General features: G+C 36.0%; 4 protein-coding genes and 1 long non-coding RNA gene across 8 annotated transcripts; 3 read left to right on the forward strand and 2 right to left on the reverse strand.

Moving 5' to 3' along the window:
- The first annotated feature begins 12273 nt into the window (after positions 1–12273).
- Positions 12274–22656, forward strand: LOC147538607 (5'-3' exoribonuclease 3-like). Of its 2 annotated transcripts, XM_086643525.1 has the most exons (24): positions 12274–13206; positions 14101–14203; positions 14308–14384; positions 14475–14666; positions 14872–14991; positions 15140–15202; positions 15535–15681; positions 15828–15992; positions 16373–16450; positions 16589–16675; positions 16767–16927; positions 17057–17138; positions 17315–17410; positions 17642–17737; positions 18275–18345; positions 18938–19066; positions 19170–19246; positions 19325–19365; positions 19472–19546; positions 19655–19812; positions 20376–20480; positions 20569–20644; positions 21233–21339; positions 21549–22656. In XM_086643525.1, exons 1-24 carry the CDS (start codon positions 13003–13005, stop codon positions 22474–22476), a joined length of 3438 nt encoding a protein of 1145 aa, XP_086499651.1. In that variant the 5' UTR covers positions 12274–13002; the 3' UTR covers positions 22477–22656. The 2 variants fall into 2 exon arrangements, with proteins under 2 accessions (XP_086499651.1, XP_086499650.1); XM_086643524.1 differs by having other exon boundaries at positions 16767–17138.
- A 731-nt stretch (positions 22657–23387) lies between these two features.
- Positions 23388–27174, reverse strand: LOC147538608 (endoglucanase 24-like). Its single transcript, XM_086643526.1, has 6 exons — positions 26594–27174; positions 25795–26078; positions 24970–25407; positions 24463–24601; positions 24164–24330; positions 23388–23825 (listed from the first exon to the last, which is right to left on the reverse strand). The coding sequence occupies exons 1-6, from the start codon at positions 26784–26786 to the stop codon at positions 23490–23492; spliced, it is 1557 nt and encodes a 518-aa protein (XP_086499652.1). The 5' UTR covers positions 26787–27174; the 3' UTR covers positions 23388–23489.
- Positions 27175–29409: 2235 nt separating this feature from the next.
- LOC147538609 (phosphoribosylaminoimidazole-succinocarboxamide synthase, chloroplastic-like) lies at positions 29410–35500 on the forward strand. 2 transcript variants are annotated; one of them, XM_086640257.1, is made up of 14 exons: positions 29410–29555; positions 31897–31989; positions 32076–32421; positions 32506–32607; positions 32699–32828; positions 32992–33084; positions 33168–33256; positions 33476–33556; positions 34013–34102; positions 34319–34408; positions 34574–34624; positions 34755–34801; positions 35056–35113; positions 35204–35500. In XM_086640257.1, the coding sequence occupies exons 3-14, from the start codon at positions 32140–32142 to the stop codon at positions 35261–35263; spliced, it is 1173 nt and encodes a 390-aa protein (XP_086496383.1). In that variant the 5' UTR covers positions 29410–29555; positions 31897–31989; positions 32076–32139; the 3' UTR covers positions 35264–35500. The 2 variants fall into 2 exon arrangements, with proteins under 2 accessions (XP_086496383.1, XP_086496382.1); XM_086640256.1 differs by lacking the exon at positions 29410–29555 and having other exon boundaries at positions 31794–31989.
- Positions 35501–35792: 292 nt separating this feature from the next.
- LOC147538610 (cytosolic Fe-S cluster assembly factor NBP35-like) lies at positions 35793–40138 on the forward strand. Of its 2 annotated transcripts, none has more exons than XM_086640258.1 (4): positions 35793–36690; positions 37868–37969; positions 38087–38188; positions 38980–40138. In XM_086640258.1, exons 2-4 carry the CDS (start codon positions 37918–37920, stop codon positions 39906–39908), a joined length of 1083 nt encoding a protein of 360 aa, XP_086496384.1. In that variant the 5' UTR covers positions 35793–36690; positions 37868–37917; the 3' UTR covers positions 39909–40138. The 2 variants fall into 2 exon arrangements, with proteins under 2 accessions (XP_086496384.1, XP_086496385.1); XM_086640259.1 differs by having other exon boundaries at positions 36529–36732.
- Positions 40139–44777: 4639 nt separating this feature from the next.
- Positions 44778–46271, reverse strand: LOC147538611 (uncharacterized). Its single transcript, XR_015226034.1, has 4 exons — positions 45762–46271; positions 45380–45468; positions 45196–45260; positions 44778–45054 (listed from the first exon to the last, which is right to left on the reverse strand). It is a non-coding gene; the product is annotated as an uncharacterized LOC147538611 (long non-coding RNA).
- Positions 46272–71661: the final 25390 nt, after the last annotated feature.

Here is a 71661-nt window from a genome sequence, read left to right on the forward strand (position 1 = left end):
TGAAGTATTGATAGTATCAAGTAAAATTATTGAATATATCAATAAAGGGAGCTACTATCGGTTTGATTTTAATCATGTTCCTTTACATTTTCAAACCTAAATTATTTCTTTTCTTTTGATTTCTCAGATATGGTTGATAGAGAAAGTCCGGGTGATTGGAATTGTTGGGGTCATTGACGTAGTATTCCCCATCTAATTCTACAACCCATTCAACAATGCACCCCCTTAAGTACAAGGGCAACGAGTGCCATTCGTTTATCACGAAGTTATCAAAATTATTACGAGTTCTCCTCAACAATTTAAAATAGAAAATTAATATATATTGTTATACTAATATATTATAATTGCTTATATTTAAGATATATGCATTTTTAATAAAACTTAATAAGATACTTATATATGATTAAGTATTAATAGTATCAAGTATACTGATAAGTTTCGCCATTAAACTTGTGTTCCCCTCCATAAATTAAACCTTAAAATTAATAAAAAAATATATATTGTTATATTAATATATTTTAATTATTCATATTTAGGATATAATTATTTTTATTAAGAAAACTTAGATAATTGCTTAATTATATTTAAGATATCTATTTTTGTTAATAAAACTTAATAAGGTATTTATATATGATTACGTATTAATAGTATCAAGTATACCAATAAATTTCGCCATTAAACTTGTGTACTTCTCTATAAGTTAAACCTTAAAATTAACAAAACACAAAAGATATATATATATATATATATATATATATATATATATATATATATATATATATATATATGTTGTTATATTAATATATTGTAGTTATTTATATTTAGGATATAAATATTTCAATTAAGAAAACTTAATAAAATATTTATATCTATCTATTATATTAAAACAGCTCGGTCGGTTATTCAAGGTATAAGTCTGGCCGTCCACACATTGTGTGAATTTTGCATCTGACGGACCAAAATATTCTAAAATTTTTCTATTTTAAACGTTTCAGTAATTAGAGACCATATTTGAGGCTAAATTAGTCATATACAAAGAGGAACCTCTCCTTCACATTTGAAATATCCAAACTCCCCACGCTCCTGATTCTCGAAGCCGTCTTCCCCTTGATTTCTCAACTGATTTCACACGAAGTATATCGAAAATCTTCATCGAAGTCTATCGAAAATCTCATTAGGACTGCTTCAAAAGCCTCTTGAAAATCTCTCAACCTCCAGAAGTCTATCGAAATCTATCTTCTCCTTACAAATAGGTACTGTAAGAACTTGGAGCAGGTAAAATAGCATTTGGACTAGTTCAGGTAAAATAGCATTGGCTTCCTTTGATTGTCTGTTATTTTTTGCTTCTTGAATTGCAGGGAGATATTTTGTCGTAAGCTTTGATCTTTTGTTTTTGATGTTTCTTGAATTTTAGGGGGATATTTTTTGTCGTATGCTTCTTCTTCCATGTTCCTTTAATTTTCAGAGTAAGCAATTATTTTTCTTCTTCTTCTTCTTCACCTCTTAACTTTGCTCAAGAACTGTTTGGTAAAATGCTTCAGTAAAGGTATCCACTGAAACTGCATTAATAGAAGTATGGGTACGATTTATTATTTGTTTTGAGTGATGGGTACGATTTATTATTTGTTCAATGTTTTTCATGTCCAATGTTTTGTTTTGAGTAATGGGTACGATTTATTATTTGTTTTGTTCCTCTTTTTCGAAATTTCGACTAAATTCTTAGTCGAATCAGGAAATGTTTTTCACATTGCAAGGAGGTGTTCATAGTCTTGATGTGCAGCCTTTGATTCTGATTTTGATGGTTTTTTAATTGCAGGGAGGTTATTTCATAGTCTTTTGAACTTCCGTTCTTCTTCACATTTGTTCGATTTTTTTTCCTCATAGATAGTTGGCTGATTTCTATTTCTAATCCAGGTTAGGTTATTCACATTAGTTTTCTGATTTTTGTTTATTAGTTCGACTATTCTCCAAAAGTAATGAGCTAGAATTCATATAGAACTTTACAATTTAGTTTTCAATTTGAACATCTCCACCGAATTCCATAGTTTTCTGATTCAAATGTTGGCTGATTCATAGTTTCTCAACTTTTGTGTGGGTTTCGAGTAATTTATGCTCAATAGTTCTGTGATTGCTTCATCCTTTGCTCTCTTTTTGTTTCAGTGAAGCATTACACATCAACTCTACTCTGACCTAAAAGGTAAATAAAGGTTTGGATTTCATTAAACTCGACTATGTGATTACTTTTGTGTGGATTTCAAGTTTTGGTTAAATTTTAACCAACATCTAAATTTTGCTCTCTTGTCGTTTTAAGTTCTAAATTCATTTTGATTTGGCTTCAACTCTACTCTGACCTAAAAGGTGATTGAAGTTTTGGATTTGATTAATCTCAACTGTTTTTTATCCAGATGTTATATTTCTCTCTTGCTTCGGAGTTTGATTTTTTCCCTTGCTTAGGGCGTGCTCTTTCCATATTGCTCATTTTTTGTCTGACTTGCAATCAGGGGCGGAACTAGGGGTGGCCGGGGAGGGCAGTGGCCCTCCCTGGAATTTGACTTCTAATAGTAATTTTGACTCCCACAAAATTTTTATGTATGATCTCTTCTTTTATATTTCATCTTTGCCCTCCCTCACAATATTTTCTGGTTCCGCCCCTGCTTGCAATCCTTTCTCATTAGCAACAAAACAGGAGCGTTGATTAAAAATCGCAGGGTGTTCAACAGGTACATCTTTGTCCTTTCCTCCTTTAATTAAATTAGTTTTTACAAGTATTATGATATTATCATTGTTTATTGTTATAGATCAAATCAGTAGTAGTACAGTATAACGAAATTTGTAGGAAAGCTAACTTTCTACGTGTTTTCTAAATGCTGTATTTTACACACATGACACATCTACTTATGCTTAGCTCTGGTTTCTGTTTTCTTTTATAGGGGCGAGTGTTCATTTAAGATTATGTAGGAATAGAGAACCCATTTACTCAAAAACAAATGGGTGAACATAAATAGTCTATATTTGAGTTGCCTTTTGAGTCGTCGTACATATAGTTTGATTTAAATATGAGGGGGAGGAGCAAATGATTTTATCTGCACATTATGAAACTAAAAATATTGACGATTAATGAAGTTATTATAAGTTAATAATTGATTCAAATGTTGGTTGATTAATGGTACCCCCCACCATATGATTGAATTTTGCCTGCACATTTTAACTTTACAATTGATTCAAATGTTGGTTGATTCATAATTCCCCCCACTTTCGCTCCCAAGTTCATTGCCTCGACGCCTTTCTCTCACAGGAAAAAAAAATTGACTTGGCTCTTTCTTTTGATCAAGCTTAGGTTACTTACATTAGTATTTCTTCGACTGTTTTTTATCCAGATGTTATATTTCTCTCTTGCTTACGAGTATACGAAGAAGCAGATGCATTAAATTTGTTGAAAATCTCACATATTAGCCTTATTAAGATTCTCACTTTCATTCTCTAATGGATTCCAAAGTTTCAACCCAGAAGTTGAATCGGGCTCATTAAATTTCATACGTAGTTGAAGTGAAGTAGGTTTCAAGGTTTTATATATGTACATACACTAGGTTCCAAGCTAACAATAGAGGTTATTGCTTCAGTAAAATTCACAATTTTTTGTAAATTTACTCATTTTGTAAATTTACTCGTATTTTTTTTGTGAATCTTTCCGTTTTCCAATACGAATTAGATTTCAGAGAGCGAAGTAAAGTTGGACTTACAATTCAACTATCGGCAAAGAATTTCCAGCTAACAATGGAGGTTATTGCTTCAATTTTACTCACATTTTGTAAATTTACTAATTACGTCTCAATTTTACTCACATTTTGTAAATTTACTCATTATGTCTCAATTTTAGATTTCCAATACGAATTAGATTTTTTTTTTTTGTAAATTTACTCATTACGTCTCAATTTTACGAGTAAACTAGGTTCCCACCGCGCCCTACGGGCGCGTAGATCCCTCTTGGCTAACGCCGTTATGGTTTATTACGTCTTGATTTTACGAGTAAAGTGCTTTCGAGCATTCTCCGAACCACGTATACTGTGGGATCTATGATCACACCGTTGACATCACGTTGGGTCGAGCTTACCCAAGGAGTGCATGTACAATGATGCCAATTTCCAGACAATGTGAGGTTACGCGAGTACCTGTCATCCGAAATCATGTACTAATTTCGAATGAAATCACGTACTGATTTCTGATGACAAGTAAACACATGACACCACATTGTCTGAAAATGGGCATCATTGTACATGCACTTCTTGGATAAGCTCGACCCAACGTGATGTCAACGGTGTGATCATAGATCCCACAGTATACGTGGGCTCGGAGAATGCTCGAAAACATTTTACTCGTAAAATCGGGACGTAATAAACCATAACGGCGTTAGCCAAGAGGGATCTACTGCCCCCGTAGGGCGCGGTGGGAACCTAACCTAGTACTATTTAAGTTTTAACATTATTAAGTATATTGAAAATACTTGATGTATCTTACCATTGAACTTGTGTTCTCCTCTATAATTTAAACTTTAAACTTAATAGGATTAAAAATTTATATATATTGTTATATTAATGTATTGTAATCATTTATGTTTAAGATGCATATTTCTTACACTGATTATTTTGATCAAATAACAGTTTTACACTTCACAATTATACACAAACTTAGACCTACTATTTTCAAGAACAAAAATTTAATAACAAGTTTACAAATAAGATATTCCGTCAACAAGTATAGTTAGCTGATTTTCTTTAGATTAACAATTGAGTGTTTGTTTTTCGATCTTACACCTGATTATATGTTGGGTGGTAGTATTAAATCCATGTATGTTGAAGTTTCCACCACTATTGCATCATCCGATCCAATTGTCTAACTTTTATTGTCCATCTTCTTCTTCGCCTTCTTCCATTTCAACGGGGTATAGTTCTTTCTCAGTTGGTGCTAGGTGACTCAATCTTATCGATTGAATGTTTCTCAATTTTCGCATTTTCTTTTGTGGACCTCATTATGAGCTCATACAATGAAACTTTGTCCATATCTGGCAGGTTGGTTTCGTCAACTGATTCTACAACTTGTAAATATTCTGATTGATTTATTTCTTGTTTAACTTCTGAAATTTCTCTGCGATTCTGATCTTCTAATTATATTTTTCCAGTGTTATTTCACTCAGTTCCTCTACCAGTATTGAAGTGTCTATGCTCTTTGTTGAAATCTTTGTCTCTACTTGCTTGTCGAAATCCACTTCTTTTAGGTCATGATTTTCAAATATTGTATCAGTGACTTCTTTAGTATCAAAACTTTGAGGGATTTCATTGCCTTCTGCCAGTTTCCTTCACTAACATCTTTTCGGCTGAAGGTGGTATATCCGACAGATCTTCCAACTTGTGATTTAGGTTGTTAATCCTAAGACTTGCCTCATCTTTGATTTGCTCTTCTCCACTTGCTCATGTTGGTAGATCTCCTTCAACTATTGTTTTTCATCATTGCATTCTACTTTAAGACCCTTTTATATTTTATTGAATCGCTTTAAAACTGGAATCGTTGGATATGATTCCTACTAAACTCATAATAAAATTTTACAAACACATATATCTCTCTTGTAACCAACTAATTTTTATTTTTGGTATATAGGAGTTTTTAGAAGAAAGTTGTTTTAGACTGTCAGATTTATCTCTCATGATCCGTACTAAGCTCCTAACGAAATTATCGGATATACTTAACTCAAGTGACTTAACAATCAATAGATGGAAAACAAGGAGCCCATCTAAGTATAAAGTATTTCATGGAAGATTGGAGCCAGGCAGAATATTAATTATAACCTAGTGGGCGTTATGTAGAAACTAACCTTAAAGGCTAGTAGAACTCAATACTTTTAGTAGTACTTGGACTAGCCGAGTAGAACAACTCAATACTTATAATGATACCTAGAGTAGGCCCTGGGGCCAAAGCGAGCAAAGCCTCGCTCCAACCCCAGGGCCAAGGGCCTCCCGGGAGCGATCCGATTTAGGTAAAATACAAGTAATTGCCAAATCATATCATGAATCCGTAGTTAGCTCGGTGGTTGAGTCACTGGCCGTTCCCACAGTACATCATGGGTTTGAAACCCAGTGTTTTATTATTTTTAGGTTTTTTGGGTGTTTTATTGTGAGACCTTTTAAAGATGCCTTGTTTTGTGTTAAAGGCGCCTCTCTCAAGTTTGTGTTGAGGGAAGCGCCATTAATACTTATAAGAGGCTTTCTAAAATTTTCAATTTATTTTTGTCTATTTAATTGGTACCTCAAATTTTCTTTTAAACTCCTACTTTTTTTTTATCAAATTTCTTTGTAAATTCATCCAACTTCAGATAGAGTTACTTGCATCCCCATATTACCCTTAGGTCGTTTTAATTTTTCATTCTTATATATATATATATATATATATATATATATATATATCCAAATATTATTTAATTTAATTGTAAATGTTATTTATTTATGTTTAGATTTTAGAAAACAAGTTACAGTTAGTTGTAGCCTAATTAGTTGATAGTATTGCTATGACATATAGAATTCATTGGTTTGAAAAACATATGTTTTTTTTTTGCAATTTAGACTTATAACTAATTTCGATAGAGATTAGTAATGAAGCTCTGCAATTCGTCATTAATAACGGTATTTTTTTTTTACTGTTTAACAGTGCCTCCACAAGGAAAAGTTTCTGGCCTCGCCACTATCTAGACCACCATCAAATCTCCCTTACCACCATCCCTAACCGTCCCCCCCCCCCACCCCCCACACACACACACACTATAACTAAACAACCACTACTACCCCACCGCCCCGATTACTAAACATACACCACTACCTCGCTGTCACGATTACTAAACATACACCAGCACACTGTAACTATCACAACCATAAACACTATCACTACACATCTACCTCCACAACCACCACCACCACCGCCATACTACAATCAACATTATCACCATTAGACCATTAAACCACCAAAGAGAAATAAAGAAGGTTGAGAACTTTTGCTCTCTCACTACATCTTCTTTAAGAATCATTATTTTTTAGTTCTTTTATTTTTGTTATAAATCTTTGATTTATGGTGGATGACCACCACACTTTGGTAACTCCCACCACCATAAGTTCTCCACCATTATTTGTATTGAAGCACCACTGATTATATGTAACTCTTGTATTAGTTTTGTAACTCATCAAGATGCCTATATAAAGAGCTTTCTTGTTAGTGAATAAGATGTACCAAACTAGTGTACCAATGTACCTAATATACCAATATATCAAAGTAGAGAAATCATCTCAAACATATGAATACAAATCAAGTTCTTCTTGTCTCTATCTCTTGGTCTATATTTCCATTCTCTTTCTTCTTCCCTCCTTTATTTTTCACAACAATTTTTTAATTTTTGTTTCTTTTTTGTTTAAAAGAAAAAAGAAACCAATCAAGCTATTAACTTCGGCATTAAACCACAAAAGAGAAATAAAGAAGAAGGTTAAGAACTTTTGCTCTCTCACTACATCTTCTTGGATTGGTCAACGAACTCTTTGTATAACTCAGATTCTAGTCCATGAACGGTCTAAAAATCCGGAAGATTTTATCATTAAAAGCAATAAAACTCTTGTCACATCAAAACATGTATCACGAGTATCCAACTACAAAAGCTAGCTAGACACGGCGATACAAATAATAAAAGTAAGAAGATAAAGTAAGACAAAATTAAGATTGAAATCCCCCTTTTTCGATGATGGCGCGAGGCTAGGATAGTTGGAAAATGTGAATACGTATGTGCTGCCAATCTCCCCTAGCAATATCCTGATTTCCCCTTAACAGAGCAGATTAGGTGTCCCCTCAGTGAAAACTAGGGTTCCCCTTAGTAACAGTACCTTCTTCTTCCTCCAAACTAAAAATCCACCATGAAAGCTTGGTGAAGCTTTCTCTCTCTAAACTTTCAACCCAAAACACAACCAAAGATCAAGAGCATCAAGGCAAACAAATTCCCAAGTAAAACCCTAGGTTTTCCGACCAAAGGAATGGCCGGAATAACCCTTGAAGATCTCGGCCAAGAGATCAAAAGTCCGGCCAAGAAAAGTGAAAGCCCGGCCAAATAGTTACTGTTCCGTCCCGAGTTGCCTGTTGCTGCAGCTTCTTCAAGTCCCGAGCCTCTGTAGTCGCGTGATCTCTCTTCTCTGTCCCGTGTCTCCTTGAGGAACAACCGAGCTGCTGCTGTCTTTCTTGAAAAACCCGAGCTGGTTTGAACCCTAGAAGCTGCTGTCCAAGATCCCGAGTTGTAGGTCTACCCGAGCTGATTCAATGAAGCCCGAGCTGCTTCTTCCGGCGAGGTTTCCTTGTTGTCCCCTTGTTGTTCCCGTCCGGACTCTCCTCTGTTTCAGCCGTGCCGGCCAAAACTTTGGCCGGAGTTTTGGCCGGCAACCCCTTCTTTTTCTCTCTCTATCTCCCAACTCAAACCCTAGCTTCTTGATTATCCCAGATTAGATCCCCTCTCTTTCTTTTCAAAGACCAAAATTTTAAGTCATTTGACTTGGTCATGTTTGACCAAGTCTAACCTCTCTTAAGAGTGGTGCTTATAGAATTTCTTTGTTAGACTCTTAGCCTTTGGGCTTTGGGCCTTGTATCTCATTAGCAACCAAGGGGTGCCTTCAGCATATATTTCTACATTTCTAATTTTCAAAGTAGACAAAAATGTCTCTCGACTTCTTTCTTCCGTAACTTCTCCGTCCGAACTCCGATTCAACTTCCGTTTTCGCCGTCGGACTCACCATCGACTCCACTTGCCATTTAACCTCTGATCTCTACCAAAATTACCAAAATACCCCTGGTCTCTCTTTCCTTCCGGTCTCTTCACATGAGATAAAAATGTGACAAATGCTCCTGTTTTATTGCGAATTAAGCGTCGAACTCGAAATAAGGTACCTACCAAGAAAAACTTATAAATAATTAGAAATAAAACACGAAAAGAACTAACTCATCGAAGTTAAGCGATCCAAATGTGGCATTTTAACGCCACATCAATCCGCCCGACTTCCTTCTCAGACATGAGGCTTAGGTGTCCGAACCGTCCGGTCCGAAAGAGAAAATGTCCGTGGGCAGTCCGTCCGGACCGATTCCCACCCCTAATTATGATTGGTAAGTCAAAAGGTATTTGGATATTTATTTGTTGTACATTCAAATTTTCTTACTATTTCTCTTTGCCTTTAACCATTGATTTTATGTTTTTTTGAGACATAATAAACTATACCAAATTAATATAAGAACTAAAAAGATGATAATGATGAAAGGGTTACAAACTTGAGTATCAACGCAATCTATTCAATGGTAAGGTCAAGGTAAGTTTTTCCTCCAAACTAAATTGGTATAACTCTCATAACTAATGAAAGGGTTACAAACATGAATATCATCTTAAGGATGATGTTTACTTTTGTATGAATACCTGATGGATATAACTTGCCTAAAACATCTAAGTTAGGATCGTCAAACATGTATTCGATCAAGTTACAAAGATCGTTATATGGATTGAAACAATCAGGACGTAATTGACGAAGGAAAAAGGTATTAGTCTCATAACTAATGTTTACTTTTGTATGAATACATCATAAGTGCATATTTTGATTTGTTAAAGAAGATTTCTCCAAAGAGGAAACTTAACCACCAGAATTTGATTAAGATCAAATTGAAGCATATATTGTATATGAGATAATCAAACCTAAAGTTTGGTGTGTCTGAAACAAGTCTTCAAATCTCAAAATTTTTACAAGAGTTTGAAGTATAAAATTTCTACGAGATGATAATAAATCAAATCTCTAAAGGGTGAAATTATATACCACTATAAGTTGGTTAATTATCAAAAAAAAAAAGATAAACCCTTGTAAAACAAAATTTGTTTGCTCATTCCTGAAGAATGAGAAATATTGATGTTTTAGTATTGAAAATATCCATTGATTCTTAAGAGATTACAACTGAATTTGTGGTAAGAAAATACTACAGAAGTTCAGAATATCTATTCAAGTGGTGATAATATCTTCTTTCAGGTGATGAATTGTAAGTTATAGAAAAATAGAATTTGTTGAATATCCGCTTTCATATTACACCTGAAGTTGTAATAACCAAAGAGAAAGTGATGATGGATTTAATAAATAAAATAAAATAAAATCACATGAAGATGATATATCTCACATGTAATTAATCACACCCGAAGCTGTGATGTTATAACAAATTGCTCACACCTGAAGCTGTGATTAGATAGTAATTTTTGTCTAACGGAAAATATGATATGAAAATAAAAATCAAATTTGCCTAAAGCAATTGATTTTTTCTTCGTCTTTGTCACATCCTTGAAGTATGTGCTCATAAATAAGACGGAAATCTATCGACATTAGGGGGAGGAAGTCCTATATTCAATGTCGTAAAATACTTGAAAATGATCGAGTTTCTCTCATTTGGAATCAATATACGGAAAACTTGCTACCTCGAGATATTAATATTTTTCAGAGCTTAATATGCTTATATCCAGATAAAGGTAATGGAAAATGATCAGAGTTGATCAAAGTGACATATACTCTTTGACACTGAAGGAATAATTTTTCCTCCTGAAGAGGCTATCAAATTAGAAATGAATGTGATTCATATTCCTAATAAAATCTCCTGAAGAGGATATGTGTAAAAATAGACACCACCTTTTACAAAGGCACATATATGAGATCACTGAACTATGTATGCTGTGAAAATTTGAAAAATCAAATAAATCATTTCAGACGATATATTTCTGAATATAGTAGCTACTGGGAGCATATTGAACCGGAATTACTCTAAGTAATATTGGTCAACTTTTGACGAGATACTTCATTACTTGTGGATTTTCTTACAAAATAATTAAGTCTTCAGACATGAAGTCGAAGCACCAATTAAGAATTACCCCGAAGGTAATAAAGTAAACATGTGTAAGAAATGTCCTTTAGTCTATAAAGGATTTGACGTCCACTTATAAAATTTCAATATGAATTACAAATCTCTGAATTATATTATTAAGTATTTATAAATCCTATTGTGACTCCTGAAGAGTTTATCAAAGTTTGACAGTAGAGTGTTGAAAAAGATTATTCGAGTAAAGAAAATCTTGAAAATGAACATATTTTGAAATACTAAAAGGCTATAAGCTTCAAAGCACCTCATATTGTCTTAACTTCTCATATGTCATGGAAATTCAGGTCCTGAAGTACCTAATATAGTACAGACAATACATTACGTGTGTTGTAATGTGGTTTTAGAAAACAACCATCATTCATATATAAAATGTCAATTACGTTGTACTCTTTTTCCTTCGTCAAGGTTTTGTCCCATTGGGTTTTCCTTGTCAAGGTTTTAACGAGGCAACTATGCGTATTGAAAATTGTTATAATTTGTTTAACAGTTGTAGTCTTTTTTCCTTCGTTCAGGTTTTGTCCCGTTGGATTTTCCTGACAAGATTTTGACGAGACAACTCTAGTTTAAGACAATAGTCATCGAATGATGAATTTAATACCTCTTATGTGTGTCAAGTGGATTATACAACGAAATGTGATAAGTACATCAATTTCGCAAGATGTTATAGTTATCTTACTAATGTACATGATACACAAATACGGATCACTAAATAGTGACTTCAATCGATATCCCTAAAGGATTAACAAGCTTCAAGTTAAAGTATGCATGAACTTTAAGACATTATACTAATGCAACTTGAAATGTCAAATGCTACAAATTGTATTTTGTGTATATATACCAAAAAGAAGCTGACGATAAAAAGTTGAACAATGCCCTCAACCTTCATGAGGGGGAGCAAGTTTATGAAGACACTATATACTATATTTTCACAAAGTACTCTTTTTCCTTAGTTAAAAATTTTTCCCATAGAGTTTTTCTTAACAAGGTTTTAATGAGGCTGATTATGTGTTCATCAAAGATGTACATAAACAAAGAATTTGTACTCTTTTTCCTTCACTATGGTTTTGTCCCATTGGGTTTTCCTAGTAAGGTTTTAATGAGGCAATATCTGATGTGGTGGACATCCAGGGGGAGTGTTATAAATCTTTGATTTATGGTGGATGACCACCACACTTTGGTAACTCCCACCACCATAAGTTTTCCACCATTATTTGTATTGAAGCACCACTGATTATATGTAACTCTTGTATTAGTTTTGTAACTCATCAAGATGCCTATATAAAGAGCTTTCTTGTTAGTGAATGAGATGTACCAAACTAGTGTACCAATGTACCTAATATACCAATATATCAAAGTAGAGAAATCATCTCAAACATATGAATACAAATCAAGTTCTTCTTGTCTCTATCTCTTGGTCTATATTTTCATTCTCTTTCTTCTTCCCTCCTTTATTTTTCACAACAATTTTTTAATTTTTGTTTCTTTTTTGTTTAAAAGAAAAAAGAAACCAATCAAGCTATTAACTTCGGCATTAAACCACAAAAGAGAAATAAAGAAGAAGGTTAAGAACTTTTGCTCTCTCACTACATCTTCTTTAAGAATCATTATTTTTTAGTTCTTTTATTTTTTAATTTTTGTTTCTTTTTTGTTTAAAAGAAAAAAGAAACCAATCAAGCTATTAACTTCGCCAAACTCACAGAGTTGCTCACTTGCTCGTGAAACCACTGAATCGGGAATTCGACTAAGGACTTACTAGTCCGTTTATAATTCATGTCCCAATACACCTGCCTAAACAGGGGCCCCTCTTTAGGTCCCTATACCGAAGTTTAATACTAAAACAAATACTACCTAAGTAAGGTCCAAGGAAGTTCTCATTTTATGCAGTAGAGACGAAACGGAAGCATTTCCGACTTTCTTCCATTACCCCCTCTTTCTCTCTCTCTCTACTTTGCCGCCTTTCTCTCCGTCTGATTTCTCTCTATTTTCTCTCTCTAAGATCAAGCTCATTTGGTCGCGGTTGTGAATAGATCAGCAACTATGGGAGTTCCAGCTTTCTATCGGTGGTTAGCCGAGAAGTATCCGATGGTGGTTGTTGATGTCGTGGAAGAAGAATCAGTTGAAATTGATGGCATTTGGATTCCAGTTGATACTAGTAAACCTAACCCTAACAAAATTGAATTCGATAATCTCTATCTCGATATGAATGGCATTATTCATCCTTGTTTCCATCCTGAAGACCGGGTACTCTCTCTCTCTCTCTCTATGATCTCTTCATGAATTGCCCTACTTTTGTTGTTCCTTTTCTGTTTGAGGTGATTTATAGTTGTGTATTGGAATGGTGACAGAAGATTAATGTTGAAAATTGGGGAAACGAATACTAAATTTAGCCTTGCCTTGGGATGGGCGAGTTTAATTTAGTTACTTTAGGTTTTCAATCGCCATTGTGTACTAGGAACTGATTCTTCTACTGAAGTTGAATTGGTGAATTTTTGTGTCTGGTGTCAATCTACACAGTTAAGAACTTCATTTGCCTCAAATTGCGAACACTTCATTTTATTATCACGTCAATAGAAATGCCACTAGTTAAGTGATTCAGTTTTGTGACCGTCCAACTCAAGGCCAATTAGCTAAAGGGGAGAAGACCAAAATATTATTTTCTTGGTTACTAGAGTACCCTTTGTTCAATAGGACTATTTTCGGACACCCCCTCACCTGGGGCGTTCTCTTTTAGCCTGATACATGCCTTTCGTTGGTGACGCGGCAGACGTGTCTCTTTTGTTGGGCCTATCACTTATAGGTCTAGTTCTGTTACCATGTTAATTTTGTGGCAGTCCAACTCAAGGTCTATTGACTATGAGTGAAGAGGACTTAGTTCTTATATTCTTGGTTATGAGAGTACCTGTTGTCCATGAAGGATTATTATCACACAGTTTCATACGCGTGAAACCTGGAACTTTGGCATGCATGCTGGCAACAGTAACATTGATGGTTTGTAATCCTTTGTATGGATTGTTCTGTTAAATTCCCTGATTTATTTTCCAGTTTCACTTGAGACTCTTGCCATGGGTTTTGAGTTTTTGAATTATATATGAATGTCTGAAATAGTTACAAGATTTTGTTTGTTTTTGTGTTCAGCCTCCTCCAACAACTTTTAACGAGGTCTTCCAGTGTATGTTTGATTATATTGATAGACTTTTTGTGATGGTGCGACCGCGCAAGCTTCTCTTCATGGCTATTGGTAAGTTTCACAAACTGAACATTTCTTATTAATTCACAGCAACAATTGATGATAAATGATGTAGGATATGCATGTCATATTTGTATATTTTGAAATATATGTAGATGGTGTTGCTCCAAGGGCTAAAATGAATCAGCAACGCTCTAGGCGGTTTAGAGCAGCTAAAGACGCAGCTGAAGCGGTAACAACACTTGTTCTCTGAATGTGTATATCGGCAGTCATTTTTGTATTTGCATTTTTTATATCTGATAATTTTCTTTTTCATGCACAGGCAGCAGAAGAAGAACGCTTGCGAGAGGAGTTTGAAAAGGAGGGTAGAAAACTTCCTCCAAAACAGGAGTCTCAGGTTTTTGATTCCAATGTCATCACTCCTGGAACTGAATTCATGGCTGTATTGTCAACTGCGTTACAGTACTACATTCATCTCCGTCTAAACAATGACCCTGGCTGGAGCTCCATTAAGGTATCAGCTATGTTAATTTTATTATGTATATATATATATATTCTTATTCTCTTTAGCTTATTTTTTTCTCGATAATTTATCTTGCTATGCAACCTTAGCTATTCACATTTTCCTTTTTGGCGATTACATAAACAGTCATTTAATGTCTTCCTAGATTTTGTTTATCATCTTCCTTTTTTTTTTTTTTTTTTTTTTTCTTTTGAAGGTTATCCTTTCTGATGCAAATGTTCCTGGTGAAGGGGAACACAAAATTATGTCGTACATTCGTAGTCAGAGGAATCTATCTGGCTGTGATCCAAACACGCGTCATTGCCTCTATGGTTTGGTATACAGTCACCCTTCTTTATTACACGTATCTGCTTATCTGTCTGTTATAGGCACGTGATGGTTTTCTTTGATTTGGTAAGTATGCGTTCATATATTATTTAATTTATAATTATGATTGTTTACTTTGTTTGTATTTTCTACTGAAGGATGCAGATTTAATCATGTTGGCTTTGGCAACTCACGAAGTGCATTTCTCTATTCTAAGAGAGGTGAATATTCTTCCACTATCCATAATAAGTTCTTATGCTGTTTTAGTTCAAATGTCAATGCATCGACTATGGGATACAAGAGTCTGTACCCTTCATAGCATATAGAACATTTTTTTGCAGCATATAGGGTAGGATTTCACTTCTTGATGATTTTCAAATGGTCGGAGTTCTAGCTTTAGGTTCATGTCTTGTGGCTTATGCTTACATCATGAATTATAAATCCATATGTTTTTACTTAATTCTTTTCTTTGCAGGTATCCTGTTTAAGGGGCTTATATTGTTTTGTCCTGAAGTGTCTACTTTAATATTTGTAATCTGGGTGATGCTTTCAGATTGTTTTCACTGCGCAACAAGATAAATGCTTCCTGTGCGGTCAGATGGGTCATTTAGCAGCAGATTGTGAAGGAAAGGTTAAGAGGAAATCTGGGGAGTTTGATGAGAAAGACGAAGTTGAAGCTGTTCCTAAAAAGCCTTACCAGGTTATTTCCTCCTCTTGTCTGGATCAGAAGTTTTCGTAGGAGGGTAATCCCTGCATGTATGACTGCAGCTCCCTAGATCTAGTCAGTCACATAGCTTTCCTGGTCTGTATTATTTATTTATCTATTCATTTTTTCCATATTTGCAGTTTCTTAACATTTGGACCCTTCGGGAGTACTTAGAGTTGGAAATGAGAATAGCTAACCCTCCTTTCGAGATTGATTTTGAACGTATCGTGGACGACTTCATCTTCATGTGCTTCTTCGTTGGCAATGATTTTTTGCCTCATATGCCAACTCTGGAAATTCGCGAGGTTCGTTGTGCCATAGGTTCATAACTTGTCTCTTTACGAGTTTGTATTTGACAAAGTTATCTTCCTTATGCATTACTTGAGTTAAATATAGATGACTTTTTGTGCTAATGACTTTTTGTGCTAATGTCTTTCTTTTACACCCCTCGTTTACTTCAATTGCATTGCTTTTGATAAAGGTTTATGTTATTTTACCTGATTTGAGTTTATCTCAGTCCTTCGCCAGTTGCTACTTAATATTATATTCCCTTCTTAATTTTTTTAAGTTATATAAGTTATAAGTAACGGCAGTTAGAGTCTCTGTAGGTTGATTAAATTTAAAGCAAGGCTGTACAATATGTTTTTCTCTTCTTACAAATCTTCTTATCCAAATTGGTACTTAGGGTGCTATCAACTTGCTGATTGCTGTATACAAGAAGGAGTTTGTGTCGATGGGTGGGTACTTGACAGATGGTAGCAAGGTATTTATTGTCGTGGTTCTAGTTTGTTTTGGCCCCCCAATGGTGTCTTTATCTTTATGATGCTATCTGCATCAATCATCTGATCCTGAAAGCAATTTGATTTGTTTTTCTTACATGTTCTTTTATTTCTTTCATCAGATTATTCTGAGCAGGGTCGAGCACTTCATTCAGGCAGTAGGATCCTATGAAGACAAAATCTTCCAGAAAAGAGCTCGGTTGCATCAGGTTAGTTCTATGACGATGTCATAGCAGCATTAGGTCAGCTTTGTATTTGTTAATGTTTTTTTTTATTGATTTTCTGCTTCTTACTTATCAGCGTCAGGCAGAAAGAATTAAGCGTGAAAAGGCACAAGCAAGAAGAGGAGATGATGCTGAACCTCAATTGAGACCTGAATCTCTAGTTCCAGTTGCTCGTTATCATGGTTCTCGCCTTGCTTCTGCCCCAGAACCTTCTCCATATCAAGAAACACGATCTAGGTACAATTCAGAAAGATCGACTACTTTTATAAAAGAAAACGAGCTTGGACAAGCTACAACAAGTCTTTCAGTTCTCGATATTACAAGCAACCACTCTGAAGCGTCTAATGGAAATGAAATTCATAATAGGGCCCAAAAAGTTGCTCGTTTTTCTCCTGCGACCACAGTGGGTGCTGCCATTGTTGAGGCTGAGAATAGTCTCCATACAGAAGTATGCGTTTGTATTCATTTATGCCTTTATACAATCTAGTCTCCATTTTCTTCGATATTCATCAAGCCTTGGTATTTATTCTTTCATTATGCTAATGTTACTTAGAAGATCTGGTAACTACATGGTATCTTTGGTTTTCCTTTTACTTATTTTTTTTTCTTGGCTTTCTTTATCAGATACATGAAAACAAAGATGAATTGAAAACAAAGCTTAAGGAGTTACTCCGTGAGAAGTCAGACCTTTTTAACTCTGACAACCAAGAAGAAGACAAGGTTGAAGTTTCGTTTCCAAGCAACTACAACACATTTGTTGTCTTTTTCTGTCTTATATGCTACTAGTTAATGGTTTTCAATGAGTTTCATGGTTTATCATGTTGATTGATTATGGTGTTTGTATTGACCATTCTAAAAAGAAGATGAAAATTTAATAATTTGAAAGGCTTATGAAATCATTCGTCTTTCCACGTTTATATTTCTAACCTGCAATTCTTTACTCTCTATCAGGTGAAGTTGGGAGAGTCCGGGTGGAAAGAAAGGTACTACAGAGAAAAGTTTTCAGTTGTCACTCCCGATGAACTAGAAGCAATAAGAAAAGATGTTGTAAGTTGTACATCTTAGGAGTTGCCTTTTCTGTTCTTATACATTGTCTAAATTTTCAAGTGACTTTCGAGACACTTCAACAAAGTACTCTTGTGAGTTCAACTTATGATAAACACAAACTAATCCTGTTGTACTTCCCTACACACTTAGATGAGAGACTGAGACCTGGGTGCACCCTTAACTAAATTGCTTTGAAGGCTTAATTTGGAATTCACTTTTATAAGCAGAATTGGCCTATACATGACCAATTAGTTCTGATAAATTAAACACTCAAATGAAATATGTCCATGCTAGTGTCCGGAGTAAAGTTTTAATTTGTATTCTTGTAGCTTTCTAGTTTCTCCCCTTCTCTTGGACAAAAGTTTTCATAATAAGATTGCAGAAGTAGTTCTTGAATTAATTTATTTAGTCGTATCTTAAGTTTTACTGAAACATTGCTTCAACTTCTCTCCTTGTGTCTCTATACTTTCCTTTTGGGAGTTGGTAATCATTTTCTATGAAGGTTAATTTAACCTTGACTGCTTTTTGCTCTTTAAGGTTCTAAAATACACAGAAGGTCTATGCTGGGTCATGCATTATTACTATGAAGGGGTTTGCTCCTGGCAATGGTGAGTGTGCTTCTAATTTGAGAACTAGTTTTTCAGTTAACTACCTCTGATGTCGTCATTCCTCTGGGATTATAAGTCAATGTTAACTTTCTTTCTATACAATGTTTTCCAATGTGAATGACTTCCATTTTGCATCTGATATTGTCTTAATACATCCTTTTGATATGGTGCACAAGTTTGAAGCTTCATTTTCTGTTATTTGTTAGGGCAAGGCGAAATTATATTATAGAGCCGAAAGACGAAGAATAACAATGAACAACAATATGCCCCACGTATGCAGTGAACTAGATCATAGCTTTTTTTCTATTAGATATCCCATCCTTAAGGCTTTGGTTTACCAGACACGCTGAACTACCACATAGCAACTTCCTTAGTGCAAATCAAGTAGTGTGTATATACATCCTAGATCAGTCTTTTTTTTTTTCTTTTGTTTTTCATTTCTTTAGAGATGGGTTCAGAAATGAAAGGTCGTTTTCGAGGAGAATCAAACGGGAATTCAGTTTCCATTTTCTTATTCTTACTTCCAGATAGCATGGACACTAGACTGTCTTCAATATTTGTTTCACTTATTCTTGAATATTCTTCACTACAGGTTTTATCCCTATCATTATGCACCATTTGCCTCTGATCTCAAGGATCTTGATCAGTTGAATATTAGCTTCGAACTGGGTTCACCATTCAAACCATTCAGTCAGCTAATGGGGGTGTTTCCAGCTGCAAGGTTGCAATAGTTCTTTTCATTTCTTTATCACTTTTAAACTTGCAGAAATTAGAGATTCGCATTTTGTGAAATATTTTCTGATCAATTAGCTTCCTTTTGGCAGTTCTCATGCACTCCCTGAGCAGTACAGGAAATTGATGACTGATCAAAACTCTCCTATAATCGACTTTTACCCTACCGGTATGAGCTCGAGTTACTCGATTCTTTCATGTATGGTCTATTAAATATATTGACTTTTTTTGCATCAATTTTGATCAGATTTCGAAGTGGACATGAATGGGAAACGATTTGCATGGCAGGTTTGATCTATTTTCTCTTAGACGTAGTTTGATTGGTGGACATGAAGTTCCAGGGGAAGAAGATCTTTATTTCAAACTGATTCTCAACCTATTTCACTTTTTGAAGGGTATTGCAAAATTACCTTTTATCGATGAAGAACGACTTCTTGCCGAGATAGAGAAAGTTGAACACACCTTGACGGTATATTCCTGGGGAACTAGAAGATCATATATTGAACCAGTTTTTTGATATTATGCAAGTTTCAAATTTAGTTTCAGCAAAGAAATTACATATATTTATATATTGTAGGAAGAAGAAGCTCGTAGGAACAGTGTGATGGTTGACATGCTTTTTGTTACACTATCTCACCCTCTCTCTCCGTATATATTTTCTCTTGAAGACCGATGTAAACAATTGTCCGACAAGGAACGTATTGAAGCAAGAGAGAAGATTGACCCTATGACCAGGTTTGTATAGTTAGACTTTGTGGAGCTTCGTGCATATATGCAAGATAACTGACACGATCTTAGGGGTTTTTTGTTGCATATAGTATAAACGTAATTGACCATCCTAACTATCATAGGACGTTCTTGCTAATTAAACTATCTCTGTTATTGTTGTATCTTAGGTTGCTTAAATTGTATTTTTTTTATTGATCTACAATTGGAATCTGAACTAGATTCATGTGTCATTTAGCTGTTTAACAACAGTACTTATTTGCCCTTATCTCTTCGGTGGAGTCACATTCAAACAAGGCTTAATGACTTTGTCTCAAATTTACGTAGTTTCAGCTAAACGATAAGTATAAATTTGAGAAGATTTGTTTTACGGTCTGGATAAACCTATCAAAATGGTATGGTATAGATTGTTACAGTTTCATCTCATTATCTACGACAGTACCTAAGGTTATCTAATTTCGCCGCATCTTCATACACATTTTAATAGTTTCTCGGACGATGTTCATAGTTCTTGTTAGTCAATAACTTTTGTTTTTCCTGAAAAATTCTCACTTTTTTTGCCTTAAATACAGTGGTGGAATGAATGGGTATCTATCACTTTGTCATGGTGATCCTTGCCCTACCATCTTCCGCTCTCCTATTAATGCAATGGACGATATCATGAACAATCAAGTCATGTAATTTCCTGTCACTACTAGTTTCCTTGGCAAATGTAATTCAATTACTTTTACCAATTTTTCCCTCATCTCCGCCTTTGCTTTTCAGATGTGCTATATACAGACTCCCAGATGCACATAAACACATACCTCGACCTCCTTCCGGGGTTGTCTTCCCACAAAAGGTACTCTTAAATATTAATATTTTCCACTTTCGTCTAATGCTCAAAATGAAGGATTATGCAGTACACATAAGGATAGTTAACCACCGACCTACTGGTCTTGCGCAATGTGATCCGCGCTAGCTTCCACCTCACCGGCGTCGTTGACTTTGTCATGATGCTTTATCAGTTTATCTTATTATGAGACCTTATCCTGAGCATGTCATATAAATAAGTGGTAAAAGTAAACGAGGACGAACTGCATAAGCTGTCATGCATCGTGATTAGTTGCATGTTAGGACTTTACTAGAAGTTCTTTTAAACTGGTTCGATAGGATATTATGTTGGATGAGTAATTTTTTGTTTGCTAAATCACGTTTCTAGATCTGCATAATATCATTGGTTTATGACTGCATTCCTTTATTAAGTATTTATCTCAGATAAAGTTTATCCTTACTCAAGAACTCAGAACGCTTCAAGCTATATGAAGTGTATTCATCTTAGCATACTTTCATCTAATTTTTCTTTGTTAACAATTTCATGATGATTTGAGAACTTCGTTGCTTCTAATATCAATTACCCATGAATGGCTTATCCCTTTTCATGTCACAGATTGTCTCAGTAGGAGATTTGAAGCCACCTCCTACTCTATGGCATGAAGATACTGGGAGGAAACCATGGCACAGAGATAATGGAAATAAACCATGGGAATCAGACAGGTATAATAACTACATAACTTGTGTTCGATCCCTGTCTAAAACTAGAACGAAGAAAATAAAGTCTGTATTCTTTTCCTCAGATATGATTTGAATCGTAGTTCCGTTGTTTGTGGGTAGAAAAGAAAGCGAAGAGTATATACAGAGAACATTAATACTATATTCTGCTTTCTATTGTTTCGACACTTTTTTGACTTCGTACACTTTATTAGGCAAAACCCACCTGGAACTATTTCGGGTAGGCAACTTGGGGAGGCAGCACAGAGGCTCGTTGTTAACAGTCTGCAGTTAAAGAGAGATGATCAAATGAATTCACATCCACCACGACCACCATATTATGGTGCCCGCCCTTATGTAAACCGTGGTGGTGGTGGATATCATCGTGGTCAAGAGCATGTAACACCGGTTCCACATAGACCGAATTATCCTTCTCATGCTAATGGAGGGCTCCCATACAGAGCTCCAGTTCAAAGTCGGTCGGCGAATGGACATGGGCACCCATATGCTTCATCGTCCTCTAACCATTCATTTGATCACTATCAGCAATCAACCTATTCTGCTCATCCTCCGCCGTACGACAGAAACAACATCGTAGAAAGGACAAATCACCCGAGACTTAGAAGTCATCCTCCTCCTGTGATGCATGGTGGCTTCCAGCCCTCGGAAGGTTTGTTTCCTCAAAGGGGTGGTGGATACCACAACTACGGGGGCAGCCAACGACCAGTCGGAATTGCTAGTGGCCATCATCAGCCGAGGGGTGGTGGATACCACAACTATGGAGGCAGCCAACGACCAGAAGGAATTGCTAGTGGCCATCATCAGCCGAGAGGTGGTGGATACCACAACCATGGAGGCAGTCAACGACCAGATGGAATTGTTAGTGGCCATCATCAGCCGGGAGGTGGTGGGTACCAAAACTATGGAAGCAGCCAACCAGATGGAATTGCTAGGGGCCGTCATCAGCCAAGAGGTGGCCATCATCAGCCGAGGGGTGGGACTTGGGTTCCTGTGGCAAATCAAAGTAGTCCTGCAGGCAGAGGCAGTGGACACTCCCAACAGACAGGTAACCGATTTTCTGGTTTTGACAGAGGCGGGAGTAAAAGACCTCCACCGCCTCGGCCTGAGTATGACAGCAAGTAGACCTCTTTCTCTTACTAGGGGGCTTTGTTAATGCCCTTAAAATAGCGGTACGTTGTACATTACAATTAGCGAGAGGCAAACGTTCATCATTGAATCAATCTGCATATTATATCTCAAATCACGTCATGTTCGTACAAATTTTAGACCGTTTCAATGTATTTTACAGCGTTTCTAGAGCAATTTCTCTTCATTTTGTAATATCTAGCTTTAGAAGCTGCTCAGTTGGTAAGGTTGAATTGATTACTCGACGAGATCAAGTCGTCTTTTTATCAAATGAAGTGAATCAAATGGGCTTAGATGGATATACACTATGTGACATTATTTGGCAACTAAATCCCAGTTTTTTGGAACTGTTTTTTTGTTTTCTCACTAGAATATAAGCTTTAAAGAACGTACATATATGGCCAGGAGATAGAACTTGTGAGATTATCATCACATATAAGCTCAGATTATGTTGACTCTCCGAACAATACTGATCCCTACAATCAATGGTTAAGTTGGATCAGAAAAGTATTTTTGTAATGGTCAGGGCTGTGGCTGGATATTATACTCTTTAACGGGGAACAATTTTCTCTGCCTATGTGGGACTATTCTCACTGTCTCTTCACCTGGTGTTCTTTTGAGCAATTTTATGATTCTATTCAAAAGATGGGAGGGTGGAATGGCTGGTTCTATTCTCTATCTTTTGGAGATCACTCGTCATAAAAGTATTAAAATGATTCTTAGTCCTACCTTAAATACTATAGAAGTATTGTTATCGGTCAAATAGAACCATTAGATTTATTTACCACTGTGAACAAATATAAACGCGACTCTGCTGTCCTTGACCTACCCTGAAGGAACCACCGCATTTGAGCTAGTTATAGGAGTTGGACCGATCAGAGACAACAAATATGGATAAGGCTTCGAGATTACTGAAATTTTTATGCACTAAAAAAACACTAATAAGGCATATTGCTGCAAAAGAGATACATATATAGAACAAGAGATTTAGTACAAAAAAATTCAACTTCTTACAAAGTGAAAGATTGAACTGCAGTAGATGTAGTGACTAAGCCAGAAAGTAAGCCAACAAAAAGGGCACTATTATAAGTACTAGGTTCCCCTTGCATGGAGTTATTCCTGGAGTCAATATATGTTTCATTCAAGAAAGGTCCACCAACCACCGCTCCTGTTGCTACATTCGGGTTCGGTTTTGTAGATGTGAGCCACTTGAACCCGTCTGTGCAGCCCGTTTTCGCATTTGCTGGGATTGAAGCTCCTCTGTGGTGAACATATTGTGGGTATTTGCTTCCGTACCCGACAAGGTAACTCATTTCCATTGGATTATTTCCCAATACATAGTCGGCCTAGATTAAAAAGAAAAGAAGTTTGTTAGGCAAACACGAAGAATGAGGATACAGTGTCCCCTGGCTGGTACTAAGCGTCTAATATACAGTGGAGACCTAGTTTCATGTAATGTAAACGATGCGATAACGGAAAATCCGTTAATCTAAGTGTTCTCATTACATGAACAAGTGATATAGGCTTGGCTGTAGTCATTACGACGAAGGTATGTGAGATCTGGTATAGGCTTTGAATTGGAACCATCTAATCTATGAACTTTTCCCTGTTTGGTCTGTGGACATTGTTATGTGGTACGAGTGTTAAAATGGTGGATTAAATTTGAAGGTAATTAGTTCCATACCTGTGAAATAGCAAAGTTGCGGATGTCTTCAGACGTGTAGGAATTCCCACTGCAGTCTATGGTTCCTGTCTGGGTTGTAAGCATGTAATCACTGTAAAGAACAGCCAGGAAAGCAGCTGCTATAGGCTGCTGCAATGAGTTCCATTCACTAACCGATATCAGACCACCTACATGAACAAACAATAGTAAACCTCAAGCTCATAAGGATATTTGAGTGCGCATGTTTGTGAGTGAGATAGTAGTAAGAATTTAATCCAAATGTTAGTCATCAACCCCAACTAGAATAAGAGCTGAAGTACCGTCTGTTCTGCTAGATGTGGCTGTCGGAGAATCCGGTAGAAGACCACACATAACAGCCTCAGCTGTTTTCCTGTATTCCTGGAGTCCAGAGTTTGATGACTCTTTCGAACCGAAGAAGCTTACTCTAGCCAACAGGACCTGTTCCGAGATTGGGAAGTTTTAAGAAATTTTAGACTAATAGTTCACAAGGTTCGTAAATATGAAGCTCAGTTACAAGGTTATTTAACATCTCTAGTACTAATCATTTGTCAGTAAGAGGTGGAGGGGCCCTAGATATAATATTCTAGGTCACAAGTACCATTGGGACTATTCTCACAGAGTCACAAAGACAGTCGAAGGAGTGAGATTTCGGACTTACGACCTCTCCTTAGGTTAGTTTTTCTTCTATTTCGATGAAGAGGTCATTCGCCCCAAACATATTTGTTACTGGTATATCATATATAGCATAAAAACAACAGATTATGAGCAGGTAAAAGGTAAAGTCCAATAGGATAGGAGAGTTATACCTGAGTTCCTGCATGCTTATCATCCCAACTAAACCAAGTTGGGCTTCCCCACTTAGCGAAATCTTTCCCATTTTGTGCTGTCACATAATGCAAGTAAGTTTTCTCTTGTGTTGCATGATATAGCCAGGAAGCTGCCCACAAGAGCTCATCTCCATATCCTGTAGAATTGTAGTATGTTCGAACTTCCTTTATGCTTTTACTGTACAAACCTCTATAAGTATCGGCGAAGTTAAATAGTTGACGGGCATGCTTAAGGAGGGAACTCGAATAGGTTGGGTCGCTTGATTTGAACACCAAAGAAGCTGAAGCAAGAGCGGCAGCAGTTTCTGCTGCAACATCTGATCCAGGAGCAGATTTGTTCACCTGTATTAGAGGTCTCTTCTCCGTCATAGTTTCAGGTCTTTCCCAACATTTGTGGTCAGTTACTGGATCACCCACCTGTCGAGAATAACAGTGCACTTCAAAGACTACTTCTACAAATCTTTGGCAATAAGGAATCAACTATGAACCAGAATTTTCAACACAAAAAAACTATGAACCAGAAGGTAGTCCCACATTTCTTAGAACATCGTAGTCAGCGTCACTCAACAGATAGGGAGGCATGTTAGGTTTAAAGAACGCCAACGTGTGATAACAACCCCAACTCGTGACTAACTAAATAATATCTTGGACTTCTCCACTCATTGCGGTTGAACGCTCCCAAACTTAATGGCTCCTGACTAATTAGGTTAAAAAATCATGTACCACGTACAACTGAGTCGTGTGGTCATGGATGGTGCCTAAATAAGCTATAATGTGCCTAGTGTTGAGACGGATGTTATATACCTGAATATAGAGCACATTTGGAGATGGATGGGCATTTATCAGATAATCTGTGATCCACTTGAGAGAGTCTTGAGCAGGTTCAAGCTGATTAACTGCATCCATTTGATCTCCATACTCAAGGATGGCCCAAGACAATACCGTCGCAGTAAAAGCCATCGGAAACCCAAACTTTATGTGATCACCAGCATCGTACATTCCTTTGGATAGGTCCAAGTCCTCTTCACTTCCATCATCTAAAGCCGAATCTCCTCTCCAAGAAATCTTATTGTCTACCAACTTACCAGCTGCAATATCGACATTAACACATCCAAAAACGATCTATTACTACTTATAGAGATAGTGCGTAATAGTAAAACATGTCCTAAATCACTCCAATATGGACCATAGAATCATATTGAGTACGAAAAAAATACTCAATTTTTTTGTCCAACCACAAATACACAAAATCGTTGATTATTCGAAACAATCATAGGTAGATATAGAAAGCATAATAATTTGAGTTTATTATGTAAGGACAAACTCTCCTTTAAAAGAGGCAGCTCTCATCATCCTTGAACAACTAGCTCTGATACCAAGCTAGAGTCAGTTGGTCCATGTGATAATAGTCCCACATGGAAAAAAAAAGTAATCTAGTAACCAAGAATATAATATCTAGATCCTCTTCACTCATTATCGATTATGTATCAGTCTTAACTCTCCTATACAAATTCTAATGGTCGGGTATGTTTGCTAACGGTAATAAGCCCAATATATTAGAAATGCAATATGAAAAGATAAAAAGGGAAAAGAGAAAGAGTACATTTTTGTATATCGAAGAACTTCATAGCTATTCCAAGAGCATTTGAATATTTCTTATCAATTTCACCTGGAGATTCTGGAGATGATTTAGAATGATGGGATTTCTTCTTAACAGCAATTACAATAACTGTAATAATAAGAGCTAATATTAATATCACAAGAAAAGAACAACAACATCGTCTCATCTTCCCCATTTCTTTAATACTTCAAAATCGCTGCCTAAAATGAGAGGTATCCAACAACTCAGTTTAACAAATGATTTTTTGTTAGGGCTTTTAATTGGATCCCCTTTAACTCACTCGCATTGATCAAGATCTCGAAATATTTAAATCTCTTTAGGAGGAATTAGAAATGGAGGTTTGAATCAAGAGAGATGATTCCATGCAACTAAAGAAAAAGGTATAACTGGGAAGGATATGAATAAGAAGGCACAATTTAGAGAGAGAAAGAGTGAAGGAGTTGGATCTGTTAAGCCAGGTAGGTTATAAACTCTGTTTTTAGAGAGAGACAGAGTTTGAGAGAGAGAAAACTGATCACCGAGAAGAACGAGAAACCACAGAATGCAAAACGCAGTTACGCGGGATAAACTGTTTTCTTACAAGTTTGTTTTGTTTGATTCCCTCCCTTTTTCCTTTTTTTACGTTAATGACGAATTTACCCTTTGTTTTCATTTTAGAACGGTGGGTTCTGTAAGGGTTTTTTTTTTTTTTTTTTCTGAGAAGTCGACTACTATTTACGGCATTGATACATCATGAAGATGTGATCGCTCGATGAACTGTGTAATTCGCCAACTTAGCGGATTCGTTTTTTTTCTATTAGGCGGCTTGGGAGATTTTCACTCCTTTACTGCACAAGATTGACGATAAAAAAATGAAACCACTTTTGGATGAACCAGGTAGTCGAGGTCCAGTAGAAGCAGATGAGTTGCTGCAGAAGGCAGGATACGTTCAAACTCACGACTATGTATGGATCTCACCTACTCTGTAAATTTGTGTTTTAGATGAACAATCTTCATAAAAGAGAAAAAAGAGTGAATATATATATATATATAGGTATATATATGGAACGTAAGCCTTTTCTTTAGTTCCTACTAAAAGAAAAGAAAGAGTGACCTGTTATATATGTGTGGTGACTGGTGAGTGAAGTACAATGTCATGTGTGTGATGTAGAATCAAATAAAGTTTTTTTCTTGAGAATTCGACCACGATCTACGTTAGTCGTTACAAGACATTGATACATCATGAAGATGTGATAAGCACGATAACCACCTCATTTAAACCATGAATGAAAGATGCTTAAAACCCAACAACATGAAAAAGGCCTAATACCAAACAAATTATTACATTATTACTTAATTAATTATTTACTTCATTAATAACCTAAATTACATGGGATAAATCTTGATGGCAAACTGTTTCCACCGAGACTCGATCCCACGACCTCATGGGCTTAAGAGGGGTGTCCAACCATTGCACTAAAGGCTGGACGAAGTTTTTTCTTTTAGTACTCATTACTAAAGCATTTGTGAACGATCTTCCACTTACGGAACGGCACTTTATCGCCCAAAATCCCACTCCTATTTGTGAAGTAAAGTGGGAGTTCTTAACTTGTATTTAGCTACTAAACGATAAAATTTCTCCAATTTTGCATAGTGACCAGTGTCCGACCGATGGATAACCTTTTCTCCGACATCTAAAACGGTCACGGACGGGGACTTTATCGAAGAAAAATTCGAAATGCCCATCTGTTTCGTCCGTATGTCCCAACGGACACTTGGGACTTGTGTCTGTTCCGCCCGGATCGGCTGAGTTACTGCCCGTTTCTGCTTGTATTGTCCAATTCCCAGCCCTACTCCTTCACAACTGATGTAATTAGAGACTGATTTTTGGGTGATTCGTCAATCAGAGTTTGATTCTAGCATGACTCTTCAATTAGGGTTTGAATCATGCACAATCTTTTATCAATTGAATGGGCAGAATCATCCAAGTGCCACAACCATCTTGTCAAGCCTTGATGCTTTTCTGTGACCCTACCTTTTGATCTGTAAGTATTATTTTGATAGGCTAACTTGTACCCAGGGTGTGCACAAGTGTCGCACCTAACGTGGATTTTTTTTCTCGTTCCTTCTCTTCAATGAGAACAGAGATTTCAAATGATACAAATTTCTCTTCATTCTGTTGTGCTCAACGAATTAACTGCCTAAGCTTACTTTTTCGAATCCAAACTTTTTTGTTCTTTCTAAGTCTTCTTCTTGCACAGAAGAACACAGCTGTTGCAAAAACCGGGATTCTAGTAGTAGGCGGAACCCCCTCTTAGTTTTGAGTAGGCGGAAGGAACCATTCTGTTTCAATTCTTCTCCACATTCTTACCGGGTGAACTAGGAATTTGCTTGTAAGAGTCGTCTCACGAACGCTTGTGTTAAGCGCATATTGCGTCGATCTAGTCGATTCGGTCGAATCTCAGGTCCCCGATTTCAGGTAAGCACTCGAAGCGAAGGTTGGAAACCGTCAGGAATGACAAGGGTCCAATTCACACCTCGGTAACTCCCAGAACAGAAACAGTGTCAGCGAAAAGTGCCTAGGTCAGAAGGTCGTGAGACCTAGCTATAGTCTAGTTGGTCTTCATAATTTTTCTAAACAACAAGGCTACACAACCGTATGTGAGAGAAACAAATGTTTTGTCTCCGCGGAACCTGTGAGAGGAAAGAGAAATCCTTGTTTTAATTCATTTTTTATTTTTAAAATCGAGGACCGGAGCAAAGCAACTCGTTCTTCTAGGGTTTATCTTTAATCTCCACTTTCTCTCTCAAGGATTTCTGGTAAGGGTTTCAAGTTTAACTTTCTCTCAAATCTTTTTCAAAAAGAAAAGTAACTCGGATCTTCTAGGGTTTTATCTTAAATTTCGGTTTCTCTCTCAAGTTTCAATTTTGGACTACACCAACGTTGGGAATACTCGGATTTCTTGTGAGTACTCTATACTCGATTTCATTCTAACCACTTCGATCTGTAATTTTGAAAAAGACTCTGAAATCTGAATGATTTGATTTGTAGAGATTATTGATCCTAATTTCTCATGTCTTAGATATAAATTTGCTTCTCCTGTTAAGAAATTCATCAAGAAATTGATGAGTCTCTTTCAGAATTGTTGAGATGGTTTAGGTTGCAGCCCAACTGTTTGATGAAATTACTCAAAAGTTTTTGTTTACAGACCACTTGAAAGTTAGAAATAGCAAATTTAAGATTTACAATATTCAACTGCTGATGATTATGATCTATGAACTATGATTCTTACTTTCTTTTAAGTTATGAATCTCAGATAAGTTCAGATTTTGTTAATTAGTCTACGTACGTTGTTTGTCGATTAAGGTTGGTTTATGAAATGTGATTTTACTTTCTTATAAGTTATAAATCTTAGATACGTTCAAATTTTGTTAATTAGTGGAATGTTCGTTTGTCGATTAATGGTTAATAATTTATGAATTATGATTCTTTATTTCTTATGAGTTATAAAGCTTAGAAAGTTTCAAACTTAGTTAATTAGTTGACGTCTAATTGTCCATTGACATTGTTTATTGATTCGTATTTAGTTTATTTGATTGTCGATTGATATTGGTTGATGTTGATTTGTGTTTAACACTAGAAAGTATATATCACTAGAAAGTACCTTTAGTTAACACTCGTACATGTATTACATGTGTCCTAGATAGAGACCTACTTACAGTGACTTTTCTATAAATAGGCTACCTTGAGGTTTAAAGCTTAGCACACTTGCACCTAGGGAGGATCAAATTTCGCCCAACTTTGTAGATGATACACGTATCGCTATATTAAAAGAGCTTCACCTAGAGGAGTCGGGGTTTTTTCTTTTTCCTATCTGGCTCGTCTTCGATATATTCCTCGCCTCCTCGGTATGTCCTTGAGGTCAACAAGTTAAATTGCTCCATCAACTCATCTTGATCCATGCAAATGTTTTGAAGGGATAGTTTTTCAACTTAAGGAAGATTTCGAATAGAGAAGAAAACAAGCAAAAGATAACATATTAAACAAAACAAACATCCAAATCTAAGCTCGGGAGATAACAGTATATGTATATATCCCTACTAATATGGGAAGTTGTTATAAAAAATACTCTCCACGATGACAAAACAATGTCTCAAAATTCGGCAACAAATTAAGAATAAATTGGCCAGTTACTGATTGGACAATTGTATTAAAAAGAACTTTGTACAATCAGTTTTTCCAACAACAAAACAACAACATATCAACCTCACAATGATGTCTTCATATCAATAACAAGTCAAAACCTACAATTCGTTTTTTTTAGTAAACTCATGAATTTTTCACTACTAAAAGTCATTCGTTTGAGGGGGAATGTTGGAATAGTTATACTGTCCTACATTATGCAATTGTTAAAACTTCTCTCTTGTAGAAAACTTTATAAAGATCTTATGTAATAGCTAAGAATATTAATTCAAATCAATACAATTCTCTTTTCTTATAATAACATTCTAGATATTAAATCACAGGCAGATGGAGATATTGACTCCCATTTTCCAGTTTGAAAATCGAGCTTCATTGCCAGGATAGCTTCAAATAGAGTTTCTCCAAACTTGCCCCGAAAAGGGCGTTCTGATAAGGAACCGTAGCCCTCTTGGTTCTTATCACGTTCACCAACCAAAAGTGTGTGAAATATTACATACATGCTCCAAATATCCGCCTTTTCTAAATAATTCCCCAACAAAACTTCTGGAGCGACGTAGGCTAGACTTCCTACCAAGCCACACAACTTCTGACTGTTTGAGATCCTCGAGGCTAATCCAAAATCAACGAGCTTTATCTTTTCTGATTTCATAAGAAGGATGTTATCAGGCTTAACATCTGGATGAACTACACCCATTTTGTGGGAATACTTCACAATCGACTTAAGCTCTTTAGTACATTAGCGGCTCGATGCTCTGAATGTTTTCTCTCTATAGCCATCTGGTCAAGCAAACTTGCTCCAGTTGCCCTACTCAAAACAAACACGAACCAACCCAAACTTACCTTCTCCAATTGCTCTGCCAAAGTCTCCCGAAATGAATACCACAAACTAAAATCCGCAGCTATGATACTCAGAAAATTAGTAAAATTGGAGAAACCTGCATAAATAGTGAAAGACCAGGCGTAATATTTTTGAAACGTAAGGGCAACTTGGGTATTTCTCCTGCTTTAACACTTGTTTCTTTTTTTCTCAAAAATTTGGGACAGGAAAGAAAGGGAGAGTTCTAGGGTTTATCTTTCTTTAATCTCCACTTTCTCTTTCCAGGGTTTCTGGTGAGGTTTATTTTAATCGCAAGCAGCCGAGCTACTGAATAATTAGGGTTTATCTTAAATCTCCACTTTCTCTCTCAAGAATTCGGTTAGTGTAGTTTTATTCATTTTTCTAAAATGAATAAAATTTGATCTTTTTTGCTTCATATTAACCTACTATTATGTCAATGACAGATTAAAATTGAGCTAAGAAACTGAACAAATTGCAAAGAAGAAGAGTTGGATTGGAAGAGAATCAATGTCTCAGTCAATTGCAGGCTTAAACCCTTCAAAACCCTTAAACAAAACCTCTTTCCTTCCTTCATTCCCCAGTACCCTTCTCTCTAAATCATCAAGAATCAGTACAAAAACAAAGATGATTCTCCCAATTTTATCTTCCCAAAACCCATTGAATCTCCTCTCAAACTCTGATCACAGAGACGATATCCTCTCTGCTGTTAAAGGGTCGTTATTCAATTGTCTATCCGAAACAAACCTCCATTTAACTGTTCCAAGTCTCAAATCCAAGATAAGAGGAAAGGTACTCACCGTTGATTCGAACCATATATATGTATATATATACTCTTATTAAGTTATTGATACATTTTCAAGTGGATTTTTGCAGGTAAGAGATATCTATGATGGTGGAGATTATCTTGTTATGGTAACTACGGATCGACAAAGTGCGTTTGATAGAGTTCTTGCTTCAATTCCCTTCAAAGGCCAGGTATTCTTCTCTTAGTTATACCAACTTAGCTGATTGATAGAGTATTAGAGAAAAAATGATTAGATTTGTGAATGGTGATACAATTTTTCAGGTACTTAATGAAACAAGTTTGTGGTGGTTTGATCAGACTCGTCATATAACTCCAAATGCAGTGGTTTCATCTCCAGATAAAAATGTTACAATTGCAAAGAAATGTTCAGTTTTCCCAGTTGAGTTCGTTGGTGAGTAATTTTAGTTGTAGAAAGATTTGATTTTTATCGAGTATATGAACACATATGTGGACCATGTTTGACGCTTGCATCTGAATTCGTTGGTCTCATTTACTTCTGTTAGACTTGAATCTTCTTGCATTTTCATTTCGTTAATGATTTGATGTCTTTTCAGTTAGAGGGTTCGTGACTGGTAGCACCGACACGTCACTTTGGACAGTTTACAAGAATGGTGTCAGAAACTATTGTGGCAATGCTCTCCCAGATGGTGAATTTTGACGTTTAACTAATTCTATTTTCCTTGTGGAGCTGTCTTTTCTTCTCCTAATTTTCCGTCGATTTTTATAATAGGCATGGTAAAGAACCAAAGGTTGTCTGCTAATATCCTGACACCGACAACCAAAGCCGTGGATCATGACGTTCCAGTAACTCCTAATGAGGTTCGTCTTGCTCCAAACCGTACTCCATGATTTGATGCTGGTTATATATGTGTTATGTGATCATAAACAAGTTCATATCTAAATAGATATCAGGAGAAACTACGTCAAGAGGAGCAATTTTTTTTTTAAATGTTCACGAAATTTCAAGAACGAATGAATTCTGCTAATATTGAGAGCTTGTATTCTAATTTAGTTATTATTTCCATTTGGTATGTCCAGATTGTTGAACGTGGTCTAATGACTCCTGATGAATTTGATGAAGTGGGAACTAAAGCACTCAGCTTGTTCGAATATGGACAGGTGACTGAGCCATATCTTGCCGACCTATAATGCATATGCTTTTATTAAGTGTTAACTGTGAAGTCCGGAGCTTATCAGAACAAGAAGCACAAAAAAGAAAGACAGAGAAGGGTTAGGGTCGTATTCCATCAGCGTCTATGATCATAGAATATCATAACTGTTACCACCATAGACATCCAATATTGATGAAAAGTGACAGTTACGGAATAGTAACAACTAACGAAGATAATGAAGAACCAAGTTTCCTTGAAGAAACCTGGTCTTTGAATGGTAGCTGGCCGAATTGACCCGATTTTTGGTTTTTTCGTAGTTGGACTTCACTCTGTTGTTTCTTTGTGCGATCTTTTATGCTATATCCCTTATACACCCACATAATAGATTTCATTTTGACCCAAAAATTAAAGGGGGACTAGAAAAATCATAAATATATTGTCATATATCATTTTTGAATTGCAGCGTGTAGCTCTGGAACATGGCCTGCTACTAGTTGATACGAAATATGAGTTCGGGAAGGGATCAGATGGTACAATTTACCTGATTGATGAGGTTGGTAGTAACTTGCTTACCTAAATCATTATATAACTAGCTAGTCAGTTTGGTTATCTTGTACACCATATTTTACAGTTTTCCTTAAAACCATAGGGAAGCCGCTAAGGATTCCCTTAGGAAGTAAGTAGGAGCTAACTGCTCCATGAGCATCCGGGGCAGATATTGTTTAGGAGTATAACTTGTTTTTAAATTTTTGCTCTTTTTCCAATTTAGGTACATACTCCTGATTCGAGCAGATATTGGATTGCAAATTCTTATGAGGAACGCTTTCATAATGGCCTTGAGCCTGAAAATGTGGACAAGGTCTGTAACTTGTATCAAGGATTCTTTCCCCGAATTCCTCCATTAGTTATTCAGGGCTTTAATCGTGAATTTACAACAATTATTCTTGAACACCATATCTTCAATTGCTTAGTTTTGGGGTGGGCGGAAAGCTTCTTATTTTATTAGTATTGAAAATTTTCCCAGGAGTTCTTGAGGTTGTGGTTCAAAAATCACTGCAATCCGTACGAAGACAAGGTAATTTTCCCCTTCAAAATTCTTTCATCTCCCATTTATTGGATCAGATATGAAGGCTCGATAGATAGCATATATATAAAAAAAAGGTTTGCTGTTTATGTTTCTCATTTTGATTAAGCATTATGTGTAGGTCCTCCCTGATGCTCCTGAAGAACTTGTTACTGAACTTGCTTGGAGGTACCTGTTTCTGAACTACTATAAATTTAGAGTTTTTTCATATAATTATCTTCGAGTCCTGTTTCCATTGATTGTCAAAGTACACTTGTTAAAAGAGATCTGTTGAAAACTTGAAATAAGCTTGCCGGCTTGCCGCTGCCATTAGTTTTATCGGTTCAAGGTTCAAGGTTCAAGCTTCATACTCACTTAAAACTGTTCCCCAATGAAGTTTAGATATACTGTTAACCAAGTTAATTTCCACTTCATGAATGCAGATATATATTTCTTTACGAAACAATCACAAAGTCAAAATTTGAGGTTCCAACAATGGAGGTATTACATGTTACGGCCTTAATTATATAATATAGATAGATTTCCAATTGGGCCAGAGGTTCTTATATTACTATTGATTTGTCTGAACAGGAACCCATACATGACAGAATATCACGGAACGTTTCGCTTGCACTATCATCTCTATTGTAATGCTTTAAACGACTTGCAAGTTGATCACCCAAATTCGAGAACGGTTAACAACCCAGAGCACAGAAGGCATCAAAGCTCAGAGAAAGGCGTGGGGGGACTTTCGAAGTATACTGTAACAGAATCACATATGGTTAAGACTAGTTTTGTACCTGATAGCCTTCCATTTTGAAGCTTTTTTTGAGTTTTATTATTTTAACTTTATATTTTTCTTTATGGTAAGTGAATGTTTTGAATTCATGTGTGTGGGTTCTCTGTTACATTCCTATTTGAACCCCGAATATCTCATCATCAGTAGACGGCACGTTAGGGACCACCAAGTTTCCAACACTTAAATGTGGTTCTAGTATTAGCTATCGGTTGAAGTTTCTAGCATGACTCTTCAATTAGGGTTTGAATCATGCACAATCTTTTATCAATTGAATGGGCAGAATCATCCAAGTGCCACAACCATCTTGTCAAGCCTTGATGCTTTTCCGTGACCCTACCTTTTGATCTGTAAGTATTATTTTGATAGGCTAACTTGTACCCAGGGTGTGCACAAGTGTCGCACCTAACGTGGATTTTTTTTCTCGTTCCTTCTCTTCAATGAGAACAGAGATTTCAAATGATACAAATTTCTCTTCATTCTGTTGTGCTCAACGAATTAACTGCCTAAGCTTACTTTTTCGAATCCAAACTTCTTTGTTCTTTCTAAGTCTTCTTCTTGCACAGAAGAACACAGCTGTTGCAAAAACCGGGATTCTAGTAGTAGGCGGAACCCCCTCTTAGTTTTGAGTAGGCGGAAGGAACCATTCTGTTTCAATTCTTCTCCACATTCTTACCGGGTGAACTAGGAATTTGCTTGTAAGAGTCGTCTCACGAACGCTTGTGTTAAGCGCATATTGCGTCGATCTAGTCGATTCGGTCGAATCTCAGGTCCCCGATTTCAGGTAAGCACTCGAAGCGAAGGTTGGAAACCGTCAGGAATGACAAGGGTCCAATTCACACCTCGGTAACTCCCAGAACAGAAACAGTGTCAGCGAAAAGTGCCTAGGTCAGAAGGTCGTGAGACCTAGCTATAGTCTAGTTGGTCTTCATAATTTTTCTAAACAACAAGGCTACACAACCGTATGTGAGAGAAACAAATGTTTTGTCTCCGCGGAACCTGTGAGAGGAAAGAGAAATCCTTGTTTTAATTCATTTTTTATTTTTAAAATCGAGGACCGGAGCAAAGCAACTCGTTCTTCTAGGGTTTATCTTTAATCTCCACTTTCTCTCTCAAGGATTTCTGGTAAGGGTTTCAAGTTTAACTTTCTCTCAAATCTTTTTCAAAAAGAAAAGTCGACAACAGCAAGCTGCCAAGCAACTAGGGTTTTATCTTAAATTTCGGTTTCTCTCTCAAGTTTCAATTTTGGACTACACCAACGTTGGGAATACTCGGATTTCTTGTGAGTACTCTATACTCGATTTCATTCTAATCACTTCGATCTGTAATTTTCAAAAGACTCTGAAATCTGAATGATTTGATTTATAGAGATTATTGATCCTAATTTCTCATGTCTTAGATATAAATTTGCCTCTCCTTTTAAGAAATTCATCAAGAAATTGATGAGTCTCTTTCAGAATTGTTGAGATGGTTTAGGTTGCAGACCACTTGAAAGTTAGAAATAGAAAATTTAATATGTACAATATTCAACCGCTAATGATTATGATCTATGAACTATGATTCTTACTTTCTTATAAGTTATGAATCTCAGATAAGTTCAGATTTTGTTAATTTAATTAGTCTAAGTTCGTTTCTCGATTAATGGTTGGTTTATGAAATGTGATTTTACTTTCTTATAAGTTATAAATCTTAAATACGTTCAAATTTTTTTAATTAGTTGAATGTTCGTCTTTCGATTAATGGTTAACGATTTATGAATTATGATTCTTAATTTCTTGTGAGTTATAAAGCTTAGAAAGTTTCAAACTTAGTTAATTAGTTGACGTCTAATTGTCCATTGACATTGTTTATTGATTCGTATTTAGTTTATTTGATTGTCGATTGATATTGGTTGATGTTGATTTGTGTTTAACACTAGAAAGTATATATCACTAGAAAGTACCTTTAGTTAACACTCGTACATGTATTACATGTGTCCTAGATAGAGACCTACTTACAGTGACTTTTCTATAAATAGGCTACCTTGAGGTTTAAAGCTTAGCCTCGTCTGATTTGAAATCCTGGCTCCGCCCCATTTGAATCTGCTTAAGGTTTGAATCACGGTAAATGAATAAATTTAGAGTCTGGATTTTGGTTTATGTAGCACCCATCTTTTAGAAAATTTATTGGGTGTGTTTAGAGAACCCCTTTATCGTGTCAGGTTTTAAAACTCCTTTTTCTAGAACTCACATAATCTGTTAAAAATTCTGAAGATTTTCAAAATTCCAGAACATTGAAAAGTTCCAGAACATTGATGTTGTAGTAAAAAGTTCTCAACCAATAACAGGCACTAAGAGGCTAACAGACATAATTCTTAGTGAGAATAGCGACAAAAAGGTCAAAGTAGAACAAAGCATCCTCCTTAGTAGTAACCTAAACTAGCCAAATTGGGGCTTAACTCTCTCAATTTCTTTTTGCAGTTTATGTTTTGAGAATTAAGAGACGAAGAAGAATTGCAAGAGAAGAAGCCATGGATAATAATAGTAACAAAGACCATGAAATACCTGAAAACGCCAACGAACGTAATTTTTTCTTCTTATCTAACTTCCCCACTCATCTCGTTCCTCTGTTTTAATTGAGGGTTTTAGGGCTTCTATTCATGGTTTTGGTAACTGTTTTTCTCTCTATCCTCTTTGCAGATTGCCCAGGTCCTCAATCAGAATCAGCTGGAAAATCCGACTCTTGTGCAGGATGCCCTAATCAAGAAGTTTGTGCTACTGCTCCCAAAGGCCCTGATCCAGGTCCTCACTCTCTTCACGTAACTGTATCCCCTTAAAATTGTTTTTTCTTTTGTAGCTAAACTTAAATTTAATTTTACAGTCCATATTTCTTAGGTGGGTTTAAGTTATTACTGTGAGTAATGTTGTTTTTATTAGTTTATAGCCTTTGTTGTTGATGATTCTAGTGCTAAACCTTAAAACATATGTTACAAAATTGATGGCTACGGCATCTGTTGAAATTTAGGTTTGATTTCGCCTTACTTGATGATATCTTTAGTTGTAGTTCTGTATAGTTTGGGTACTGTTTGTTAGTCTAAATGATAGCTTTAATCATACTGGAGCATATGTAATGTTTATGATGACATAGTTATATAACATTCTTCTTTCATGTTGAAATTGCCACGACTTTCCTATTTCTTATATCCTAAATTCAAGCCATAGCCCATATATCGGATGAGGGGAAGGGTCGTTGAATCCACCTACCTCACTAGCAAGTCCACGAGAATTTCGTCTTACAATTCACTATGAATTGTTTGAGTCATATTATGTGTTAACAATCTGTTCACAAGACGAGAATGGCCCGCCAGAAACCTTCGTGTGCTTTGATTTGAAGTCTCAATGGTCATACCATATGAAGCAAAAAATTTCCGAGATCAGTTAGGCCTGTCTGGCTTTTTCTTCTGTTATCGTTGACCTTTTGATCCACATCCCTTAGCCCTTCTCTTCCGAAGAGATTCATAGAAATTTATATATCACAAAGAAACGAGGGCAGCATTCATCTTTTAGCTTATACTTTGAAATTTTGTTTGCAGATTTGGTTGTAATTGGAGAGAGGATGGCTACTGTTAAACACAAGATACTCGTTCTGTCTGGAAAGGGTGGTGTGGGGAAGAGTACATTTGCTGCCCAACTATCGTTTGCATTAGCAGACAGGGAACATCAGGTTGGTCTACTTGATATCGACATATGTGGGCCAAGCATTCCGAAGATGCTTGGTCTAGAAGGCCAAGGCATTCATCAAAGCAACCTGGGATGGTCTCCAGTTTACGTAGAACCCAACCTTGGGGTCATGTCCATTGGTTTCATGCTCCCTAACGGGGATGAGCCCGTGATATGGAGAGGTGCTCGCAAGAACGCAATCATCAAGCAATTCCTGAAGGATGTTTATTGGGGAGAACTTGATTATCTCGTGGTTGACGCACCTCCCGGCACCTCCGATGAACACATCTCCATTGCCCAATTTCTCCAAGCTTCTGGAATCGATGGTGCAATTATTGTTACAACCCCACAAGAAGTCTCCCTACTTGATGTTCGAAAAGAAGTTTCGTTCTGCAAGAAAGTTGGAATTCGGGTATTGGGTGTTGTGGAGAACATGAGTGGGTTGAGGCAGCCCTTATCACACATGAAGTTCATGAAGGTAAATGATACAGGAGAGGAGACAAATGCTACCGAGTGGGCGATAAAGTATATGAAAGAAAATGCTCCAGAATTGTTGAATTTGGTTACCTGTACTGAAGTTTTTGATAGTAGTAAAGGTGGTGCAGCAAAGATGTGTAGGGAAATGGGGATTCCATTTCTTGGAAAGGTACCCATGGATCCTGAGCTGTGTAAGGCTTCCGAAGAAGGACGATCATGCTTCACCAATAATAAATCTGGTGCCGGTGCACCAGCACTGAAGAAAATTATAGAGCAATTGTTAACAGATGAGACACTATCAGAGACAAGGATGGATGATATATAGTCAACAGTGTGTGATCAATTCTCACAAAAGTACTTCCAAGATCTATTATTTCCTCTTTATTTTATTTATTTATAGAGTTCATGGGTTGTACTGGGTGTTCATTATCTTCCTTTATCTAACTAGTTTGCATTATCTAATGTTCTATAAATGTGTTGGATCTTGTTGCTATGGTGATTAAACTCTGGTTAGAAGGACACATCTTTTTAAGTGTGAGGAAATATATTGCCAAACTAATGTGCATGATCTTATTAGTTTGTTTCGCAACTAATAAGAATCCGTTTTTCTAATTTTTTTTTTGTGTAACATATTTTATTTTTTTCCAAAAATAGTTTTTCCTGAAAGCCATTTTTTCCTCGAGAACCCTTTTTCCCGGAAAAAAAGTTATTGGAATATTTTTTTGGGTTACCAAGATATCATGAAACTTTTCTTACACGAATTTTTTTTTCGAAACCGATTTTTTTCTGGAAAAATGGTCTACATGAAGCAAAAAAAAAAAAATCAGAAAATTTCAGTTATCGAAAAAACGATTTTTCGGTAAAAACACAGATTTGGAGAAAAAACAGTTTTCAAGGAAAAATCTGTTTTTGGAAAAAAACCGGATTTCACGAAAAGTTTTTTGTGGAAGAATCTGTTTTCGGGGGAAAAATTGTTGTCGAAAAAAATCGAACTTTGTTAAGAAATAAAATCGATTTTCGGATTTTTATTTTTTGAAAAGAATCATTTTTTTGAAAAAAAAATATATTATGTAGAAGGAAATATTATTTTTGTTGATTTTAAGTTTGAAATCTAAGTTTATTAATCTAAAAACCTGGCAAATCCTAGGGGGGAGGGGGTAAGGTAGGATCTTGAAATAATACAAATTTTGAATTAGGAATCCTTAGGATTCAAGAGTCCTAAGATTTTTGGTAGCTAAATAGAGCAAGGTTTCTTGATTCCTACCAAATCTCACTTTTGATAGGAATCCTACAACTAAACACACCATAAGTTGATTGTTTTAGGGTTATTTCTCAAATGACCCCCTACTTTATGATCAGCTTCATGCGTAGCCCCTACTTTATCAAAAATACTCAGAAGACTCTTTTTTTCCGTTACCGTTAAATGTCGGTTAATTCTCTCTCCTCCATCTCATCAACTGTCTCTACCACGACATCTCTCTCGGCACCTCATCATCTTCTACGATAAGATCGTCGACCGGTTAAAATTTCTATCGACCTTCGTACTTAATTTTTTTTTTATCTTTCTTCTCCCACGAAGGTCGCCGACCAGAAATTTTCCGGCCGGCAACCTTCAAACATAAAAACATTTCTCTCTCTCCCTAAACACTCCGACGAAGGGGCTTCCCTTCGCCGGAGGTCTGGTTCAGATTTGTTGAACCAGACCCTCGAAGGTCTGGTTCAACAGACCTCTGGCGAAGGGAAACCCCTTCGCCGGAGTGTTTAGAGAGAGATGAGAGAAATTATTATTATTATTTTTTTATGTTTGAAGGTCACCGGTCGGAAAATTTTCGGGTAGCAACCTTCGGCGAAGAAGAGAGGTGAGGTGGAGAGAGATAATTTTTTTTTTAAGTATGAAGGTCACCGGAAATTTTGACAGGCCGACGACCTTATCGGAGAAGATGATGAGGTGGCGAGAGAGATGACGTGACAGAGAGAGGTGATGTGATGGAGGGGAGAGGGTTAACGGACATTTAACGGAAAAGGGAGCCATTTAGGTATTTTGATAAAGTAGGGGGGCTACGCGGGAAGCTGATCATAAAGTGGGGGCCATCTGGGAAATAACCTATTGTTTTATAAAGGCCTGTAAAAACCTGTGGTTTACTCGTTATTGACACTGCTGTTGTATTTGGAACTCAAAACCGACATATGGTTTTGTTTCTGTTGAATGCTTCACAAACTCACTCGTAAGACCTTACCACTCACTTAGCATGAGCTTTCACCTAATAGCCCAGGCTTCAAACGTTTTCTAAACAATGTGGGTGCATGGAATAGTTATTTCTTCAAATCCTGGAAGGGAATCGTGGACTTTCATACCACTTGTAGTGACCAAGCCTTGACAATTATTAATCTTTCATCAAAAAAAAAAAAGCCTTGACAATTATTAATATCACTCGAATAGGCCTATACGCATTAGCAGAATACACTTTCAACTATAGTTCAAACTAGTGGGTTGTGCTTCCTTCTTCTCCACCTATAGACGCCCCATAGAAAAAGTCAAAGTTGTAATGGTTATGTAATGGTTTTTAGGTAGAGAAAAAGTTTTAAGTGATTTGTACAGAAAAAATGATCAACTATTTATGTCACACTCAATAAACTTTTATTGTTATTTTCCGATTAACTCCATAAAGTTTGACTAGCTTCCCGCCTGTCTCTCTAAGTTAAAAGAAATACCGACACTTTTTTTTTGTTTGTCAATGCATTTACAAAAAAATCCAATTTTTTTCTTTTCAATATCGTACTTTTGTCTTTTCTCCTTTTTGTCGTTTAGTCCATTATTTTTTGTTTAGTACATTATATTTCTGTTTAGGGCGCCAATAAGCAAATAACAATAGGCATTTTAAAGTTACATCAGACAATAAATTCTTAATTCAGATTTGGGAGATTTTGACATTGACCTCCACTTTTATATCGATATTAGGACTACACCCACGTTTTCTTTAACTTTTGATTTACACTCCCACATGGATGGAAAATGTTAACTTCTAGTTAAATGTCAATTGTGCGAAGCTCACATGTGAACCAGAACAAAAATGCCCTTACATATGATTTTGAAATTGACACCCGTTTTATACCGATATTTGGACTACACCCCCATTTTTTAAAACTTTTGATTTATACCCCCACGTGGACGAAAAAACGTTAACTTTTAGGTAAACGTCAGTTGTGGGAATCACACATGTGAATCAGGACAAAAATGTATTTATTTACATTTTAATTTTCATCTCAATATCTTCTTGTTTCTTCCATTAATCAACTTCATCAACCACATACAACTATTCCCTTCATCGACTGCCTGCCACCACCATCATCATCACGGAAAACGTTAACTTCTAGGTAAACGTCAGCTGTGGGAATCACACATGTGAACCAGGACAAAAATATCTTTATTTACATAGATATTTCCTTCTCAATATCTTCTTCTTTTTTCTCCCATTAATCAATTTCATCAACCACATACAACTATTCCCTTCATCTTCTGTGACCTACGCAACTATAGCCACAATCTTAATTTTCACAAACTGCTTGAACTAATTTACTTGATAAGGAATCTTATAATCTTCATCATCTCCAACTCCATCACTATAATCTTCATCATCTCCAAGTGCATCACTATCAACACTACTCAGATAATGATTTTGCGAATTTTTTTAAAAGGAGGTATCAACAACTTATACATCCTAAAATGGAGTTATCTCATTTCAAAAACACGGACCTAAGTATCAAAAACTTATACATCCAAAATGGATTCACCGCTTTTAAAAAACATGGAATAGAATGAGCGTGTCTTGAAATCATGGCGATCTTCGACTACTGCCGCCGCCACCACCATCGTCAACATCTTCTTAATCAACTCTCAAATTTGATTTCTCTTATGAGTTGACCTCTAAATCAATTAGCTCTAATCAAATAAAGAAGGCATACAACTTTGATCACTGACTAAAATCCCTAATGTTGATGATGGTTGTGACGGTGGCTTGTGAAGATAAAGATTGCAATGGTGGGTGTGTTGGGGTGGTGGAAGTCGATGAAAGGAATGGTTATCTATGGTTGATGAAGTTCGTTAATAGAATAAAAAAGAAGAAGGTGTTGAGAGAAATTAAAATGTAAATAAGAGTATTTTTGTCATGATTCACATGTGTGATTCGCACAACTGAAAACAAGAAACTAAAGTTTTCCGTCCACGTGGGGGTATAAATCAAAAGTTTAAAAGACGGGGGCGCAGTCTTAATATCGATATAAAAGTGTGGGTCAATGTCAAAATCAAACATAAGGGCATTTCTGTCCTGATTCATATTTGTGATTCGCACAACCAAGGGTGGATCTACTTAGGGGCTATCCTTGGCTACAGCCAGGGATAGAATTTGTAAGAATCTCAGAGAGTTAGGCATCAACTAAGGCAACCAGGGATAGAATTTGTAAAAATTTCATGGGTTTTAGGCATCAAGTAAGAGATAGCTTAGTGGTAAGGCATGTTCCTCACACACATGAGGTCCACGCTTCAAGTTTCCTTCAAAACAATAGGTCCACGCTTCAAGTTTCCTTCAAAACACTTTATTTTGTTATTTTTCCCCTTCTTGATACTTGGAGTAGACTCATTGGTTCTCTTAGACTATGTATATGTGCTCACAATCTCAACTTCTTCACAAGGACACGTGTCTTTCTGATTGTGAGTACATTAAAAATTGTGTTTTCCAAACAATAATTCTATCGAACAAACACTACAAAACAGACGGGCTTTGGCTATGGACCCCAGCCATAACAATTACCCAAATATCCGTAGCAGAAGACCTATTGCTACGACCATCACCTCGTAACTAATATTGCCGTCACAATAGGTTTTAGCTACGAACTTTTTGCTACGAGTTTCGTTCATAACTACTGGTCAGATGTTTTTGCTATGGATTTCGGCGTAACTAAATGTTCAAAAATATAAGACCGTTGCTAGCTTATTAGTTATGGAGTTGTGCGTAGCAAAAAGTCATTTATTTTGAAAAAAAAATTATAATGGTACAGAAATATCCATGCAAAAAATTTGCATTTTAAAATCTTTATAGCCGTTAACATTCATTGATCATTACCGTATTCAACCGGTAGCTACTGTTCAACCTTCATCTATTAATATACAACTAAAAAGCATATACAACCAAATGTATCAATAATTCGTTTCATCCATTCATTCATTAAAGATTCTTTGTACATGGAATACGCCTCCGCAGCTTTACATATATCCAAAAGGCTAATACAAAAAATTCACGATCCGAAAAAGTGCGATGAACTTTTAGCGATTATAGTTGCCTATGTGCGAAACAAGTTTGAACCGAGGTGTAACTGATGTTATCTCTTATAATACCTTCTTAATGCCACCCGTAACACATCTGCAACGTACAACATGATTACGATCTTGACATTGTTCTTGCAACCTTGACCACCTACGACATGTAAAGAGTGTCAACCAAACAAATGATAAAATTGTTGGGCAATGATGATAAAAATGGGTAAAGAAAAAATTATTCATTTATTTCTTAAAATGTACAAGTACTGTGAGTGCGGAAATAATCGAAAGGACATACCTCATGAGGGTAAGTTATAGGGGAGGCAAAAAGTTTACATACCGAAGCGGCAGCAGCAACATGACCTGCACTGAGCTTATCATCAGTTATATTATATGTTCAATACTTAACATTAGGCATGCAAATAGTTTAAGTGTAAAACGAGAATTTGTAGAATATGTGTTCATGAATGATAGAGATGTACCCTTTCTTGCCAAGTAAGACTTGCTTTTCTCATACTTAGGAAATTGAATTGTGACACGGCTCCCGACGGTTAATGGAGGCAAAAGTCCACTGTCATATAACCAGAGAGTACCATTATATAGAGTAGAAAGACCTGGGCAAGGACAATTTGAAGGATAGATTCCTAAAACCTGTGGTTGGGTGAACGAAATGAAATCTGGTCTTAACAACTCACAATGGGTTTATGATGTCAAATGTTGCTACTACTTACAACATCTATAATATACATGGTCAGTTATTGGAATATAAATACTACAACGGACAATAGACAGAAGAACTGGGATTGAATAGACATTTGCAGTTGGGTTTATGATTAAAATTTTATAAATTCAATAAATACTCACAGAGCTCCTCCTCCAGCTGGTCCTAATGATTCGAAAAGATATAGTGCAGTGATTCAAATCCCATTTGCAGCTCCACTTTTGTGTTGTGGCTATTATGGTAAAAACATCAAATAGACATTTCTTAATGACAAAATGACCAAAGCATTTAATCCAAAAAACATAAACAAAAAAATAACAAGTAATTCATTATATAACTGTGTTGTTTTGTAGACTGAATAACCTGGTCGCTACCGAACTCTGAAATATAACACAAATATCAAAATAGTGAAATGATTACTAAATCGATAAAAGAAAAATAGTGGATGAAACAACAAGTTGAGTTTGTACTCACACAGAAGGAATTCTTCGACACGGATGCGTAATTTATGATCAACATTAAGTGTAAAATAACTATGTTATCCCTATATGAGTGAAAGAGAAGACCTATACTTGCTTTCACATTTTCAGGATCAAGTCCTAGCTATTAGAGGTTGCTTTCACATTTTCAGGTTTCTTTGACATCTTGACCTATACTTGCTTTCACATTTTCAGTATTCTTTCTTTGGAACTTATTTGGGGATTTGGCGCACCTAAACTTTTCCCCTTTTTACCGCCGACCCAAAATTTTGATTCCTTCTACGCGGGTAATCTAAATTTTTGGCGCAATATTTTCGTGGCAATCTCAATCAACATCTGCTACCATTTTGATCCTCTAGTTATGGATTTCTCCTAGCAAATGTCCACTAGTTGTTATGCCTATCGTACCGTAGCAAAAAGTGAGTTCTTGATTTTTTGAAAAATTATGCGTGTGGCACAGTTGACACGGACCTTTGTGTAGCAAGTACACACGAAAACTGTAGCTATTAGTCAGTGTTTGCTACGACTAAAAAATATCCATAGCAAATGTTGTTTAATAGCTATGGTATATGAATTCCGTAACAAAAGGGGCGTAGCTAAAACCCGTCTATTTTGTAGTGAAAATTTTCTTTTCTAATGTTTGTTTTATAGAAATTTTAGGCTAGCTAGGTGCGATTCCAAATCCTGACTCTGCCCTTGCGCACAACTGACATTTAACTTGAAGTTAACGTTTTCCTTCCATGTGGTTAGGGGTGGGAATCGGCCCGGAAGGGCGGGAAACAAACTCTAACTCAACCGGTCCGGGGGGAACGGGCACAAGTCCTAAGTGTCCACTCGGACATCCGGACAAAACGAGCGGACATTTCGAATTTTTCTCCAACAAAGTACCCGTCCGTGACCGTTTTGATAGTCGGGCAATCCGGGTATCGGTCAGTCGGACAAACCGGGTATAGATCGGTCGGCACCAGTCACTAATGAACAAACAAAGAACTTTTTATTCGAAATTAAGACTGTTTAGTAGCTAAATACAACTTTTTAAACTCCCACTTTACAATTCCAAAAAGTTAATGAATACAAAATTAATGATAATCATTGAGATTTCTCATGGATTATGATCGGTGTTTGTGGACATTGTGAACTTTTGGGTTATTGGTGAGATATTGAGATTTTGGACGAGAGAGAGACTAGAGAAGTCGAGAGACGAAGACAAGATTGATAAAAGTGATTTCTAGGATTATATATTTCTACTCTAGAAATCTAGCGGTTGTATCTAAACCTACAAATCTAAATACTTAAAATCAACCACATAGGCGGGCGGGTATAATGGGTGGGATAGATGGACGGGTATGGACGGTTTCGGCCTGGTGGACTATATAAGCGGGCAGACTCGGTCAGATCACCGGGTAAGGATCTATGTCCGCGTTCGTTCGTTTAAGCTCTTTTGGTCAGGCGGGTACGGACCGATTCGGGCATCAGACGGTCACGGACCCTTCGGATTCGGACGGTCGTGGGCGGGTTCTGGGTTTTCGGACCAAAATCCCACCCCTAGATGTGGGGGTGTAAATCAAAACTTAAAAAAAAAACGGGAGTGTAGTCCTAATATCGATATAAAAGTGGGGGTCAATGCCAAAATCTCCCTTAAGATTTATCTTATGTCTGACCCAATAGACTAAAAAATCAACCAGCTGTAGTCATTCAAATGAGTCGTAAGGTCAATTCTGGTGAAAATTTAACAATCTAAAATCGCATTCAAGTCAATTTAAATATCTAATTTATGTTCCAATCTAATTTAAGAAAAAACGAGTAACGTTAATATTTTGACAATCAGACAAAGAAAATAAATCCAAAAACTTTCTCTATGAAAATGAAAAAAAACCACTTTATTAATTTGTAATATACGGCCGATCCCTAGCTTTCCCATACCACTCATTCCTGTATTTTGTTTTACTTTAACATTTGACATTTCCTCATTGTATTCTTAATTCCTCATGATGGAACAATTCTTGATAAACACAGTTCTTCCTGATGGAAGGATACTTGAGATGTTCAGTCGCTTTAAGGGATCAAATTCGGATACTGATTCATGTTCTCTTGTATGCAAAAGATGGCTCAAACTCACCAACCGGAGTCGTCAAACTATTAGACCCCACTGCTTCTAATAATCCAGATACTTTGATTAAGTTGTTGATTGATGGATTTGTTAATGTTCAGACCAATAGGCTTGAGACACTAAGCTTGCTACAGTGTCCTTGTGTGACAAGTGTAGCACTAGAATCCTTGGTGGAGAGATGACCATTCTTGAAATCTTTAGAGGCCGTGTGATTGGAATAGCAGTTGGATGTGGGGCGTAACTGCACCTCTCTTCAGACCTTGTCATTGGAAACTTCAAATTTCCAGAGCAGACATTAACACACATCTTCAAAATTAGAAAACAATACTTTCAACAACAAAAAGAAAAAAAAAATTAGAAAACAGTGGTTTTCAGATGTAGATTATTACGTAAATATCTAAATTAGATCTTGCAAGACTTTTAAAGTAAAATTTCTATATACACAATTTTTATCAATATTTGTGAGAGATGAAGGGAAGTTATTGAATCATATATACACTTTAGAAATACTTGACTCAATCTATATTTACACTTCGGTTTGGTGGCAAGTTTATTGTGAATTTCTTAATTTTCTTTTAGGTTCATTTTCCATTCGCCCCTTAATTTATGACTGATTTTCTGCGTGACCCTTATCTTTCAAAGTATTGCCACGTGTTTTTCTTTTCGTTTTTTTAGTCTGATTGCTGTAAGGGTTAGTTTTTGTCTTATGATGAAGACGTAGAGAGAAACAAGATGAACATGAGAGAGAAAGGAAAGAGAGAAACTAACCCCATGACGAGAAACTAGTCACAAACTAGGGAGACATATAGAAAAATAACCCAATTTTTATTTGTCAAAAGGAAAAAACCATTTAATGAAAGATCATGTTATAGTATTCAACTTGCTAATAACGTTATGTGTCGTTAGCTTTTGTCTAAACAGGACTCGTCTAAGTCGGATACTCGGATTTATCTAAGCTTGAGTCACTTAGGTGGAACTGACGCATAGATTAATAAATTCTTAATGTAGACTTATTTTATATCGGACTTGAATGGACCAAAATCAATCCAACCATTCAAACAGATCTAACGCATGGGCCAGATAAAAATAATTAAACAACCTTAAATCCACCCGAGGAAATAAAAATACCAAAGTAAATTTTTGATCTAATTTTGAAAAAAAACAAACACTACTTACAGCTTGACAATCGAGAAAAGAAATTGGGTAGAGTAACTAATTTGCTCTACAAAACTAAAAATAAATAATTAAATACTCTGAAATATAATGAGAGATTTAGTTACCATGTTGATAGGGTTCCAAAGGGTTTGACAGTTGCTTTCTTTCCCATACCACACATTCGTAGATTGTTTCACCTCACCAACATCAACATTGGCATGGGATTTCCATTCTGTAAAAAATGCGAAAGAAATTGTAGAAGAAACTTAGATCCAAACATAAATTAGAGTAAATAATCCATCGGAAGGGATATAAATTGGACATAATCAAAATCAGGAAATTTACCATCATTTTCGAATACTATATCTATCATTTCAGATAGAAATTTTCTTAAGATGGCAGAAAAGTGTTTATGTTGTACCTTTTTATATAGACCTAAAGCCCATAGTTATCTCTCCAAACAGCGGCGCGGAGCACCTAGTTTTGAAAAACCATGGTTGTCAAAAACTACTTATCCCATCTGACGTGGATCCCAAGGTTCTAATTTCTAGAAATACCTCTCTAGGTCTGTTTCTATTTCTCTAAAATATCACTTTTTATGTCGCGTTGTAATGTCTATAGTTTTACAAACATACCAGTTTCATCTCACGTGACTTAGGTCATAGTTTATAAAAATAATTCTCCAATCCCTTACGATTTGTGGATCTTATTTAATAGGAAACTCTTTGATTCCTCTTTTTTGTTAAAATCTAATTTTTTCATATCATTCTAATTTTCTTATACCTAGAAGAGGTTAATAAGATGTGCGGATAAAACAAGATTTTCATTTTCTGCAAGCGGTGTGGATAGTTTCTTCATTTTGTGAAAGAGATCTGACATTTTGACTAATTAAGAATAGGGTCATAGATATTAACTGACAGTTAAAGTCAACTAATAGTCACGAGTGAATTTCTTAAATATTAACCATCAATTAGTATTTAATTTGTCAATGTTAATCTATGTCTCTCTCACATATTTATAAAAGTTCATGCCAATCTGCAAAATCTTGAACTTATCCCTTCCCATTTTTCAAAATAATTCCAATTTCTTATACAGAGAGGGGGATGTAAGAAAAATGTCAAAATGAACAGAGCTAGACAAGAAATGCTACATTTGAAGAGGATTTGCGCGCGCACATACACATTATATATTATATATATATACAATATTATAACACACATCAATGTAACTGGGACATAACTAATACAAAACAATTTGACTAGGATAAGTTATTAGGACAAAATTAATATGATTAGGACTACAATATGTGTGCCATTAGGATATGGATTAAATTCCTTTTTTTTCTCAGTAATTATCAATTCTCCATCTTTATCTATTCTTTATCCACTATCAATTTCTCTATAACTATTTTCCAACTTAATTCCATGTTCTTACTCCTCCCACATTATTTCAGATTTGATTTCTAATTAGTCTATATTTCTCTTAGTTTTTATATTCTTGAAAAGTTAAAATTATTATTGTTTGTATTTTTTTTATTATTGAGTGTTGAATTAGATTGATTCAAGATTATCATTCTTTACTTATCCAGATATTTTCCTAATTCTCATACAACCTGTTTCGGAAAATTCCTCAGACAATGGTATTTTAATTTTCACTATTTTTTTCCTTATTAAGTTTGCGGTTATATTGTTCTATTTCTCTGGTTCAATCCGAACAACTAAAATCACGTTTTAGAAGATTATCATAACATCATTTGCTGTTTTAGTTTCGACAGACAGTTATGTGATTAGCCACTAAATTCCATACAAGAATAATCTATGAAGGATTATTATTTAGTAGTATTTTGCTTACGAATTGTTGGAACTGTTTCTTAAATAGTAATGTTCCAACACACTGCATTATTAGTGATGAGGCAAATAATCTTCAGATTTGACAGAGTCAAGAAGTCAACATAAATAACCGAGAAACAAATGTTGACTAGAATCCGAATCATCAGGGAGGCGAATCAAATTTTAGCATGAAATGAATTTTCTCATCCAAAAATTTGAAACTCTAAAAAATATCTTTCTTACCTCAAAAGTGGCGGCCAAGAGTTGTACCTCGCTTTAAAAATTTCCCTAATTTCAAACTTTTTAGTGGAATTGAGAAATTACTTTTGTAAAATTATTAACCAGTCTTACTTTTTTTAATTCTATTATTTTTTTCCCATGTTTTTTTCGTTACAATTGATTTTTGTCTAATGTACACGTATACACAACTTCGTATATAATGGTAGACTGAACTGTCTGAGCACTATCGACAGTGTCCTTAAACTGCTTGTCGTATGAGACATTGCCCGCGCCCACAGGCTTCCCAACACGGTATGTTTCATTTTGTCCAATTTTTTTTGTTTTTGTGGCGCAATCACTATACTCCCACCTTTGCTGATAAGGTATGTTGCAACTTCTTCTAAATCTATTGTTTTCTCGAGGCAATCAATCTTCTCTTAGGTGTGCTGTATGTACAATTAGTGAAGTTTTGAAGTGATTTTATTTTCATCAATCTGACATTTCAACTATTTGTTTGGTTCGTGTAAGCTTTACTTATACATGTTAAACAAACTATTTTGAAGTTTTTTATTGGGTTTCATCCATTTTCAGGTATTTATTTACATGGTTTTATGTCTTTTAAGTTTTATTTATTTGTTTGTTACTTTTTTTTTGTTCACTTTTTTATTTTTCTTTTGATTGCTTTGTATAGATGTGCGTATTAAATAGTCCCAATTTATTAAAAAAAAATTGTTTAAGGTTGGTACAAGTCCCACGGCTTCGTTAGTTGTGGTTGCTAACTATCTTCGCTAATAAAAGAAGTTGCAACATTCATATTTTCAGCCGGTTAAGTTTCTCACTTTTGTTTGTCTTTTCGTGTTCTCTGAAAATGTTTTACATCATTTTTTTAATCATCATTGAAACTTAATTTGTTTAAGTACTAAGAGATATGACATAGAAGTCTTGTGCTATGAAATATCGATTTCACGCAATTCGTGCCACTCTGGAGATGATTCTCCAAAAACAAACTACTTGCAAACATATACAGGATTCTATGTAGAAAAAGTATTGAGGCAAAACAAGAGTGAAACGACAACATTTACAAGCCCTTCGATAACTTATGCACACGAAACAAGGATAGTATATCGTTGATTATTTCTCAAGAACCCTAGAATAGTAAACAAGACACGATTCCAAAGTCAAAAAATTAAATAAGTTGTGGTAAAATTTCTTATATAAATAACTTCAAATTTTTTTTATGTCGACTGCTTTATTGAAGAGTCAAAATAACTAGATGAACTTTCAGTTGATGAGCTGGAAATTTCATTGTTGATGCACGAACAGTGGCGGATCCATAAAATTTTCTTTGTGGGGGAACATTTGAGTATATTAATTAGTAAACAAAAATAGATAAAAATACAATCACCAATGACGAGTTGTCGAGATAAAACCCTTTACAGAAACTAGTAATAAGTAAATTATTAAAAAATAATATATTTTGTTCAAAACTAAATATCAATGTATGTCATAACAACACTCTTAACTAATTAAGCTGTGAAATTTAAATATAAATAATTAGTGTTAAATTATATAAAAACAAATATATACAAATTATATGTTAATGAAAGAATCCTTTATCTTAAAAAATCTCCGTAATCCATATTTTATAAAGATTAAGGAAGAAGGGAAAGAGAAATAAGAGTGAATTTATATAGATTTTTGGAAGAAAATAAACAAAAAAGTGAAGGATGAAGATGACATATGGTACAACGGAGACACAAATAATTTTACTAGATATTGGATGAATTCTAGCAGACTCAGAGGTCAAAGCGATAACCTCAAAGAAAGTAGAGACAAAAACAAATAGGTAATTTTGAAGGGGCGTCATGCACACTTGGATCGGGTGCCTTTAAGGTCGTCCAAAACAAATTATTAAGAAAGACCTAAGGGAATGGGTCTCAAAGTCGAGACCTCCCTGCAGGGAATTAATACCCGTACCAAAGGGTCAAACATTATTTCTTGATGTAGATGTGCAATTACTTTTATTTTAAGGATGATAGCCTGGGAAATTTGGGATTAAAGCCACTTTCAGCACAGGGTTGTGGGGGCACGTTCCCCCATAGGCCCCAATGTGGGCCCACCCTTGTGCACATACAGATAATGATAAAAGATCCAATTGAGGAGTCAACTTTGAAGGCTTCTAACTCAAGGTAAAAATTCACTAGGACTAAGAGGTTGTGGTAGAAGTAGTACTAATTAACTCGTACAAATCTTGAATATAATAATTGGTTTTCATGTATAGCATGATATGAACTTAAAAAACCTAAAAGATTTGCCTATGTTTACTACTGTTAACTCTCTACACTAATGTTACATTTTTTCCTGTTGCAATAAGGGCATTCTACTGCCTGTAGGGCAGGAGTTATGCCTTGTATATTACTAGGCATAACCCGTGCCTACGGCACGGATGTGTTCATTTAATTTTTACGTGTATACATTATAGCTATATAAGTCGTGCTTCCTTCGCATTGAAATTCAGATATGAATAGCGGTTTGAAAAATAAAAAAAATAAGAAGTGATACATGAAAACTTTAACATTGTTCACTTGAAATATAGGTGGATAACAAAAAAAAAAAGTGTTAATTCAGCAAACAAAATAATTGAAGAAATAAAGCTGAAAGAACTGCATGTCTCAATTGAAAAATAATAGAAACAAATTTACTCATAAAGATACAACTAAAATGTAATATCACGTAAAACAAATCAAGGGTTATAAAGTGGTCCCAACGTCCAGAAATAAGATAAGCCTAACTAATAAACGAAGCAAATGGTAGGAGAAACTTGGTAGAATTAAGAGTTAAATTGTTTCATAGGTGGAGAGACTGTAATAGATACTATGTTCAATGTAATTATATTCTGATTTATGACATAAGATTTTAGTCTATATGCGGCTCAAATGACATTGAAATATAAAATATAGATCAGCAAGAAACCTAATCTTGTTTCAATTTTATGGTATTAGAAAACAAACAACAATATACATGGTTAAAACATAAAACTACCACCGGATATTCCGTCAAACTTCACATACCCAGTTCAATCTTTGCGATTTTTTTTTCTTCTCTTTAATACCTCAAAATTCAGGCACCAAATGTCTTGAAGGGAACAGAGAAGACACACTCATATGATTCGCTCTTCCGACTTATTTATGTCCATCATTACCTTGTAATTACCTGCATACCGCACATTATCCATTGAACATGAAGCAGTTGAAATACTGAACCTGTTGATAGAAAATAAATAGAAGGAAAGGTCATTATCGAAAAACTCATTATACTCTAGAAAACTCTCTTTGTGCTAAGAGTTGACAACTCGGCCATAGACCACTTTAAAATCATCCTTCCACTGAAGTGCTTGGAGTCTTCCATTTTCTTCCTCCTTAGACCTTTCACTCGTACATCCTTCATTTCCGACGAATTTGTATCATGTTTTTTAAGGTACTCGGTGTTGGAGATTAGAGGTATAGATACTTCAATACACTCAAATAAACTCAAAAGATTCACATCAACATACTTTCATATAATAAAGCTTCTTTAGATCTACACAATCTCATAAAACAAGAGACACAAAGTTTTGTCACAATATTAAACTAGATATTGAAGTTAGTTCTTACCTTAAACACAATATTCACACTAGATCTATGTCTTCTTCTTCAAGTTTCTTGTATACTATTCTCCTTTTACTTTCTCTCTCTAGATTGTTCTTGAACTTGACTAAGAAAAGAACTCTCTACACCCTTTTAATTAATTTCATGAGGCTTTTACTTTTTTACCCCTTCTAGTTTGGTAAACCATTTACTCAAACCCACATTTTTATATTGGGCCCAAACCCAAATTTGGTTTAAAAGCCCCCTTTTCAACATCCCCCCTTAAACCAAATTTCCATAGCTTCTCATACCTAACATCCACTTCAATCTCTCAAAGACATCATGCTTCAAGGGCTTCGTAAATATATCTGCTATTTGATCTTGAGACTTGCAATACACCACTTCAATATCACCTTCCTTAACATGTTCACGAATAAAATGGTAGCGTGTATCAATGTGCTTGCTTCTTTCATGACAAACGGGATTCTTGGCTAAAGCAATAGTCGATTTGTTATCAAGGAACACTTCGGTTGGACCAACTTGAGGGCATTGAAGATGCTTCAACATATTTCTTAACCAAATTGCATGACAAACCATAGAGCTAGCGGCTACATATTCCGCCTCACAAGTAGATAAAGTCACAATGTGTTGTTTTTTAGAAGACCAAGTAAATGCCGTGTAACCCATAAAAAATACAAATCCCGATGTACTCTTTCTTTCATCTAAGTCTCTACTCCAATCACTATCGGAATAACCGATAAGCTTAAAATCTTGTTCACAAGAGAAAAATAAACCATCATTGAGCGTACCTTTAATATATCGAAGGAGCCTCTTTGCAACATTAAGATGAGATTCATCCGGTGTCTCCATGTACCTACTTACTAGCCCAACTCCATAAAGAATATCCGGTCTTGTACATGTAAGATAACGTAGACTTCCTATCAAACTTTTGAAATATGTAGGATCGACATCACTTCTTCTTGAGCATTTTCTCAACTCCACTCCACTTTCAAGAGGGGTGTTTACCGGATTACATGACTCCATTTTAAACCTTCTAAGAACTTCCTTAGCATATCCACTTTGAGAAATAAATATGCCATTTTCCATTTGCTTCACTTCAATACCAAGGAAATGACCCATCAATCCAATATCGGTCATATCAAATTCCTTAATCATGCTCTTCTTGAACTCATCAAATAGTCTTGAATCATTACCGGTGAATATCAAATCATCAACATAGAGACAAACAAATAACATACCTCCACCTTCTTTCACTTTCATATATAAAGTGTGCTCATGAGGACACTTTTCAAATCCATTTTCTTGAAAATACTTATCAATTCTTGCATTCCATGCACGTGGAGCTTGCTTTAACCCATAAAGGGCCTTCTTCAACTTATAAACTTTATCTTCTTTGCCCTTTCTAATATACCCTAAAGGTTGTTCAACATATATCTCCTCCTCAAGGATACCATTCAAGAATGCCGACTTGACATCAAGTTGATAAATTTTCCATGAATATTGAGCCGCTATAGAGATTAACAATCTAATTGTTTCCATACGAGCAACGGGAGCAAATACCTCACTATAATCAATGCCGGCTCTTTGCTTGTAACCTTTAGCTACAAGTCTTGCTTTGTATCTTTGGACTTCTCCACTTGCATTCTTCTTTGTCTTATACACCCACTTCACACCAATAGGTTTGTATCCTTTTGGCAAATTTGTCAACTCCCAAGTATCATTTTTTTCAATTGCATAAATTTCTTCATTCATAGCATTTTCCCATTTTTCTTCTTGGATGGCTTCTTCATAACTAATAGGATCACAATCCATGAGAAAACAACACAAGTTTAATTCTTCTTCATTATCCACAACTTCATATATCTCTCTCAAACTTCTTGTTTTCATTGGCCCTTCATTAGAACTTCCCCCCGATGATGAGGATGATGGAGATGAGGACGATGGTGTTTGTGGGTCTCTTTGAAATTCTCTTGGTGGCACATCTTCTTCTTCTCCTTCAAGTCTAAGTTCAACTTGAACAATTTCTTTTCCTTTCCATTCCCATGCCAAATCTTCTTCAAATACCACATCCCTACTAAATAGAACTTTATTGACAATTGGATTAAACAACTTGTAACATTTCATTTGCTCATTATACCCAAGAAAGATACATTTCTCACCTTTGTCATCAAGTTTTGTTCTTCTTGCTTCCGGTATCTTTGCATAAGCAAAACATCCAAATATCTTTAAATGAGATACAATAGGCTTGTAATAACCCCATGCCTCTTGTGGGGTCTTCATATAGACACTTTTAGTGGGACATCTATTTAACAAGTATACGGCACATGCAACGGCTTCACCCCAAAATTCTCTAGGCAAACTTTTTTCTTTTAACATGCTTCTTGCCATGTCTAATATGGTGCGATTTTTCCTTTCGGCAACTCCATTTAGTTGTGGTGTGTATGACGGAGTAAGTTCATGAACAATCCCATATTCTCTACAAAACATATCAAATGCTCTTGAGGTGTATTCTCCACCTCTATCGGACCTTAGTTTCTTTATCATAAAACCACTTTGTTTCTCAACCATGTTCTTGAACTCTTTGAATGCCTCAAATACTTCGGATTTATTTTTTAAGAAATAAACCCATGTTTTTCTACTAAAATCATCAATAAAAGTGAGAAAGTAATTGTTACCTCCATTTGTCATTGGCTTCAATGGACCACAAACATCGGTATGCACAAGCTCCAATATATTAGATGCTCTCCACCTCCCTTCTTTAGAAAAACTTGTGCGATGATGCTTGCCAAAGATACACCCTTCACACACTTTGTTTGGGTGATCAATACATGGTAAACCCCTTACCATATTCTTGCTTGCCAAGGTCTTCATCCCATCAAAGTTTAGATGCCCAAGTCTCAAGTGCCACAACCAAGATTCATCTTTCACAATAGAGTTTAAGCATTTTGCATCACCATGTTGAATGTTCAAGGGAAATAATCTATTCTTTGCCATCTTTACCTTAGCAATTAGAGTTCCACTTCTATCTCTTAATGTGAGATGAAGATCCTTCAATCTTATATCATAACCTTTTTCTAAAAGTTGTCCCAAACTCAAAATATTATTTTTCGTTGCGGGAACATAATAGACATCGGAAATATAGTTATGTTTTCCATTTTTTAGTTGAATGAGGATATTACCTTTCCCTAGCACCGGTATCTTTGAGGAGTCACCGAACTTTACACACCCTTTCACACTTTCATTCACTTCAACAAACAATTCTCTTTTTCCACAAATATGATTACTTGCACCGGTGTCGAAATACCAAGTGTTTGTTTGTGATTCGTCAAAACCATCACAAGAAAATAACAATGTAGGATCAACATTAATTTCTACTTCATCTTCAACAAGGTTTGATTCTTCCTTAACTTGATTTTTATACCAACATTCATTACTATAATGCCCGAGCTTGTGACAATTATAGCATTCAATATCCCTTTTGTCTCTACCTTGGCTATTATAAGCTCTAGTAAAGTTTCCTCTACCTCTTCCTCTTGGTTCATTTGTTCTTCCTCTATTAAAAAAATTTCTTCCTCTTTGGTTTCCAAAGCCTCTTCTACTATTATCATAACCTCTACCATAACTCTCATAGCCTCTTTCTTTTTGGGGTGTATATTGTTTTTCTTCTAAAGTGAGTTTTGCTTGAAGTACTTGATCAACCGAACAATTTGAAGAGGTTGCGACATTTCTATTCACCCTTTGTTCATGGATTTGCAATGTTCCCATCAATTCATCTACCGTCATGGATTCCAAATCTTTTGATTCTTCAACGACAATAACCACATTATCAAATTTAGGTGTCAAAGACAGTAAAATCTTCTCCATCACCCGAACATCATCACATTTTTCACCACACCTTTTCATTTCGTTAACATTAGACAATACTTTTGAAACATAATCGGAGACAAGTTCTCCTTCATTCATACTCAATCTTTCAAATTCACAACGCAAAATTTGGAGACGAACCTTTACCACTTTATCAACTCCTCTAAATGAATTCTTGAGAATATTCCAAGCCTCTTTCGATGATTTTGCTTCGGACACTTTTCCAAATGTAGGACTATCAATTCCTTGATAGATAAGAAATAAGGCTTTTTTATCCATCTTTCTTGAGTCTTTAAGAACACACTTTTGTACATCATTCATAAAACTCTCTTCTTCTTGAGTTGGTTCTACATAAACATTTTGAACAATATCCCACAAATCTTGAGATCCCAATAATACACTCATTTGAATACACCAATGTTCATAGTTCTCTTTAGTTAACCTAGGTATTTGAGGTTGTATCATATTTGACATTTTCTTAAAAGATCCCCAAAAATTTCACAAACCCTAGATCTCAAAAATGTTGAAAAAGCTTGAATTGATAAACTAATATGGCTCTGATACCAATTTGTTGGAGATTAGAGGTATAGATACTTCAATACACTCAAATAAACTCAAAAGATTCACATCAACATACTTTCATATAATAAAGCTTCTTTAGATCTACACAATCTCATAAAACAAGAGACACAAAGTTTTGTCACAATATTAAACTAGATATTGAAGTTAGTTCTTACCTTAAACACAATATTCACACTAGATCTATGTCTTCTTCTTCAAGTTTCTTGTATACTATTCTCCTTTTACTTTCTCTCTCTAGATTGTTCTTGAACTTGACTAAGAAAAGAACTCTCTACACCCTTTTAATTAATTTCATGAGGCTTTTACTTTTTTACCCCTTCTAGTTTGGTAAACCATTTACTCAAACCCACACTTTTATATTGGGCCCAAACCCAAATTTGGTTTAAAAGCCCCCTTTTCAACACTCGACAGATGAGCACCGTCAATTCTTGCACAGTAACTCAATCTTCAAATGGTTTCTGTAGGGAATTTGCCTTACCTGAATTCCACTAAAGTTTTCAAACTATTAAAGATCTTCGTATAAACAGGTTTATTCATATGTTCTTTGAGATCCGAAGTTCACTCAGCAGAAGCTCGAACCTTGCAAGCCGATTCTCACACCAAAATGGGTAAGTAATGTTCGACATGCATACATTTTTTCTGCAAATTTACGATGTTTATTCGTTTCGGTATTTGACATGTTTGGTATAGCTGATCAATCATGCTCATCATTGTAATCTCTATCCCTATAGGTGTTGCTTAGTTGTTCGCTTCACAAAAGGTATGTTTTAGGCATAGGAGATCATTTACTTCTTGACAGGTTGTGGATATTGTCGATCGATATGAGCCTGACTGCATACCAGAGACCCAAAGAAATTATAAAATCAAGTTATGCCGACGGAAGAGAACAACAAAACCTGCAGCAGAAAATATCATTAAGCATCATCTCTGCAACAAAATCTCAATAAGGGAGTTAAACCTGTACTTAAAACACCTTTTCCGTGGTAAAACTTTGATTAACATACTAAGATCGTTTTGTAATGTAGGTGTCGAAGTATATGAAGGGTCCTAAATATGTGTATTATCAACTTGAGAACTTCTACCAGGATCACCGCAGGTATGTCGGCAACCTTTTGCTTTCACTTTCCTGATGGCAAACTTTTACACACCAGCGCACACATAACATGGGGCTCTAACCTCACTGCTCTCTGACCCGACAAACTCTATCTTACTAATATGAGACTCCTTCAAATTCATACGGAGATTGGAGTTTATTGGAGTTTTGCAACCTGATGCAAAAACATATGTACAATACAAAAACACAATAAGATAAATGTTGCAGTAACACTAACATAAACACAAACATATATAAAAGTATACATATATGGTATATGGGTATACATATACAACGAGATATGGATATATCTAGATATATAAATACATAAATTCAAAAATACAAACTCATAATATGATTGCTTCACAAATTCATAACTTCCCATCTTTGGAAATTTCACTTAAATTCGAAAAAAAATTGACAATGGAGTTATATCATATGCCAAACAATCACAGAAACAACGAATCATCAAAATATAATCATTTGAGATAATGAGAAAAAGACAACTGAGGAGTGATGATTGATTACATTGGTATATAATCACAACCCAAATCACTAATCTTGAGAGACACATACATATAGAGCAGCTCTGAACTTCTTCATTATCTAAGAAATAAACGCTTTTCTTCCAGAACCATAATTGTTAGTGACCGTCTTCATCTCTTGAGACATACATATAACGTATATTTATATAGACCAGCGCTTTAGGGAAAGCTAAATAGTTTCCGGGGTGTGAAATTTTAAAGGGAATATGCAAAATTTTGAAAAGTTTCTGGGGAAACATATTTTATGGGGAATATGGTTCAAAATAAAAAACTCTCCCCCTCACCTCCCTCCACCTCATCTTCTCTCTCCTCCGATAGGTCGCCGGCCGGAAAATTTTTCCGCCCGGCGACCATGAATTTTTTTTTTCTCTCACATCTCTCTCTAAACTCCGGCGAAGGGGGTTTCCCTTCGCCGGAGTTCCGGTCTGTTGAAGAACAGACCGGAACTGGTCTGTTATTCAACAGACCAGATCGATCTGTTCTTCAACAGACCGGATCTGTTGAAGAACAGACCGGACTGGTCTGTTCTTCAACAGGGCAGATCTGGTCTGTTGAAGAACAGACCGGAACTCCGGCGAAGGGAAACCCCCTTCGCCGGAGTTTAGAGAGAGAGAGAGATGTGAGAAAATTTTTTTTTAATTTTTTTTTTCATGGTCGCCGGCCGGAAAATTTTCCGGCCGGCGACCTATCGGAGAAGAGAGAGAGAGAAGATGAGGTGGAGAGAGAGAGCTGAGGTGGAGAAGCTATTTTGCTTTCCCCCTAAATAAAATTGTCAAACAAAATTGACCAATTTTTGACCAAGTCTTCACACCCCGGAAACTATTTAACTTTCCCCAAAGCGCTGGCCTTTATATATTAACATGTAAATAGAAAAAAACAACTGAAAAGTAAGATTAAATTTTCCATCACCGATGCAAGAATGTTTATCTTCTTGTGATTGTTTGATAAACTTCTGATAAGAAAAAAAATAACAAAAACAATCACTAACGCAATTGACTTCAAACCTCTATGAAACATTCTCTCAAATAGTTAATGTGTAGATAAATTTAAGTGGTCGAAATCTATTTAACTTGCAGAATTATAATACCTTGAGACAGAAATTCATTTTGAAGAACTGTTCTCCCCCTGAAAATAAGAAAAGAAAAACCTTATTAATTTTTTTGCGACTATCATTCATTAGTTTGAGACTTTAATCAAATCAAATCAACATAAAATAACTAAACAAATTAGATTTAGATTAATCACAATCTCTCTAATTTGAACTACATATTAGAAGTTCTCAAATAAACCAGAGTTAAGGAATTCATGGGTTATTCTCCATGGCTGATTGTACCCCTCAAATTTTGATTTATCCTCGAAAAGAAATTAACCCTTATTTGAGGGAGTTTAGACTCTATGAAAAATCAACTCCATCAAAACCATAACTGACCCAGCTCTTTGATTTCATTTGGAGATTCGGTTCCATTAATAATGGAAGAACAGGTACTAGTTTCATCTTTCAATTAATCGGAAGGACTCTCGAGACCAATTGGCATATCATCCTCTTGAAGAGCTATAGGGCTTATAAGCTACAGAATGAAGGAAGCATCACTAAACGAAGCTTTTTTGTGCAATTCCTCTTTTCGGTTTTATGTCGTTGTACTTTGTTTACCTTTATGTTGGTTTTTATTTTGGATATTGTAAAAGACTCTTAAGTTAATGTATTTGCTTTCAACAAAAAAAAAAAAAAAAAAAAAAACCAAGAAGAAGGTAGTTAAAATATTTCATGTTTCTTCCTAGCAATTAACCTCAACTAATGCTCCACCAAGATATCTTATAGTAGTTAAATTTTCTAGAGATGAATCGATCAATTTTCAAAAGATTGAAAAGACATGAGAGAGAGCGGAGAGAGGACGAAGAAATATGAGGCGTTACCTTCTTGAACGCTCTTTTTTGTTGCAGAATGAAAGAGAAAGAGTAAAGTTGTGAGAGGGAAATAGGGAAAACGGAAGATCTGATGTTTGGTAATTGAAGGGATATGGGAGTGCACCTGAACCGTCACCCTCTAGGAAAGACAATGGTGGCACGATTTGAATTGGTTAAGTGGTTTCCAAGTAAGCAAGACCCCACATTAATTTTGTCCTAGTCAGCAAAACAAGTCCTGTTTTGTTATATAGATATAATATATATATATATATATATATATAAAATAGTGGACCTTTCGTTATCAAAATGAATGACATTCTAGCTATTTGCGGATATAGGCTTTTTGTTATTACAATTATGGGATAGGGTCTCCTCTGATAGAAACAAATCAAAACCTAAACTTTAAGAATGTAAACCTTCAAAAACAAATAAGAAAATACAAATGGGTCTCCTCTCATAGACACTAATCAGAACCTAAATTTTAAGAAAGTAAAACTTCAAAAACAAGTAATAAAATACAAACAAATCAAATTTGCGCAAAAGTTAGGCGTGGCTGCCGCAATTAGAAATTAAAAAAATCTACACAATTTGTAATAAAATTATTGTCAGACACTCTTCATCAGCCTCTCCGAATTTCTTTAATCAACTTTTTTTAACATTAGATGTAATAAACAACTAAATTACAATAGAATTTGAAGATAAAGTTGATAAAAATAAGAAAAATAGAATACTCGATTAAGTTGGACGGTGGGACTTCAATGTCTAGACCTATAGGGAGTACATGAGATTGTATTGATTGTTGTAGAAGTTAATAAAGACGGTGGGTATTCCAACACTTCATACTCTAGTAAGTTTAGGGGTGGGAAACGGGCCGGGCTCGGGTACCCGTGGGTACCCCTGTCTCGGGTTCGGGCGTTCCGGGTACCCACACTAATTGGCTACATGGTTTAACGGGCGGGCTCGGGCCGGGTAGATTCAAAAAATCTCTACACAAAGCCCGCCATGGGCACTAGCCCGTTAGTTCCCTGACAGGCTTCGGGCGGGTCGGGCTCGGGCACCATCACTAACAAAAAATCATAAACAGAGAAAAGATCTCTAAAACCCTAACCCATAATAATTTCAAATTATAGCTTCAATTCATAAAACATGAAAGATCTCTAAAATCATAACCAAGAAAGATCAAAATCATAATTAATGCACAAATTTTCTTTAACATTTTTCTTGATCATCATCAACTTTTATACATAGATATAGGGTGAGAGAGATTCAAACAGAAAAATACTGAAAACTATACAAACATTACAAAGATAGATAGAGTGAAAGATGTTACAAATCCTAAACTATACAAAAAAAAAAAGTTATATTATCATCTTCATCATATGAAATGAGAAGTTACATATCTGAAAAAATATAGATATTAACCTTTCAGAAAGAAGAAATACAAGAAGAATATACAAGGTAAAAAGATCGTTACAGATCTGAAAAAAACTACCTTTCACTTAAAGATCTAAAACGAAACTAAAAACCCCACCATCATTTCTTCATCGTGATTTCTTGACCCTTGTTTCTTCATCTCTGTCCCTCTCTCTCTCTCTCTCGGCTCTCTCTTAGATGGTAGAAGAGATTTCTGACTGGAGGCAAAAGAATGACTATGGTAAAAACTAAGACTTTTATAAAGTAAAACCCTAAAATAGTGGTGCCTATAGTCGGGTAGTTATAGCGGGCCTAATGCTCGGGTGATAAGATCGGGTAAGGGATTTTTGCATGATGCCCAAGCCCGCCCATTATTTAGAGGCGGGCCGGGCGGGCGCTACCCACCTCGGGCTTCGGGCGGGTTTTTTTCCCATCGGACTCGGGCGTTCCGGGCCGGGTTTCGGGCTCTCGGGTGAAATTCCCAGCCTTAAGTAAGTTGATGTATATTTTTGAATCACAAATATCAGAATAGACACCCTCCAAGTAGCAATCTGAAAAAATTAACAGGCTACCGACATAAGAAAAATCACACCAGTAACAACAAGATGAAATTCAGGCTAAGTTTAAGATTTATGACCTTGAGAGTTCACTGGAAGGAATTAAACATACGGATTCATCTATCCAAATTGGCATATCTATAACAAACAATTATAGGTTCCATCACCCAAATTTGATCTTTTGCTTTACAATTTTGGATAAAGACATGGGATCATCATAGGAATGGAGGAAACTTAAAAAAATAATTTTGGTATGACCTTTGCATTGAGATGGAGAGCCTTGCATCCACCATAATGAGAATTAAAATATATCAACAATTAACAATGTATCGTAGTAATAGAGAATCAACCATAAGAACCAACCAGATCTTACGCAAAAGTTAAGCTCAAGCTAGAAAAACAAAGTATATAAAAAAATAAAAAATCCATAATATGTAAAGAAAAGAGAAATCCTTTGAGGAGATGAACAGACTTCAGAGAAGTTGTTTGTTTAGACTTTATGAACAGTATAGACTTAATGGGCCATAAAGGTTTTGTGAAGGGAAGATGAGGTGTTCTAAGGGTCATTTATATTATCCTAGTCATCCTCATTTATTTTGTCCCAGTCACCTAAACAAGTCCTGTTTTGTTATATATATATATATATATATATATATATATATATATATATATATATATATATATAGAGAGAGAGAGAGAGAGAGAGAGAGAGAGAAAATAGAAGAGAGAAGATTAGTGGACAATGTTTGATCAAGTCAATTTTTGGGCTAAAAAAACACACATGGTTAAGAAAGGGAGTTTGTCTTACGGACGAGACAAATCCCTTTTGGGTAACGCCGTAACATTCTCAAGTACTTCCTACAAATTAACAAATTCTTCACATATTAGATTCCAAAATTAATAAAGGAGAGAGAATTGCAGAGAACAAGGAGAGAGAAAAATATAACCACATTCAGTGGAGAACAATATGTGAGCGGTTGAAGGCGAGTGATTTATGTAGTTTAAGGATGTTGTAATTAATTTAGTGGAGAAATATCCCAGTAATCAGGAGAAATCGTTAGAGAGAAAAGTAGGATTAGAAGAAATGTGCGGTAGTAGTTACTTTATGGATATCCTAAACGATTTTAGTATTTAAAAGATATAAATATGTTTATATTAACACTACTACCTCTCTATTTTGAGTCGAATTAGAGAAAGAAGATGTTATATGAGTGGTCGGATGTAACCTTTATGAAATTTCCTATAAAAATTGACGGTCAGACTTATCCCTCAAGTAATCAACCGACGTGTTTTATTATATTAGCCAGATGTTTGAGGGTATTGGTGTTCAAGAAGCAGGAAGTGATGAGGACGTAAATGGCTTTGTTTCGTGACTAATCATGGATTCAAGCTTTTAATCTAAAAGTGGTATTTAACTATTTATGACCATAGCTTCCCAGTTTCACATGATATTTTTACCACAGATATTTATTCCAATTCCACCCTTTACTCAACACAAAGTATAGATGTTGAAACTTGCTCGAGAGATTGAAGTTTAAATCTCTAAGTTAAAATCTACTTAAATTTAAGCTTATAAAGATAACATATTGTATTTGTATTTCGAGTGTGATATGACAAGGACAATTGTTTTTCCTCTGAAAGTGGGGAAGAGAGGAAGAAAAAAAAATCTGCAAAAGGAGGATTAGGACTGTTAAATAAAAAAAACGTTGTTTGACTGATTAGGATCGTTAGATAAAAAAAATTGTTTGGCGGGCTAGGACAGTCGGGATAAGTAAAATTTGTCCTTAAAACATGTAATTTGATGGCAAACCTATGTAAGTTAATGGGGCATGCATTTTACAAGAATGGTCCAAATTTCGTACGATTCCGATTACCTTGAAAATTTAGGGGGAGTACGCGAGTTTTTTAATAAATTAATGAATGACATGTGTATCAAATAAAGTTAATTTTATCTAAAAATAAATTAGATATTAAGAAAAACTTTCTTATCTAATTTTATTTTATTGAATTAATGAATGGCTTGTGTACCAAGTAAAGTTTATTTTATCCCAAAATAAATTAGATATTAAGAAAAACTTTCTTATCTAATTTAGTTATTTTATGTTTGGCCCCCTACTTTGTGACCATCTTTCCCCTTTTGTTAACACCGTCAGTTAACTTTAGTGGTTAATTTTTTCATTTCCATAATTGCCCTTGTTATAAAGTTATTTTGTAGATTCAGTATCAGCCCCCTTTTAAGTATGAGTTGATTCCCAAAAAATTTCAACTTATTTAGAACAAGCTAGGGGGCTAAATGAAACTTGTTTTTAAAAAACCATAAAGAAACTTTTCTCACCTCCATCTCACCACCTCTCTGTTCCACGTCATCACTCTCTCGCCACCTCATCATCTTCTCCGACGATGGTCGCCGCTTGACAAAAATTTTCGGTGACCATCAAATATTTTTTTTCTTCTCTTTCTCTCTCCTGCTTCTTCTATCTCCCCCTCTCTTTCCTTTCTTCTAATAACTTGGAGGCAACAACTCCTGCCTGGGACACGACCAGGACGCATCCAAGACGCGCCCAAGACACTTCCAAGACGCGACCCAACCCTTATGGGCCAGAGAGAGTTTGGCCCAGGCCAAGGAGCATTTGGCTCGGGCCAGAGCATGCTGGCCCATGGCCTAGCCATGGTTGGCCCATTCCAATGCATGTCCTTGACCTGTCCTTGGCTTTGGCTAAGACAAACCCATGGGCTTCTGCCGAGATGGTCTCAACCCTTCGCCAAGGGTTGTCCTGGCCCATTTCGAGATAGGTCTCAGGCTACGGGTTAAGATTTTTCGGGCCTTGATCGAAGTGGAAGTTTTCTGTCTAAAATCCGATTTCTCTCCAGGTTCCACCCAAATTTTGCCGAAAATGTTCTGGGCCACCTGAAGCCCCAAAACGAGGTTTTCTTAAAATTATTTTGGAAATCATTAAAAGTCAAACCAAATTTTTCTGAAACTGACCCGGGCCATCCGAAGGCCTAAACAGAGTTTTTCTTATAATTGATTTTGGAAATCATTAAAGATAAAAAAGAAACGCACCATTAGTCAAATTCTTCGAATATAGACTTAAAGTCCGTATGTGACATAGGGATGTCGACAAATGTATCTCCGGAATACTCATGCATATGTATTTGATAGTTTTGGATATTATATGAATGCATGTGATGTGAATGCGGAAAGTAGTATGGGCAAAGAAAGTTGTTTTGTTTCATTCTTGTATTAAGCACAAGTGAGTGCACGTTGTAATAAATTTAATTTCAAAAGGGGGCCATCTGGGTATTTCTCCTACTGTAGGGGGCCACGCGGGAATCTGGTCATACTTTTGGGGGCCAATCGGGATATAGCCCTAATAATAAAGAGATAACAATAAAAAGGGAGATTCCAAGATTGTAGGTTCAATCCACGTGAGAGTTGCTAGATTGGTCGTCGGTTGCTAAGGGGAGCTGCTACGGTGAATCGTGGATAGTTGGAAACGGATGCAGCGCACGTTCAGAACAAGCCACGTGTTGCTGAATGACAGTGGGACTTTGGTCTGTATAGCGCGATCGAGTGGAGCCCAGAATACACCCTGTATGCCCGAACGTATCCCACGACATATCCAGGCCATCGGATCTGCTTCCCACCTGCACGCCACATGTCCCTTTGCTTCACTTTGGTCAACTAATTTTGACCCAAACTTTGACCTGCTCTATCCTTCCCATCCGAACTCTGATTTGACCTCCGTTTTCGCCCTTGGGTTAGTCAAGGACTCTACTTTCCATCAGAGTATCAACATTAACCAATTTCCAGAACACCATAATCTCCAAATTACCAAAATGCCCCAAAATTTGTCTTTCTCCTGTTTTTAACCATTTTTCACATTGAACTCTGTATAAACGACACCTGAGAAAGAGAAATAAAAAATTCATCAGAGTAACTGCTCGAAATGGACTAACTAGCCAGTGAAGAGACTCAGATGGGACATTTTCATGTCTCATCAAGAAGCATCAGACATAGACTCAAACTAGGGCCTCATCTCGAAACTATTAAAGCTCAGGAGCTAACAAAAATATTGAAGGAAAAGCCACTGTAGAAAGGAATTTTTCAAGAAAACTCAAAGATATAGGAGGTTATTTATAGTGGAAGAAGAAGATCAAAGGATACCTTCGACAGAGGAGAAGGCATTAAAGCAAGGAATAAAGCACCTCGGTACTGCTGATGTCGAAAAATGGATTTCCGTTAATCAGTCCAGAAATAGGGACTTGATGCATGACAACGTCCGTTATGAAAAGATATTCCGTCAAGGTGATTGAGATTCCTTCCTCCTGCTCCGGCTCCTTGCTCATTAGGAACCTGGAGAGAAAACCTGCAAAGGGTTTGGAAATCGCTCCAACGCTCAAGACAGTCAGATTGCTCTTTGAAGTAAAATATTGAATGAACCTTTTGGGGGCGAGTTGTGGTAACTTAGTGTAAGTGGGTGTGTCTTGTGGAAGACGATGGGGGGCCCTTTAATAGGCTGAACTAGACCGATTATGATAGACGGTGTAGATGAGGCGGTTGTGATCTACCGTGTAGGGAACTTTTCTACTGTTCGTAGTTAGGGTTTCCCTTTTAGTTTATTTCGAATCTAGGACAAATAGAAGTTCCTATATTCAAGAATACTTCGTAGATATCAGGCCGAGGTGATAAATCTTCTCAAAGATGTTTCCTCCTTTTAGACTCTTAAAGTCCAAGCTTGTTTTGACACTTAAGATCTTTAACCGACTAAGATCTTTCGAAAGATATCATGCTTAAGTCGCTAAGTGTGAGGCGCTCTTATGCTTTCCCAATTTAGGCCGTAACGCATCGGCCTTGCTTACGTGGACCCCCCTTACTTCTTTACAGAATCCCAGGGTTGCTCGGACTTTGTCGTGGGCGAAATATGGCTGGAACACCTTAGCTGATCGTGGACGACCTCTTAGTTCTGGGCGTAGGTGGTGGAGCATTGAAGGTCCATCAGTACTACTGCCTTAAGTCGGGTTGACTCGTTGGACTTCAGGTTTATTCTTCACTTATTGACGTCAGTCAACGTTTAGACATTTTATGCATCATCCCGAGTCCCGTCACTCATTAGTTGAAAGTAGATAGACTAAGGAGTAAAAGTAACCCTTAAATTTTAAGTATTGAATAACCCTGAAGACAACGCGTATACTTGAACCAGAGCTGTTTCGTGAAGCTTAGTCGTTCTTTGGACATTTGATTTCCTAAGCTCCGCATTCGGGGGCTGATTTTGGTTGAGCTATTTCAAAAGCCTTGTTTCTTGTAACTGTGCTGGTGCAGTTTTTATTCCTGGGGCCGTTTTAGACCGAGCAAGCCAGGTGGAGGATTCTGAAAGGTGTAACCTCGTATCGGATTACGCGTGACACATTTTGATTTCGTGCCTTGGGAGATAAACTTCCGTTTTCATGCTTGATTCTACGACGTCATAAATTTGATCCTCTGATCACGCGCTTTCGGCGTTGATCTGCCCACGGTACCTCTGTTGCCATGCGTGGGGTAAGTGGCGTCTTCTAACTGGAGGGGCGAATGAGTCTTGTCGAGTATCACTAATTATCTTCTCCGACTTGGTCAGTCCTTAGCCCCGATTTGACGCCTTGTCATTATGACTTGGTGCGTTACCGAGGTGCTTTTTTTCCTTCTTTCTTAAATGCCTTTCTCTTGTTGAAAGGGTCTCTTGATCTTCTTCTTCCACTATAAATAGCCTCATTTGGCTTTGAGTTTTCTTCAACAAATTTCTTCAATAACTTTCTCTTTGTTATTTTCTGTTGGCTCCTCTACCTTGGCATTTTTAAGATGAGGCCCCTGTTTGAGTTTATACTCGACGCTCCTTCAAGTAACATTTTCTCTACAATGATGGTGGCGAAAGGTGCAGTTCTCTCCAATGGGGATGGCGACCCGGGATGTCAATTTGGGTCCAGCTCACAAGATAGGGGTGATCTGGAAGCCGATTGGGGAGCTCGGTTGCCGGTCAAAAGGTGTCTCGGGTAGCGGAGATCCCATTCGATTTCCTCAAGGGGTTCGACTTGTGGAATGTCTTTTCAAAGACGGATCGTGTTAGTGGTTGCGCTTGCTGAGTGATTCTTCTAGCTGTTCACGTTCTTCCATATTTTGTACAGTTTAGTAGCCTTTTTGGGATGCTGATATGTTCTCTTCCCTTTTGCACTTTCTTCCGTAATAGACCCAAATGGTCACACTCTTCTAGATATCTCTTAACTACAATTTCTTCTGTAATAGATGTAATTTTGAGAATGAATAAAAATTTAGTTATTGCTTTTTCACCTTGCTTTGACTGTTTGATGTCTCTTTGTTTTCCCGCGCATGAACCCGTCAGTTTATTTGTCTCTTTTATTGCTTCATTGAAGCCCTTTGGTGACCGCGCCTATTCGTTCCAACTGCCTTACCCTTATAAATATAACCCAAATGAAAGGGCGACTTCATTCTTTTCCTCATGGCTACTTTATTGTCTTAGAGGATTCTCCCCAGAGATAACCTTAGGGTAGGTTTCTATTTGACTCTCATTATCGATGATCTCTTCATTTGTCGTTTCAGTATCAACGTCGAAGGTAAAGGTTTCGCCAGCGTTCTTCGCCGGATGGGTTTAA

Source organism: Eschscholzia californica, unplaced genomic scaffold (assembly GCF_041429995.1).
Source record: "Eschscholzia californica isolate CP2 unplaced genomic scaffold, dmEscCali1.0.p SCAF_5, whole genome shotgun sequence".
In the NCBI taxonomy this organism is placed as follows: Eukaryota; Viridiplantae; Streptophyta; class Magnoliopsida; order Ranunculales; family Papaveraceae; genus Eschscholzia; species Eschscholzia californica.

Coding starts and splice junctions, on each gene's coding strand:
- LOC147538608 (XM_086643526.1), bottom strand. CDS start 26,786: ATGGGGAAGATGAGACGATGTTGTTGTTCTTTTCTTGTGATATTAATA. Junction 26,079..26,593: donor GTTCTTCGATATACAAAAAT/GTACTCTTTCTC, acceptor TCGATATTGCAG/CTGGTAAGTTGGTAGACAAT. Junction 24,331..24,462: donor CACATCTAGCAGAACAGACG/GTACTTCAGCTC, acceptor TTGTTCATGTAG/GTGGTCTGATATCGGTTAGT.
- LOC147538607 (XM_086643524.1), top strand. CDS start 13,003: ATGGGAGTTCCAGCTTTCTATCGGTGGTTAGCCGAGAAGTATCCGATG. Junction 15,203..15,534: donor ATTTCTCTATTCTAAGAGAG/GTGAATATTCTT, acceptor TGATGCTTTCAG/ATTGTTTTCACTGCGCAACA. Junction 19,813..20,375: donor AAGATTGACCCTATGACCAG/GTTTGTATAGTT, acceptor CCTTAAATACAG/TGGTGGAATGAATGGGTATC.
- LOC147538610 (XM_086640258.1), top strand. CDS start 37,918: ATGGATAATAATAGTAACAAAGACCATGAAATACCTGAAAACGCCAAC. Junction 37,970..38,086: donor ACCTGAAAACGCCAACGAAC/GTAATTTTTTCT, acceptor TCCTCTTTGCAG/ATTGCCCAGGTCCTCAATCA. Junction 38,189..38,979: donor TCCCAAAGGCCCTGATCCAG/GTCCTCACTCTC, acceptor TTTTGTTTGCAG/ATTTGGTTGTAATTGGAGAG.
- LOC147538609 (XM_086640257.1), top strand. CDS start 32,140: ATGTCTCAGTCAATTGCAGGCTTAAACCCTTCAAAACCCTTAAACAAA. Junction 32,829..32,991: donor TTTCCCAGTTGAGTTCGTTG/GTGAGTAATTTT, acceptor ATGTCTTTTCAG/TTAGAGGGTTCGTGACTGGT. Junction 33,257..33,475: donor TTCCAGTAACTCCTAATGAG/GTTCGTCTTGCT, acceptor TGGTATGTCCAG/ATTGTTGAACGTGGTCTAAT.